Raw genomic sequence first — 60,948 nt, forward strand, 5'->3', positions numbered from 1 at the left:
TCTGTTACGGGTCAGTTGACACAGTATCGGTCAAAGTTAAGGTGATCAACGTCGGGGCTTATGGAAAGAGCCTCGGCCAAAGGTGGTTGTCTGGTTATCCCGATCGGCAAAGGAGTGGTCGAGTGGATCACCCGGTCGGTCAGACGAATGGACATCATGGGTCAGTCAGACGAATGGATGAACCCATAGCCGATTGTTTCGGTCGGAAGGAAAACGAGCTACTTCGATCGCCCGTCCGGCGCAAGGAATGACATTACACAAGAGGGGACGAGAAAACAAAAGAGAACACTCCGTCTATCATTAGATATGAAGAAGCCAAGACAAAGAAAAACACTCCATCTATCATTAATGCACGGAAGTCAAGATAAAGAAGCCTTCCTCTGGCAATTAATATCATTAAATAAGGGCAGATGAGCGATCACAAAGAAAGGTATAAAAGGGTATGTCAGGTATGAGGAAAAGCAAGATTTATCTATTTTTTTATTACTCATTCTCTCTTCCTGATTCTAACTTGAGCGTCGAAGGGCCAACGCCAAGGACTCCTTCCCTGATTTGGTTTTGTTTTGCAGGATTGAGATCTTCATCCCGTCAGTAGTCACCCCATCCCCGGCTTTCTAGCTTCCCTCATTCAGACAAGATCATTTTGGCGTTGTCTGTAGAAACGTAGCATGCATCCGAATAAGAAGATGGAAGATGCTAGACGACTCACAACAATGACGCTGATGTAAGAGGATCTCGATGCACTAATACAAGCTTGAGTGACGAAGATATTGGAGCAACAACAACAGGGGTGGGTCGATCGGCCAACGCATGAGCCTGCTGCCTCTGCAGCAGGTTGACAGGCTGAAAGAGGAGATCGAGCGAATCAACATTCCGCTCGGGAGCCAAATAGGAGACCGATCGGCTCCTATGGGAACGCCCGTAATACGTCAGTCCCCTTCAAACGAGCGCTATCATGGGCTCCCCCAGAAGAAAGGGGTCGAGTGGATAAAGACCGAGGATCTTCCTCGGATGAGGTGCCCATATGGGATGCACGAAAGGGAAAAGCGCCGAGGGAAGACAACTCGCCCAAGCGGGTCAATCAACAATTTTCGGAGGGAATCCTAAATGACCCTCTGTCAAAGCATTACACCCCGCTGACGATCAAGGAGTACAATGGAGCAACTGATCCCGATGACCATTTGGCTAAGTTTGACAATGCGACTACCCTTCACCAGTACACGAACAGGGTGAAATGTCGAGTCTTCCTTACCACTCTATTTGTATTGGCTCAACGATGGTTCAAACGGTTGCCGAACAACTCAATTCACAGTTTCAAGGACTTCCAAGCGGCATTCCTACATCATTTTGCTAGTAGTCGCTGCCATCAGAAGACGAGCGTGAATCTATTCTCACTGAAGCAAGGGTCTCAAGAGACCATGAGGGCCTATATCCAGCGCTTCAATCAGGTGGCGATGGACATTCCAGTAGTCTCCTCAGATGTGTTGGTGAACGCCTTCACCTAAGGGCTCACTGAGGGAGAGTTCTTCCGATCGCTCATTCGGTGGTCGTCGAAGGATTTTGGTCATCTCCAAAATAAAGCTAATAAATACATTAATGTGGAAAAAGCTCAGGCGACAAGAAAGAAGGAGACGATCATTGAGCCCAAAGGAGCATTCGAGCGGCGTCAACCGAGCAGTCATCAACCACCTAAAGGGCCTCGGTCGGGAACCCCTCCACACCAGGAGACTAGGTCATATGTCGTACAGCAAGTGGAGGCCGCTCGTCCAAGAGGCAAGATATAGGCACCAATGTTTTGCATCTTCCACCAGTCCACAATGTACAACACCAGGGATCGCTACGACCTGGCAGCTAGTAGGTCGGTTCCGTGTGGATACTACCATCAATCGCCACTTCTAGAATAGTGTCACCGAATCCGATCTGTAGAACGAAGGAATGAGGAAAGGGCGACCGAGCCACGCCACCACCAACTACAAAAGGACCGAATCCCTGCCCGAGCCTTTTCCGAGCGGACCAAACTGTCGGCAAGGGAAGAAGAGAACCGGAGTAACGTTGCTCGGGGGGAGATAGGAATGATCGTCGGCGGATTGACCGACAGAGATTCTAACCAAGCAAGGAAGTTGCATGCGCGGCGGCTCGAGATCCACACTGTTGGTTGCAGCAAGGAGAAATCTGAGGGACCCGAGATTAGCTTCGGTCCTAAGGATTTAGAGGGAGTGGTGGTCCCCCACGACGATGCATTAATCATCCGAGCGATAATTGTCAATTATATAGTCCATCAAAATTTTATTGATACAGGGAGCTCGGTAAATATCATATACAGGAAGACATTCGATCAATTACGAATTGGTCGGAGTGAACCGTTGCCAATGACGACTCCGCTCTATGGCTTCACGGGCAACAAAGTGTTGTCGATCGACCAGATCAAGTTGGTCATCTCACTCGGAGAAGAACCCCTGAAGCGGACAAGGATCGCAAATTTCATAGTGGTAGATGTGCCCTCAGCCTACAACGTCATTTTGGGCTGACCGACACTCAATGAGTTCCGAGCGGTGGTGTCCACCTACTGCTAGAAGATCAAATTCCCGATGGACGATAAGGTAGGAGAAGACAAAGGAGACCAGTTAGCCTCTCGGCGATGCTACGTCGAGATGGTCAAGTCTGAAGCAAGAGCCACTCAGAAAAACCCACGTTTGGAGATAAATGTCATCATTGAACCCCCCCCCCCCCCACACACACACTGGTTTACGAAGAAAAATAAGAAGTTCAGATCCACCCTAACCGCCCGGAAGCAACTACCTTCATCGCTGCCGATCTAGAGGGTGAGAAAAAGGCGGAGTTGGTAGCCTGCCTCAGACAAAATCATGATGTGTTCGCTTAGGCGACACGTGAGCTTTCTGGCATTTCGCCAAGTGTGATTCAGCATGAGCTACACGTTTGACCGGGCACTCAACCAGTAATGTAAAAGAAAAGGGACTTCAGCACAGAATAGAACTTGATTATCCGAGTGGAGATAGAGAAATTACTATAGGTTGGCCACATACGGGAGGTACAATTTCCTAGTTGGCTTGCTAACATCGTACTGGTTCCCAAGCTGGGCAACAAATGGAGGGTCTGCATAGACTTCCGTAACTTGAATAAAGTGTGCCCGAAGGATTTCTATCCGCTGCCCCGGATAGACCATATGGTAGACTCTACGGCAAGCTGTGAGCTCATCTACATGCTCGACGCATATCAAGGTTATCACTAAGTACCGCTCGCCCGAGAAGATTAAGAAAAAGTTAGCTTTATCATGATCGACGGAACATTCTGCTATAACGTCATGCCGTTTGGACTAAAGAACGTTGGCACCACCTACCAGAGGCTTATGAACAAGGTGTTCCGGTGGCAGATCGGTTGCAACATAAAGGTATATGTCAACGACATATTAATAAAATCTCCAAGAGTTATTGATCTTTGCACAGACATCAAGGAGACCTGCCAAACTCTGAGGGCTTATCGAAAAAGTTGAACACGAACAAGTGCTTGTTTGGCGCCAAGAGCGGTCGATTCCTAGGATACATCATCATTGAGCGGGGGATCGAGGTGAATCTGAGCAAGGTCAAGGCTCTACAAGATATGTCACTACCACGCAACTTGAAGAAAACCCAACAGCTAACCGAGCGTATTACCGTTCTGTCCGGATTCATATCCAAATCATCCGACTGGAGCCTACCATTCTTCAAGGTGCTATGTCGGGCGATAAAATTCTAGTGGGATGTGGAGTGCGATCAGTCGTTCAAAGAGCTCAAAGATTATCTCAATTCCTTGCCTATATTAGCTAAGCCGAGTGTAGGAGAACCACTCTGGATCTATCTATCATCTACCAAGAATGTGGTTGGCTCGGCATTAGTTAAGAAGAATGGGCAAGAGAAACAACTCATGTATTTTTTAAGTCATATATTGAAAGACGTTGAATCCCGCTACACTGGTCTGGAAAAGTTACCTTATGCTTTGGTACTAGCCGCTCGGAGACTCCGCCCGTACTTCCTCTCCCATCCAATCGTCGTGATGACCAACAGTACCTTGGGAAGAGTCCTCCTCAACCCAGAAGCATCTGACCGGTTGATCAAGTGGACAACTGAACTAAGTGAGTTTGACATCCAATACTAGCCCCGAACGGCGATAAAAGTTCAAGCCTTGGCTGATTTCATCACAGAAATCCAGAATGACGAGCTAGAAGCAACTTGGAGAATATATGTTGATGGCTTTTCCACCGACAAGGTAGCGAGATCGACATCCTACTCATTTCCCCAAGGGAAGACCAAATGCAACTTTTCGTTCGGCTGGATTATCGCACCACCAACAATGAGGCTAAGTGAAAAGCCTTGATAGTCGGCTTACAAGCAACACGGTATGTCAGAGCCGTAAAGGTTCTCATTCACTCGGACTCCCAGTTGGTTGCCCAGCAGCTGGCAGGGGCATTCAAAATTAGCATCCCCCGACTCAAGTTATATGCAGAAGCCTTCGAGAAGCTAAAAATAAATTTTCAAGAAATCACTGTACAGAAGATCCCTAGATCGGACAATCAAGCAGCAGAGGAACTTGCTCAGTTAGCTAGTTCATTATCACCGGTCGTGCTCAGTCAGCAGATCGAATAGGTTTCTTTGGTGGTGCATATAGACCAGATAGAGGGAGTTGTCTTTCCGAGCGATTGGAGAACACCGTTAAGCAAATTTCTTTGATCGGGTAGTACGTCGGCTGACCAGGAGGCGACGCGTCTATTAAAGAAGAGGGTCAGACAGTTCACCTTGGCCGGAGATCAGCTATACAAAAGAGCCTTCTCTAGGCCCTTGCTCAAGTGTGTTGGGCCAGAGGATGCAGCGTATATCTTGCAAGAAGTGCACCAAGACTCCTGTGGAAGCCATCCAGGCGGTCATTTGCTAGCTCGAAAGATTCTCCTGGCCAAATACTTTTGGTCAACTCTCTAAGAGGATGTCACTCGAACAACATGTTGGAGTGTATACTGAAAGCCTAAGCTTTGTAAACATTCATTATGAATAAAGAATCACATTTGGTCAAATTGTCTACATTTGTTTGTAGTTGTTCATTTAATTTATATTGTAGATAACATAGTATGTGGTGTCACATACAGAAGATGATGTTATCAGTACCTTATAAATTATAAACAGTAGCTCACGACTAAAATGGAAAGGAACAAACCATTAGAAGGTCGTAGTGTAATTAGGTATTAGTTTATCTTGACTATATAATTACACTAGTACACTCAGAGTGTATTGAGTAGGACCATTAGAGGTCGTTTCTTTTATACTGACTTTATAAAGGAACAAAGACCTCAGTTATTATGGAAGTGTGTGCTCTTAATCCTAATATAATAACAAGCACATATGTTTGATATTTATTTCTTTAATTTATCAATGGGTGAGATTTAGTTCGATGAATCAATAAACCCGATAAGTTGGGAAATGGTATCACTTATAGTGTGTATTGTTGATTATAGAAGGAAACTGTGTCCTAGAGATACTAGGTTGATAATGTCCCCAAGAGGAGCTCATAAGGATTGTCATGTTAAACCCTGCAGGTGGACTTAGTCCGACATGACGATAAGGTTGAGTGGTACTACTCTTGGACTTAGATATTAATTAAATGAGTTGTCAGTAACTCACTTAATTAGTGGACATTCGATATCTTAAACACAGGGAGACTAACACACTCATAATAAGAAGGAGCCCAAAAATGTAATTTGGGATTGGTGCGGTAGTTCAATGATAGTTCTCTAGTGGAATGAATTATCATTGATAAAATTAAGTTGTGTGTTCGGGGCGAACACGGGATGCTTAATTTTATCGGGAGACCAAAACCAATTCCTCCTCTCGGTCCCTATCGTAGCCTCTTATTTATAGAGTTTTATACCCACCTATACCCACCTTCTATACCCACCAATAAGGGGCCGGCCAAGCTAGCTTGGGAACCAAGCTAGGGCCGGCCTAGGTATGATTTTGGGTGGCGGCCCTAGCTTGAACCCAAGCTAGTGGGGGCCGGCCAAATTAAATTAAAAAAGAAATTTAATTTTAATTTTTATTATTATGTGGAAGATATAATTTAAAGAGAATTAAAATTAAAATATCTCTCTTGTAAAAGATCTACAAAAGATTAAAGAAAGAGATTAGATCTCTTTCCTTATTTGTAGATTGGAGAGATATTTTATTTTCTCTTTAAAATTATTCACATGTTAATAAAATTAAAGTTATAAAAATTTCCTTTTATTAACCATGAAGAGATTTTTAAAGAGAAATTTTATTTTTTTAAAATTTCCGGAAACAAATTAGGAAGTTTTAATTTGTTGATTGAAACTCTCCTAATTTGCTCCTTTTGATTGTGGCCGGCCATTACAAGTTGATTGGGAAATTTTATTTTATTTTTCTCAATTAATTCATGTCAAGGAAAATTAAGGAAATTTTATTGTAATTAAATTTCCTAATTTGCCTAGGCCAAGGAATATAAAAGAAGGGGTGAGGGTGCCTTCATGAGACACAACATCTATTATTTCTCTCCCTCTTTTGTTCCTTGGTGTGGCCGGCCATCATCTCCTTCTCTTCCTCTTGTGGTGGCCGAACCTCTCCCTCTCCCTTGGAGCTCTTGTGGTGGCCGGATACTACTAGGAGAAGAAGAAGAAGAAGGAGAGGAAGCTAGCATCTCTTGGAGCTTGGTTAGTATTTTGGTTTTTCTCCTTGGTGAAGTTTTTCCTTTGTGGCCGAACCTTGCTTGGAGGAGAAGAAGGTGGTTGGTGGTTTCTCATCTTGGAAGATCGTTGCCCACACAACGTCCGAGGTTAGAAGAGGAATACGATAGAAGATCAAGAGGTCTTTCTAGAAGGTATAACTAGTAGTTTTTCCTTTTCCGCATCATGCTAGTTATTTATGGAAATAATACCAAATACAAGAGGCTTACGTTCTAGAATTTCGAATATGTTTTTCGAAGTTGTGTTCTTTTGTTTCTTTCTTTTCCTTGTGATTTGATTGTTCTCTTTGGTTAACCTAAAGTTATTTTAGGAAATTAAATATTAGCTTTCTATTAAAGGTTTTGTCTAGTCGGTGGTGGTTGCTCCCATATCCAAGAAGGTCATGTGCCTCGCCACATCAGTACTGGGAACCTTTTATGGAAATTAATATTTAATGGAATTAATAACTTAAGGAGACTTGGGTCGAACGTGTTAAGTTCCGCAGGCGATCCAAAATTTAATTTAAAAGAACACATGGTAGCTAGGAAAAGGTTCAGACCTTTGTACAAAATTTTTGTACAGTGGAACCTATAGGTTTTCCGAGTAGCAACCAACACAACAACCACATGTCTATCCTGCCAAAGGTATCACCATATTTCGTACCGACCGACCGAAGAAATGAGGTCATCCACGGTATCTTGCTCGTTCGACCAATGGGGCATAGACATCGTGGGACCATTTCCCATGGCGATGGGTCAACGAAGTTTCCTGCTCGTTGCTGTGGATTACTTTTCAAAATGGGTGGAGACTAAGCCCTTGGCAAAGATAAGTGAGCAGATGGTCATCAAGTTCATCTAGAAGAACATCCTCTGTCGGTTCGGTATCCCCTGCCGGCTCATCTCGGATAACGGGAAGCAGTTTGTAGGTTAAAAGCTCAAGGAGTGATGCAAAGGTTATAGCATCCAGTAGGCCTTCACCTCAATCGCCTACCCCTAGAGCAATGACCAGGCAGAGGTCACAAACCGGGAGATCCTCGAAGGCTTACACATTCGGCTCGACCATGCAGGAGGTAGTTGGGTCGACGAGCTCTCAAGTGTCTTGTGGGCACTTTGCACAGCTCCAAAGGAGGCGACCAACGTAACACCATTCTAGCTGGTGTACGGAGGAGAAGTGGTGGTTCCTATAGAGTTTAGAGTAGAATCCAATCGGGTGCGACTTTACGACGATGGAAATGGCGAGCGAAGGTTAATGGAGCTCAACTTGGTGGATGAACCAAGGGATAAAGCGGTCGTTCGGCTAATGGCTTACCGACAGCGGATGAGGCAGAACTACAACAAGAGGGTGATCCCGAGGTCCTTCTAGGTCGGCGATCTGGTGTGGAAGAAAATCAAGTCGGATGGCGATATCACCAAACTCGAGGCACCATGGGTGGGACCTTACAAGGTCATACAGAAACTCCGCTCGGATGCCTATTACTTGGAAGATGAAAACGGGAGATGACTCGAGCGGTCGTGGAGTTCGAATCATCTCCAATCCTACAGGCCCGGGTGAGGTGCGTGAGCAAATATAATATTGGATCGAAAGCGCTAGAGGGGGGTGAATAGCGCTCGTGCCTTTCACTTGTTTCGGATTCGTAAAACCTGAGTAATAAACGCAGCGGAAATAAAATAATCAACATGCGAACACAAGTGATTTACTTGGTTTGGAGCCTGTGGCGACTCCTACTTCAAGGCCCACGCTCGTTGAGCGTTTACATTGGGCAACAACTATATTGCGCAAAATGTTTACAAATATGTATTACAATAAGTGCAATAACAAAAATTTATACTGACGACAATAATCAAAATCTCGGAGCTTCGGGTCGTCGGGGATTTGCAACAGCACTTCGGGGAGTTTCTTATGCAGCAGGATGTAGAAAAGTCGCTTGGAATTGAATGCCTTGAGTGCTGCCTCGAGAGGTTCTTTTATACACTGCTGGAGGCGCCTCCAAGTCTGTCCAAGGCGCCTCCAAGTATGTCCAAGGCGCCTCCAGGCCTCCCGAGTCGCTCGCGTGGATCAGCACAGAACTGGTCGCAACTTATCTGGTTGAAGGCGCCTCCAAGCCACTCCAAGGCGCCTCCAACCTCAGGTCCAAGGCGCCTCCATCTTCATCCAAGGCGCCTCCAGCACTGCTTCGCAGCCAGCTCCAGCTTTACACCCGAGGCATCTCCAAGCTCCATGGAGGCGCCTCGGACACTGTTCATCCGAGGTATAACATGCTCCTTTTCTCCTGCAAAATGTCTTAGTCCCAAACACATACCCTGCAAAACAAAGTTAGCATATAATAGTCAAGGTAAATAAGATATTGAAAGTCTCCCGACTGTCCGGATCTGACTTCAGATTTCCTATCGAAAATCTTAGATCAGCCCGACGCCTACTGTTCCCTCTACTGGGAACGCGCCCTCACCTACTCCACTCAGGAGATTTACCTTTTTCCAGTTCAGTCCTCCAAACCGACTGGACTTTTGCTCAGCATCCTCAGCTTCCGGTCTTCATGATGGATGTCCGCTCCTCGACCCATCCAGACTTCTACCCTGCTTGCGACACCAGGATTTTAACTTAGGGTTACCGCCCCCTAGGATTTTTGCTCGAAGCTCCGACCCGCCAAGACTTCCCGCATAAGGTTACCACCCCCTATGACCTAGGGTTACCACCTCCTAGGGTTTTCCACTTGCCTAACCGCAGCTAGAACTTTCCTGAAACACTCAATCATACACATTAAATAACAATTAAACTTAACTTTGAATCTCTTTGTCATTATCATAACTAAGATTCAATCGTCGGATGCTTTCCGCACCAACATATAAATGTACTTGTGTATATGCCTTCTGGATGCAGGGCCTACATGAATAAAAACCAAAGCTTTCCAGACTCTTGGGTCGACCGGACCGAGTTAAAAGTCGAGCGGCGACTATAAACCCCTATCTCCATCAACGATCGAGCAGCGACCTTAAACCCTTGTCTTCATCAACGGTCGAGCAGCAACCTTAAACTCTTGTCTCCATCAACGGTCGAGCGGCGACCTTAAACCCTTGTCTCCATCAGTGGTCGAGCGGCGACCTTAAACCCTTATCTTCACCGACGATCGAGTGGCGACCTTAAACCCTTGTCTCCATCAGCGGTCGAGCGGCAACATTAAACCCTTGTCTCCATCAACGGTCGAGCGACGACCTTAAACCCTTGTCTCAATCAACGGTCGAGCGACGACCTTAAACACTTGTCTTCACCGAAGGTCGAGCGGCGACCTTAAACCCTTATTTCCATCAGCGGTCGAGAGGTGACCTTAAACTCTTGTCTCCATCAACGGTCGAGTGGCGACTTTAAACCCTTGTCTCCATCAATGGTTGAGCGGCGACCTTAAACCCTTGTCTCCATCAACTATCGATCAGTGACCTTAACCCTTGTCTCCATCAACTGTCGATCAGCGACCTTAAACCCTTGTCTTCGCCGACGGTCGAACGGCAACCTTAAACTCTTGTCTTCATCAACGATCGAGCAGCGACCTTAAAATCTTGTCTCATCAACGGTCGAGAGACGACCTTAAACCCTTGTCTCCATCAGCGGTCGAACAGCAACCTTAAACCCTTTACGCAGCAACACAAGAATGACTAAAATGCAAGTCAAACCAAACGATGCCGAATGGCAATGAGGGGGTGAACGAATAAGAAAAGATCATCGGACAAGCGATCATTCATTAACACTTGCATGAGGATTACAAACATGCATGAAGGGCAATACAAAATCATTCGCTCGAGCAAGATCACTCCAGATAATCCAAGGCATCATCAAGCAGTGACTCAGTTAGCTTGTCCCGACTGATAACTTTGCTTGTCAGAGCGGCAGGGAGGTAGCTGCCTTCCTTGAGTTGGCTGAGCGTCCTATCGATCGCAAGGTCGAATAGACAAAGTGCCCGATCGACAACCTTGTCATTCAAAGCATCCGAGCGGATGTAGGATCGCTTCATGAGCTCGAACCTACTTGACTCAGCCTCCTGATAAGTCTCTAAGGTCGTTTGGAAGGCTTCCAACTCTGCTTTTAGTGCTGCTAGCTCCTCATCTTTTGCAGCGACCTGGGTTTTCGCGGTAGTCTACTCGGCCGACCGTCCGTCCCATTCTGCCTTCAGGGTAGCCTCAGCTTCCTTCAAGTTCTGGGCCAACACATGAAACTCTTTATTTTTGATCTCCAGATCTTTAATAGTCCAGAGCTTCCTAGTGTTGGTCGAATGAATTTTGGATTCAAAGGTGTTGGCCTGTTTATTAAGCCGAGCTAATTGGATAGCCTGCTCGGCATTTTTCCCTTCTTCGCCTCCAGCTACTCGGCGCTCTTAGCTAGATTGGCTCTTATTTGAGCCATCTCAACATTCATCTGTTCCAACTGCGCTTGAGAAGCAAATGATTGACTGCTCGCAGCTGCTTAACTTCTTGCTCCAAAAAAGTAAGTCTTTGACACATGGTCATACTCTCTACCCAATACTGCGAGGAACCATGAAATTATAAGAGTCGATCAGAGATAAATTAAGAACATACAAACTTACCCCAGTGCACATCTGGGTATGGCTGTCCGCGAGCGCCCCCGAAGGCATGACATCTACACGGGCTCAGGCGTCAACCCATATATGTGTGAGCGGCCCCTGAATGATTATCTGGTGCTCAGGGGCTTGGGATTCAGCGCTGTCTGACTCACGACATTCCTCAGTCTGAAGATGGATAACCGCTGTTATGTGGCACCGACCGCTCAGGGCAAATTGGGTCGAGGTCGCTCTATCGGGCAGTCGAGACATTGACGTCGGCCGAATGTCAGACTTTAGAATCTTCGGCGGTGGTGGCATGAAAGTACTGGCGGTGCGCAAATAGTTCCCTATGGCAGACTGGATAGGGATGGTGTCTGATCAGATAATGTAGGGGGAACGGTCGTCGTGGTGAGAGCTGGCGTCAAGGTTTCAACCCGCTCGGCAGAAGGAAGGCACAGGCTAGTTCTGGTGGGGGTCCGCACCATGGAGGAAGCAGATCGCGATGTAGTCTCCACCCGGCGCCTCTTGCGGCTTATCAGTGGTTCCCTAGAAGAGGCCGAGTCTGACGCCCCCTCAACCGGAATCACCGGCAGCCATGCGGAGGGAGGATTTGATGCACCAACCGCTCCACCACTGGGCGTCCGGCAGGCTATCCCTTCGCTCACTAGAGTTGACACTCCCTCGCTCTCTCCAAGCGAGTCTTCTTGTGAGCCGATCGAATGCAAACCATGGCTCTCCAACTCAGCCACGGCCGCAACATTGATCTCTGTGTCTGTTTGGCTTTGCCGGCCAAACGTGCCCTTAGCATTATGTGAGCTGCAAAAATGGAGAAACAATCAGTTAGATTCAATGAGAATGATGACAAAGAGCATACCTAAGCTGGTCGGGAGCTTCGTGAGGATCGGGCTCAAGCCGAACATGTGAGATACGGCAAAGTAAATAACTCATAATAATTTACAGGAATTTTTAGACATTTTTCTGGATTTATTTGGAGGACTTATGACCGTGTTTAAGGGGATAAATTATTAGGCTTAAGATGGTGTTGGAAATCATCATTCGAGGTAAGGGTTGGGAAGAACTTAAACCCCATCTCTATAAGAAGCTACAGTACACCCACCGAGCCCTAAAACGCCGACTCACCTCTTCTCGGGTCATTTCCTCCCGATCTCGTCGACGGACGCAGCTCCGACTCACGGTCGCGCCGGAACGCCGGCGCTGTGTAGCAGGGCGAGTCTCCGACTTCCTCGGTAGATCGGAGGAGGTCTCACCGACGGTGTCTTCCCTCGAAACCGCCTCTTCGCCCAGGGGATTTCCAGTCGAGTGATGAGATTTGGGTCCTGTGGACACGGGGGGTGATATCGCCTGTTCCAAAGCGATGTTGGACGAGGATTTGCATTTCAAGGAGCTGTCTCATTTTCCCGAGCCTTAGAGCCAAGCCGATTCCGTCGAGTTTCTCTTCCGCCTCTTGTGGTGGCTCCTGGCAGTGAGGTAGGTCAGGTGTGGTTTCGATTAGGGTTTACTCTTAGCTATGGAGGTTGTGATTTGAAGCCAGGATGCAAGCATATGTTGATTGAGGTATTGTTGTGGCAGTGGCTTGCTGGGAAGGGCTCGATCACAGTTCCAGCAGCTGGTTTTCCTCCGGGAATCAATAGGTAAGGTTTCTACCACTATAGATGTTAGGTTGCAGATCTAAATGTTGGTTTCGGATTTAATTTTATACTGATTAGGCAACGTGTGGGATGCTTGTGATGCATATAGCTTTGTGAGAGCTCGGATCTGTGAATCAGCAACATTGGGCAGCATCAGTGTGCTAGTGCCAGCGAGTCTATCTTCCAGCAACGATTCTTCATCCGGGAAGCAGTAGGTAAGGCTTCCACAACTACATATGTGAGGTTTGTAGAACTAGGTGTTGAATTCGGTTGGAATTACGGGCCGATTGGTGCAATTTTAAATGTTGGTAGCCTTGTAGAAACATTGGTTGTGCATCTGAGGTAGTGAGCAGCACCATTGTACTTGTGCCGACGATTCCACCTACCGGCAGTGAGTCAACATCGGGGAGTTAGGTAAGGTATCTTGATTTTGTTAGAATTGGAAGCTTGTTGATTGTTGCATAATTAATTAATAGATGTAGATTTTGTTAAGGAATGAGATAATTTCGTATGGTACCAGTGTATATGGAACCAATGCATGTTTAGAATTCCTTATGTTGATCAGATTTGGCTGGGAATTGTGTGATCTGAAGACATAAATTAGGGCTTGGGAATTGTTGTGGAGTAGATCAGTGTAGGGTTTATTTAGATAATGAAGGAACCCAAATTAGCGTGCCTGTTTTGAGTGTTGGCTTAACTATTTGGTTCTATACGTATGTGGTTAAAATCGATACGTTGATGCAGGACTTTGATCAGGACGAGCGTCGTGACGAGATTGGCGTCGGATTCAGCCTACATTTGAGGCGGGTACTTCTTGACTTGCTTCTTTAGATATCGATCTTAGTGCATGAGTTAGTTTCATATATGTAGTATTTATCTTGACTCCACTCGTCTTATTTCTTGTGCTTGATATTTATCCACTCAATCTTTGAGATAACCGTTTCTGTATCTATACAGTCTCTCGTTACTATTCAGGATATTTAGCAGATACCGAATACTAGATAGTAGATATTAGATATTGGATAGAAAGATACTATATGCCATGTTTACCTGTTTGACTACTATTTATTTATGCTTAGTATTGAGCATGCGGATTCATGTAGCATACCTGATTTCTGCTATATATTTATGGAGACTGTTGCATTGTTTGCTTCATGTCATTGCATGCATTGCCGATGACCTTGGCTCCCTTGTGGTTGAGACGGTCATTTGCTTGGGCCACACGCTCGGCCACTCATGGGTAGTGGTAGCTGGAGCGTGTCGCTTGTCCTGTCGTGTCCCCCACTCGCACACTCATGGGTAGTGGTAGCTGGAGTCGCGGGCAACAGGGACCCCCGTCGCAGACGTAGCTATTCAGCTACTATGCAACTGTCCATCCGGTCACTCGAGAGTAGTGGCGACCTTTGGATGTTACAGCTGTCATTGATCCGGCCTCTCGACCATACAGGGGGCGTGGTGCAGAGAGGTGGCGGGGTGACCATCCGTGCATACGCTATTTTCCGTTATATTTGCTTATGCTGTTATATGCTTACTTATGCAGTTCTGTTATCTCATACCTGTTGTATATACTTGGACACTGATTACTATTACAGTATACTTTACATGTGATTCTGGTAGTTATGAGCAGTACTGTAGCAGTTTATGTTATCTCAGACCTTACACTTTTAACCTAGGATATGGTTTCAGGTATGGATATATACTTTGTTACCCAGTAGTATCTGCTATTTATCTTTCCGAGACTATATCCTATTGTATTCCTGTTCTTTATGATACTCATGCACTGTCTATTCTATTACCCGCTGAGTCTTTATACTCACCACCCACATTGGTAATTTCACCAAGTAGCTGATAGCGATGCTAGTACACTTGGAGGAGGATCCCGACTGCCGGTCCCACGTCGCTTTCGAGGACGGTTTTATGGTTTTGGCTTTCATTTTATTGTGAGTTAAACCTTTGAATTTAGCATTCTAATAATTGGGCTGTGGATTTGTTGTTCTGTATTTGGTTGTTTTGTCGAGGAGTCAAGCCGGGCCGGCCCGCGGTGAGTTTTCGTTACTTTATACTTGTTATTCTTGTTTTCCGCTGTGTTTGATTTTACAGCCGTGTGGGCTGCATATTATCTGCGTGGTTGTGATTTAATTTGCATATGTATTATCTGTTGGTGATGTATACCGATTCCATTTGTCACTGCTACTCCGTTATATTTGCTTATGCTGTTATATGCTTACTTATGCAGTTCTGTTATCTCATACCTGTTGTATATGCTTGGACACTGATTACTATTATAGTATACTTTACATGTGATTCTGGTAGTTATGAGCAGTACTGTAGCAGTTTATGTTATCTCAGACCTTACACTTTTAGCCTAGGATATGGTTTCAGGTATGGATATATACTTTGTTTACCCAGTAGTATCTGCTATTTATCTTTCCGAGACTATATCCTATTGTATTCCTGTTCTTTATGATACTCATGCACTGTCTATTCTATTACCCGCTGAGTCTTTATACTCACCACCCACATTGGTAATTTCACCAGGTAGCTGATAGCGATGCTAGTACACTTGGAGGAGGATCCCGACTGCCGGTCCCACGTCGCTTCCGAGGACGGTTTTATGGTTTTGGTTTTCATTTTATTGTGAGTTAAACCTTTGAATTTAGCATTGTAATAATTGGGTTGTGGATTTGTTGTTCTGTATTTGGTTGTTTTGTCGAGGAGTCAAGCCGAGCCGGCCCGCGGTGAGTTTTCGTTACTTTATACTTGTTATTCTTGTTTTCCGCTGTGTTTGATTTTACAGCCGTGTGGGCTGCATATTTTATGCATGGTTGTGATTTAATTTGCATATGTATTATCTGTTGGTGATGTATACCGGTTCCATTTGTCACTGCTACAGGGGAGGTGCTGTCCGATTTTCGTCGGACGACCTTACTCTCGGGGCGTGACAATTTATTGGTATCAGAGCTACAGGTTTACAATGCTAGATTTGTACGTTTTGGATTTTTCCATGATTTTATTCCTCGAAGTGACTTTTTTTTGGGATTTGGGACCAGGCAGCGGCGGAACACCTCCAAGTTATAGGCTGTAAGTTTTATAAGTATGAACTTATATTGTTTGTTGTACTTATTAGTGGTTTACACCAGGTATGAGATGTGCTCGAGTGGTAGCCGGTTCTCATCGTGGTCCAGGACGACCACGGAAATAACCCATTGAGGCTGAGGAACCAGAACCAGTGACTCAGGAGGCAGATTCTTCTAGGGATCCAACTGATGTTGAGACAGTTAGTCGGGGACAGACCCATCAGACTCCTAGAGATCAGGGACGTCAGCCTCAGGAGATCCCTTCAGTCATACCATCTGGTAGAAATCGGGAATTTCAGCCTCAGGGGATTCCCTCCGGGATACCATCAGCATTTCCTACTCCTGCTACTACTGATTGGATGAGGGACAGAGCTCGGATACCGTTGCTGGTGAGGTCCATCAAGGACATATTTAACTTATATTTGGGTGGAGCAGATCCTTGGGCTGCTCGAAGCTGGTTGAAGAATTTAGAGAGCACCTTTGGGTACCTAAGTTGCACGGATGAGGAGAAAGTGGAACTGGCAGCGTATCATCTCCGGGATCAGGCAGTCACATGGTGGGACATGCAGAAGACGATCTTTGGAGAGCAGCGCATCACATGGGCGATGTTCCGAGACGCGTTTGAGCGGCAATATTTCCCAGCGACCTTCTGTCTAGCTCGACGCCAGGAATTTCTGAATCTCAAGCAGGGTGACCGGTCAGTGATGGAGTACAATGCTAAATTCTGTAGGTTGGCAGAATTTTGTCCTCACTTAGTGGCACAAGATTGTGATCGTATGCAGCAGTTTACTCAGGGTCTTGCGGCATACATTCGGATCCGGATGTCAGGATTTCCAGGTAGTTCCTATCGGGAGGTTCTAGATCGAGCACTATTCATAGAGATGACTCAGCAACAGGTAAATCAGGAGAAAGGACATGAAAAATAGTCGTTGCAGAAGAGAGGGAATAAGGGTCAAGACTTGCAAGTTACTTCCGAAGGATCTTCTCGGCCACAGAAATCAAGGCGCACCACGGACGGGTCTACTAGTTTCCCTAAGAGAAATCGGAAGAATGGTAATAGTGAAACCAGGTGTTTCCAGTGTTGGTTGCTACTCGGAAAGCCTAGAGGTTCCACTGTACAAAAATTTTGTACAAAGGTCTGAACCTTTTCCTAGCTACCATGTGTTCTTTTAAATTAAATTTTGGATCGCCTGCGGAACTTAACACGTTTGATCCAAAACTTAATCTATTTGTTCTTTTCGGTTTTGACTTGGATCTCCTGCGGAACTTAACACGTTCGACCCAAATCACCTTAAGTTATTAATTCCATTAAATATTAATTTCCATAATTGGTTCCCAGTACTGACGTGGCGAGGCACATGGCCTTCTTGGATATGGGAGCAACCACCACCGACTAGACAAAACCTTTTATGGAAATCTAATATTTAATTTCCTAAAATAACTTTAGGTTAACCGAAAAGAACAATCAAATCACAAGGAAAAATAAAAACAAAAGAACACAACTTCGAAAAACATATTTGAAATACTAGAATCGTAAGCCTCTTGTATTTGGTATTATTTCCATAAATAACTAGCATGATGCGGAAACAAAAAATTACTAGTTATACCTTTTAGAAAGACCTCTTGATCTTCTACCGTATTCCTCTTCTAACCTCGGACGTTGTGTGGGCAACGATCTTCCGAGATGAGAAACCACCAAGCACCTTCTTCTCCTCCTAGCTAGGTTCGGCCAACACAAAGAAGCTTCACCAAGGACGAAGAACAAAACACCAACCAAGCTCCAAGGGATATAAGCTTTCTCTCCTTCTTCTTCTTCTTCCCCAAGTAGTATCCGGCCACCACAAGAGCTCCAAGCCAATAGAGAAGGTTCGGCCACCACCAAGAGGAAGAGAGGAAGAGAGGTTGGCCGGCCACAACACCAAGGAAAAGAGAGAGAGAAATAATAGAGGTTGTTCACATGAAGCCTTCTCTACCCCTTCTTTTATAATCCTTGGTCTTGGAAAATAAGGAAATTTAATTAAAAACTTCCTTAATTCTTTTGCCATGAAAAGGAAAAATTTATTTAATTAAAAACAATTTTCCTTTTCTCAATTTACATGGTCCACACTAAAGTTACAAACAAGGAGAGTTTTAATTAATTAAAACTTCCTAATTTGTCTCCAGAAATTTATAAAATTTCTTCAATAATTTAATCCCTTCATGATTGATTTATAAAAAGGAAATTTAATAAATTAAAATCTTTCTTTTAAACATGTGGATAAAAAGAAAGTTATCTCTAAAAATTAAAATCTCTTTTAATCTACAAATAAGGAAAGATATCAAATCTTTTCTCAATCTTTGTAGAAACTAATAAAAGAGAATTATTAATTTTTAAACTTTCTTTTAAATCATGAACATGGTTAAAAAGGAAAGTTTTCTTAAAATTTAAAATCCTCCTTTAATCAACAAATAAGGAAAGATTTCAAATTTTAAACTCTCTTTTAAACATGTAGATGATTTACAAATAAGAAAAGTTTTTACCAAAAATTAAAACCATCCTTTTAATCTACAAATAAGGAAAGAGATTAATCTTTTCTCTTAATCTTTTGTAGAAAGCTATAAAAGGAAATTTTTAATTTTTAAACTCTCTTTTAAAATCATGATATCCACATAAGAAATAATTTTAATAAAAATCCTTTTTAATATTCTAGTGGCCGGCCACCTAAGCTTGGGACCCAAGCTTTGGCCGGCCACCTACATGGCTCATCCACTTGGTCTTGGCCGGCCCTAGCTTGGGTTCCAAGCTAGCTTGGCCGGCCCCCCATTGGATGGGTAAGAAGGTGGGTATGCGGTGGGTATAAATCTCTATATACTAGAGGCTACGATAAGGACCGAGAGGAGGAATTGGTTTTGGTCTCCCGATGAAATTAAGCATCCCGTGTTCGCCCCGAACACACAACTTAATTTCATCAATAATAATTCATTCCACTAAAGAACTATTATTGAACTACCGCACCAATCCCAAATTACATTTTGGGCTCCTTCTTATTATGAGTGTGTTAGTCTCCCTGTGTTTAAGATAACAAATGTCCACTAATTAAGTAAGTTACTGACAATTCACTTAATTAATATCTAGCTCCAAGAGTAGTACCACTCAACTTCATCGTCATGTCGGACTAAGTCCACCTGCAGGGTTTAACATGACAATCCTTATGAACTCCTCTTGAGGACATTCTCAACCTAGATCACTAGGACACAGTTTCCTTCTATAATCAACAACACACACTATAAGTGATATCATTTCCCAACTTATCGGGCTTATTGATTCATTGAACTAAATCTCACCCATTGATAAATTAAAGAAATAAATATCAAATATATGTGCTTGTTATTATATTAGGATTAAGAGCACACACATCCATAACAACTGAGGTCTTTGTTTCTTTATAAAGTCAGTATAAAAGAAACGACCTCTAATGGTCCTACTCAATACACTCTAAGTGTACTAGTGTAATTATATAGTTAAGATAAACTAATACCTAATTACACTACGACCTTCCAATGGTTTGTTCCTTTCCATTATGGTCGTGAGCTACTGTTTATAATTTATAAGGTACTGATAACATAATCCTATGTGTGTGACACCACACACCATGTTATCTACAATATAAATTAATTGAACAACTTCATTTATCATAAATGTAGACATTTGACCAATGTGATTCTTATTTCTGGATAAATGTTTATACCAAAAGCTAGGCTTTTAGTATACACTCTAACATCCAGTGCGGCTCGAAAAGTCACCTCAAGCCTGATTGTCCGTTGGATCACTCGATATCCTTCTATTGTAAGCTTCCGGGCCAAACGACTCGGGGTGCGTCACGTCAGTAGAGACCCCAGCTTTCTCAGGGATAGATATATCATGTGCAGGGTCAGGAACCAGCGACTACACAGTATTCTGCCGCAGTATCTTCTCATCAGGCATTTCCTGTACAACAGGATTTTCATCCATCTCAGCCCTACTCAGCATACCAGCAGCAGTCTCAGTCTCAGTATCAGCAGCTGGTTCCCGCACCTACGATGTCAGCGCAGACCACTTCAGGGATACCACAGCCGAGCTCAGAGGTGGGTCGTGTTTATGCTGTCACACGAGAGGAGGCACAGGGAGCTGAGAGATCGGTCTTCCGAGGTATTATTTTACTTTATACGTTTATTATAGGACTATTAATAGATGCTAGTGTAACCCATTTGTCCATCTCTCAAGTATCTTTTCGGGGGGTGTTACCTACACGCTAGACACGTGACATAGCAGTATCTTTATCGTCTGGAGAGATACTTGTTGTACGTCAAGAAGCCAGAGGATGTTATGTACATTTCGATGGTTAGACACTGGTGGTGGATCTATAAGTGTTGGAAGTGATGGGACTTGACCTTTCCTTGGGCCTTGAATGGATGGCCGGGAAACGTGTCATTCGTGTTTAACGCATTTAGGTTGTAAATTTGGAGACCAAATTTTTATTAGAGGGGGAGAATGTGAGATACGGCAAAGTAAATAACTCATAATAATTTACGGGAATTTTTAGACATTTTTCTGGATTTATTTGGAGGACGTATGACCGTGTTTAAGGGGATAAATTATTAGGCTTAGGATGGTGTTGGAAATCATCATTAGAGTTAAGGGTTGGGAAGAACTTAAACCCCATCTCTATAAGAAGCTACAGTACACCCACCGAGCCCTAAAACGCCGACTCCCCTCTTCTCGGGTCATTTCCTCCCGATCTCGTCGACGGACGCAGCTCCGACTCACGGCCGCGCCGGAATACCGGCCCTGTGTAGCAGGGCGAGTCTCCGACTTCCTCGACAGATCGGAGGAGGTCTCACCGACGGTGTCTTCCCTCGAAACCGCCTCTTCGCCCAGGGGATTTCCAGTCGGGTGATGAGATTTGGGTCCTGTGGACACGGGGGGTGATATCGCCTGTTCCAAAGCGATGCTGGACGAGGATTTGCATTTCAAGGAGCTGTCTCATTTTCCCGAGCCTTAGAGCCAAGCCGATTCCGTCGAGTTTCTCTTCCGCCGCTTGTGGTGGCTCCTGGCAGTGAGGTAGGTCAGGTATGGTTTCGATTAGGGTTTACTCTTAGCTATGGAGGTTGTGATTTGAAGTCAGGATGCAAGCATATGTTGATTGAGGTATTGTTGTGGCAGTGGCTTGCTGGGAAGGGCTCGATCACAGTTCCAGCAGCTGGTTTTCCTCCGGGAATCAATAGGTAAGGTTTCTACCACTATAGATGTTAGGTTGCAGATCTAAATGTTGGTTTCGAATTGAATTTGATACTGATTAGGCAACGTGTGGGATGCTTGTGATGCATATAGCTTTGTGAGAGCTCGGATCTGTGAATCAACAACATTGGGCAGCATCAGTGTGCTAGTGCCAGCGAGTCTATCTTCCAGCAACGATTCTTCATCCGGGAAGCAGTAGGTAAGGCTTCCACAACTACAGATGTGAGGTTTGTAGAACTAGGTGTTGAATTCGGTTGGAATTGTGGGCCGATTGGTGCAATTTTAAATGTTGGTAGCCTTGTAGAAACATTGGTTGTGCATCTGAGGTAGTGAGCAGCACCATTGAACTTGTGCCGACGATTCCACCTACCGACAGTGAGTCAACATCGGGGAGTTAGGTAAGGTATCTTGATTTTGTTAGAATTGGAAGCTTGTTGATTGTTGCTTAATTAATTGATAGATGTAGATTTTGTTAAGGAATGAGATAATTTCGTATGGTACCAGTGTATATGGAACCAATGCATGTTTAGAATTCCTTATGTTGATCAGATTTGGCTGGGAATTGTGTGATCTGAAGACATAAATTAGGGCTTGGGAATTGTTGTGGAGTAGATCAGTGTAGGGTTTATTTAGATAATGAAGGAACCCAGATTAGCATGCCTGTTTTGAGTGTTGGCTTAACTATTTGGTTCTATACGTATGTGGTTAAAATCGATACGTTGATGCAGGACTTTGATCAGGACGAGCGTCGTGACGAGATTGGCGTCGGATTCAGCCTACATTTGAGGCGGGTACTTCTTGACTTGCTTCTTTAGATATCGATCTTAGTGCATGAGTTAGTTTCATATATGTAGTATTTATCTTGACTCCACTCGTCTTATTTCTTGTGCTTGATACTTTATCCACTCAATCTTTGAGATACTCGTTTCTGTATCTATACAGTCTCTCGTTGCTATTCAGGATATTTAGCAGATACCGAACACCAGATAGTAGATATTAGATACTGGATAGAAAGATACTATATGCCATGTTTACCTGTTTGACTACTGTTTATTTATGCTTAGTATTGAGCATGCGGATTCATGTAGCATACCTGATTTCTGCTATATATTTATGGAGACTGTTGCATTGTTTGCTTCATGTTATTGCATGCATTGCCGATGACCTTGGCTCCCTTGTGGTTGAGACGGTCATTGGCTTGGGCCGCACGCTCGGCCACTCATGGGTAGTGGTAGTTGGAGCGTGTCGCTTGTCCTGTCGTGTCCCCCACTCGCACACTCATGGGTAGTGGTAGCTGGAGTCGCGGGCAGCAGGGACCCCTGTCGCAGACGTAGCTATTCAGCTACTATGCAACTGTCCATCCGGTCACTCGAGAGTAGTGGCGGCCTTTGGGTGGTACAGCTGTCATCGATTCGACCTCTCGACCATACAGGGGTCGTGGTGCAGAGAGGTGGCAGGGTGACCATCCGTGCATACGCTATTTTCCGTTATATTTGCTTATGCTGTTATATGCTTACTTATGCAGTTCTGTTATCTCATACCTGTTGTATATGCTTAGACACTGATTACTATTACAGTATACTTTACATGTGATTCTGGTAGTTATGAGCAGTGCTGTAGCAGTTTATGTTATCTCAAACCTTACATTTTTAGCCTAGGATATGGTTTCAGGTATGGATATATACTTTGTTTACCCAGTAGTATCTGCTATTTATCTTTCCGAGACTGTAACCTATTGTATTCCTGTTCTTTATGATACTCGTGCACTGTCTATTCTATTACTCGCTGAGTCTTTATACTCACCACCCACATTGGTAATTTCACCAGGTAGCTGATAGCGATGCTAGTACACTTGGAGGAGGATCCCGACTGCCGGTCCCACGTCGCTTCCGAGGACGGTTTTATGGTTTTAGTTTTCATTTTATTGTGAGTTAAACCTTTGAATTTAGCATTGTAATAATTGGGCTGTGGATTTGTTGTTCTGTATTTGGTTGTTTTGTCGAGGAGTCAAGCCGGGCCGGCCCGCGGTGAGTTTTCGTTACTTTATACTTGTTATTCTTGTTTTCCGCTGTGTTTGATTTTACAGCCGTGTGGGCTGCATATTTTCTGCGTGGTTGTGATTTAATTTGCATATGTATTATCTGTTGGTGATGTATACCGGTTCCATTTGTCACTGCTACAGGGGAGGTGTTGTCCGATTTTCGTCGGACAACCTTACTCTCGGGGCGTGACAGAACACGTAGAGGACTCCCTCATGCAGCAATTTGTGGATATTGTATTATTTTCCCAGCCAATTGTGAAGCTACGTGTAGCTAGTCCGATCGGCTCTTATACTTCTTAAGTTCCAGTGGGTTCGCCACTTCTAGCCGCCAGCAGGTCGGGGAATCGGGACGCTCAGGAAGACAGACAAAAAAATAGTAGTCCCTCCAATATTTATTGGAGGACGACATTTTATCAAAGGAGACTAGGCCAACTCGATCTTGGAAGAGAAAAGTCCCCGGCTCGGACATTTTGGGGTAATAAAAATAGTGGAAGAGCTGAGGATTAAGTGGAATGTCGTGCAGGCATAACAGAACAACGACCCCGCACAGTAGCTAAAAGGAGTTTGGCACTAGTTGGTGGAGAGAAATACGAAAATATTTATAAACAGCAAAAAAGAAAGGGTAGATCGGGAACCGAAGGCTGGCGGTAAATTGTTCCCTAAAAAAGGTTACGAAATCGGATGGTCAAAGGTAGAGGGAAGACCAATTTGATAGTTAAGTGAAATTTCAAATGCCGCCCTCAAACTCTTCGCATCGCCTGTGTCGAACCTAGACTCAATGGAGGTGTACCAGAGTCCAGGGATGACAACGAGAGGTTGGGATGAGCTTGCCATCGAAAGAACGAAAGAACAAGATCGAAGATGAATGATAAACGAACACTAAACCGAATCGATCAAAGAACCTTACAAGGAACATCACACAGAATCGATCAAAGAAGCTTACAGGGAGACCACCAGAGTAAGGGAGACCACCGACGAAGAAGCGGAATGCCACAGCGGTGAAGCTCGAAGACGAAGGCAAGAAGTTGAGAAGATGGCTGCACACGTGAGGCTTATAAACCTCATGGTCGGTCGCTCTAACCATCCGATCCAAGGTTTTGAAAACCTAGAAGAAGATCTGACCGTGGAATTCAAAAAAGGTGCTAGTCACATCAGCAGAGGATATCTGCTTGTCTTATCAGGCATGCGGCGGCAGAAAGAGGGAAATGTGGCATGCAGTTACCGGATAACATTTAATGAACTTAATTAAAAGGGATGGTAGCGTGCTCGGTCATAATTGTCAAGGATTTGCATGGACTTGGAGAAATATGGATGACGTCGGCAACGATAGCGCTCGCTCGAAGAAGCGCATTTGGAGAATTCTCAAAGTATTGCCGCTCATCGTCCCACTCTGCATAGAGAACGGGTTACCGGACCGATCGTTCATTTGCCATGGTTAGACAACGATCGAGCGACGTTGGATAATGCGCCAATCAGATACTAGGAACCGAACACTCTGATCGGACGTAGAAATCGCCAAGGAAATCAGTTGTCCAGTCAGTCAGGCCTGTAGCCTCCTTCAACTAGATTTGAGGGGGAGACTTGTGATGCAGCAATAAGGGAGAGCCCACCTGTCACGGGTCAGTTGACACAGTGTCAGTCAAAGTTAAGGCAGTAAACGCCGAGACTTATGGAAAGAGTGTTGGTGCGGGAAGCATCCGACGACCGAACCTAAGTTTTGATAATGGCAAAGGGATTCAAAGTTAAGATTCCTTGTTATCTAATGTGCTTAAATGAGGTTTCAGGAAAGTCCTAACTGCGGTTAGGCAGGTGGAAAAACCTAAGGGGTGGTAACCTTAGGTCCTAGGGGGTGGTAACTCTAGGTGAAGGAAAATCCTAAGGGGCGGTAACCTTAGGTCATAGGTGGAGGAAAACCCTAGGGCGCGGTAACCCTAGGTGGAGAAAAACCCTAGGGGACGGTAACTCTAGGTCCTAGGGGGTGGTAACTGGTAAGCCGAATTTTGAATGTCACAAATAGGCTTATCAAATTAACAAATGTTGGAACCCATTTAAGCTAAAGAAAATGCGTGTAGTAAGGAGTCCCAAGTCGTATTTTTCCAAGGATAACTAATATGTGTGTGCATTCTGGAATTGGTTCCAATCAAATTCTTACGTCAACAAATTCAACTTAGCACTTCCATTTAACTCACAATTCAAATTAAATTTATCTAATTAAATCAAGAATAGAGACAAGAGAGGATAAGCTCATCTAACATGATTCACTTCAATTTCATCTAGTAACAACAATTAAATTTGAACGTGAATGCTTCATTTAATCAAATGTATCCATTACTTCTCTTCAACTCTTCATCTCAATGACCAATAAACTCAAAAGCTCAGACTCTCTCATAAGAACTGAATCAACATCTAATTCAAGATCACAATTCAATTTATCAATTAAATTCAAAATTCATTCACAACATCATTGGACAGAGGTAAACAATCCATTCATCAAGTAAAGTGTTCCATAATTAAATTCAATCTCAGCACAAAGATCAAAGGTTGAGATAAAATGATTTTGATGTAGAAATGGACTTAATTCAACTAAGAATGTAAATGTGTATACTGAAAACAGATTGCAACCAATTCAGTAACTGAAACAAAAGATTGGTTTCGGGAATTCAAAGGAATAAGATGATTAAGCTAAGAAATCAAAACTAAATTGCAAATCTACGAAATCAGATCATCAGATCTGAGCGAGTTCAAGAACGAATCTAAGACAAAGATAATAAAAACTAAACCTAAGCATTCCACAAACCAAAATCCCGAACTCAACTTCTCCAATCTGCTGTGAAACGACAGAAATGCTCTCGGGACCCCTATAAGCATTCAACAACAATCAAACAAGCTTCCTTCTATTACCAGGGAATGTTCATAGCTCCGGGAAACCTCCTCTCAGCTCACACCCGCCTGGTAATCTCATCAACCGAGAATCAGAGCAAGAATTCTGTGGATTGCAAAACTAAGTCGATTGATCAGATCTACTTAGCTTCGCTTCGGAATGGAGATCGGAACAAGATCAGAAGCTCTCAGGAGACCTCCCTCGAAGCTCTGGTGGATGCGAAATTCGCTGAACGGGAAACCTCCCCTCAGGAACGCGGCGACGGACAGAATTCAAGTCGCCATCGGGAAACCTCCTTCAATGCTCTCTGGTCATCGGAATATGAACGCCGGCAGCTGAAGATCGTCGTCGGTGAAGAAACCAAGCTCTCGGATCTGGAACGTGAAATGGGAACTGCGGCGTCGTGGCGAAGAAGAAGCAGCTACAGTGGAGAAATCGCGAACGCCGAGTCCGTCTTCTGCACTGTAGCTTCTCAGATTTAAATCAGATCTGGATCTGATCGGACGGCTGAGATGGTTCCGGGTTAAATCAACGGTGAAAAGTCATCCAAAATATGATCTGAAGGTACTGATGTTGATCTAGGGTCTGGATCTACTCTCCTGTAGGTCGGATCGATCAGATCATCACTGGATGGTCCAGATCCGACCAGTCTTCAATGAACGGTCCAGATTAATCCGGCTGGATCAATGGCTGGATGAACTCAGATCTGGATCAAAACTTCTGGATCTTCATAAATAGCTCAGATCTGCTCCCCATTAAGTTGGATCGGCCATATCTTCAACGGATGGCTCAGATCTGCTCAATCTTGGATGAACGGCCTATAATGCTCCAAGGCTTGATCGACTTGATTAGCCCTTGATTTGAGCCCAAATGCATCCTGATCTGATCGGGTCCATGACCCTTTTGATGCCTACAAAATAAGGATCAAATATTAGCATCAAATTAAGCCATAATAACATAATTTGCAATTTAGTCATAAATTGATACAATGTATAAAAATGTAATGTAAATATGGGTTCTATATATGAAAACTACATCAAACCATGATTATATGAATGAGAATAGTATAGTAAAATCATGATTATCAAATTCCCCCACACTTACTCTTGAACGTCCCGTGAAAGTAAAGAAAACTAAAAATCATCTCCATAGAAAATTCCCTAGCAATACCTAAAAATGGTAAAAAGAATTTAACTAAGATCATCTTAAGATCACAAACAATCATGAATACAATCCAACAATAATTAGTAGGTATGGTAGTTTCAATCCAATTGAAAAATTAAGCAAGTTGCAATCTCACAAGGGATTTACCTAATCTATCTCTCACACTCAAGCATGTGTATAAGTGGAGCTCACTCAATGCAACTCACAACATTTCACTACCATAAGCTTGCTTATATTCTACTTCTCCACCACTATAAACATAGCATACATGAATCAATAGAAATTTATCATGAAGAATTGAAATGGAAGCAAAAAGAACAATGAAAGTGAATGAAATAGGCAAAAGAAAAGTATTTAATGAAGAAATTGAGAAGATGAGAGTATTGGAGGAATATACTTGATGAGTTGACCATTTTGATGTATAAAGAGATGAATACCATTTATTATTACCACTTCAAAGTATCAAGCTAACCTCTCCTTCAATTTGAATGCAAACATAGAATCTTGATACTCTATCTCCAACTTTGATACTCTCTTGAATGTGCCAATTTTCTAAATTTTTCTGTTTTTCACTGTTTTTCCACTTAATTTCCAACATTTGGAAGGTCAAAAATAATCCCAAATCATGAAGAATAATTCCCTCCCCCACACTTAAAGTGTTGGCCGTCTCGGACAATTCAAACACAACATGTATCCAATGTCTTGATATCCTTTTAGCTACTGTTTTTCTTTTCTTTTCTGCAGGTTTTACTTCTCTTCCTCTGTTTCTTTCTTTCTTACTGCTTCAGCTCTGAGTTCTGAAATGTCACCAATTCAGATGCACAATAAAGCAGCAGATTCAACTAAACATCATGAAGGATAAGTCTCAAGAATCCATATTAACAACTTTTGATTTCTGCACTGCAGTTTCCAGCATATTTTTATCAATTCCAGGGAACTTGCTCAACATTTTCATCATTCAAAACGCAATAGCTGTCAAAACCAACTGAGTAAAAATTTCTGAACTTGATCTGAATAAACAGCATTGCAATGAAACAGAAAAGTGTCAGAAAATCAATCCCATTGAATTTGCAGATTATAAATATGCAGAAGTGTGAGAAACTACTGCAATTTAGTATCAGCTTCAACTTTCATCAAAGAAACTTCAATCACAGAATTTCTTACAGCATGCCAAAACTAAATTTTCGAACCAGCTGGTATTTGATGTACAGCAGCAACCATAAACCCAGCATTCAAGTTTCTTCATTTTAAGAAAGCTACACAAAGAAATAGGCATTCCACATCCATTATAATTGGTTAAACATTTCTGGATTAAATTCCATACTTCAAATTCTGCATTTCAGAAATTCTTAACATCAATTTGACTTCTGAATTCTTCCTTTTAGAATTTTTTTTTCCCTTTCACTCTATCCATCTTCACGTTTGTCACAAAGCTCAAACACTATTTTGGCTGAAATTCCAACATCCTTCAATTTCAACATTGCAACCCCTGCAAAATTCCTGAACGTTTCAAATTCAGTTTCAATCTTCAGTTCCAACAATCCCTGAATGGTTTGGCACAGAATTGCCACATCCATTTCCCTGCAAAATTAATGTAGCAGGAAACTCTCCAATCTGAACATTACAGCTCCTATCAGAACTCCTGTAAAACTGATAAGGTTTCAGAAATCTGGAGAAAGAAATCAGCTTTACAAAACTCTGTTTCAGCAATATCAGAAAATCTAACTAAGAAAATCTTTGTTTTGTAAGAGTTTCAGAATTTCCAGTTAAGAATTTTTTTTTAAAAACAATTCCAGATCCAAGCAACTAGTTTTTCCGTTCTGTTCTGATTACTGGTTCTCAGTTTTCAGCTTCAGAATTTAAGAAATCTGTACAAAACAATTAAAATCAGAATGATGTGTTCTGTAATTGGAATCTGGTTTCTAACATCTGCTGCTACAGATTCTGTACAGAAGATCACAAATTTCAGCTCCATGAAGTACCAATTCAAGCTCCATGCACTTGCAACAGCAGAGTAGAGCCTGATGTTATGTTAACAACAGAATTTCAGCTCAAAAACTAGCAACTCAGAAATATAGCTGATAGTTTTTTTTTCATAAAGTATCCTTCATTAAAAGAAACGTTTCTAACTTATCCCAGGTGCTAGGGAGTCTACTTCCAACTCAAAACTTCTTCAACAGCAGCAAACTATCTACAACTCTCACTTGTTTGCAATAATCCAGATCTAGCTTGAGAGGAAAACAAGGCTTAATCACATTTCCATTCAATGGCATGAGTCTAAAACCATGTAGCACAGCCAAATTCAAATCTGGATTCTTATACAGAATCCTGCCTTTGTATCAACTTTTCATTATTTAACCACCAAAGTTCTCACTACTTCTTCATCTTGCTACTTAAGAACCTTATTATTGCATACTCAAAGGTTTTCAGATTTAAACAACTCAAACTAGTTATAATCATTTCTTAACTTGGCACAGCAATGCAACATTTCTTATTTTTCAGAATTCTATATTTTCAGAATTTCTACACTCTGTACATTCCCTTCCATTTTTGCATTCTGTACAGTTCAAGCAATTCAAAAATCTAACCAATCAGCACAATGGCGGATTCAGTTCCTGCTTTCAACTTCAAGTTTTCAGCTTGTGCCAATTCAGTTACCAAACAGCTAAAATGGACACTTCAATTCAGTTTTTTTTTTCTTTTCTTCACTTGTAGATGATCCTCATCCTTTTTATTCACTCTCAAATTGAACAACAGTGACCATCAGAACTGTAAGAATTTCCAGTAAGCAAAGAAATACAATTCTAATACACTTTCTGCTCCTCAGCTTCCAACTTCTGATCACAGCACTGATTTCCAATTTATCACTCCCCTTCTTGAGATAGCTTGCAGGTTGTATCCTTACTGACCAATACAGGAATTTTAAATTGCAAATAACTGTTCAAAACTCAACTTACATCAACTACTAATTACTAGCAGTGCAGTAAAGCTATGCAGAATCAGAATCTGAAATCCAAGTAACTCTTGTTGCTGGATTTTTTCTTTCCTGTGCATACTGATCAGTATTGGCTGATGAAAGTGTACAAATTCCAGATGCCAAGGTGCAGAATTTTCTGAATTTTTTTGTCAATTTCTGTTTCCTGCTTTTGCTCCATATTTCTTCTTTGTCTCCACAATACAAAGAAAATAACCAAATTCAATAGCTCTGTTTAATCTTGATACATACTCCTTGTGCCATTGTTTCCTTTTCCTGAATTCTAACAGTCTACTAGCTTCTCTATTTCTTCCTTCTTATATTTTGACAGCTGCTGCCACTTTTCTGTTTCTGGATTTCTGAAGCTCAGTTTCCAGTGTAAATAAATATGCACTTATGCAACTTAAGTTTCCATATTAAACTACTCGAAAAATTCATCAACAATCAGCAACAAATTAACTCTACAAGTTCTGTTAACAAAATTTCAGTATTGATATTATCAGCCAACTATCAGAATTCTTCCTTTCTCTGTTTCTGATTTTTCAGATTCCATCACTTAGCTCTCGAACCAACTAACCAAATTCAGAAATCAGATTCCCAGCATAAAGGTTTCATAGTTGTGAGCAAAACTTGTGAAGACTTAGCATGCAATAGATTAGCATGCATAAAGGTTTGACAAATAGAAGTTCTTCAATCATGCTACCAACATCAGCTACAAAGTCTCTTCAATGGAGTTAATCTCTTAATTTCGAAAACAGAATTTCATGGTAATCTTTTCTTAACCCATGAAGAGTTCAGGTTTCATGCGAATACATTCAATACTGGTTCAGCAGGAACTCTAAGTTGTTACTGACAAGAGTTTGCACATTTATCTCTCACAAGCATTAAAAGGAATACAATGCAATCATATTGAAGGAATCCATGCTTAAGTCATTGACACTTCTCTGGATTTAAAAATTACTGAACATATTGAATTCAGAAGATTATCTTCAATTCCTGTACCAATTCATTACTTTCCAAATTTGTGCAATGCAGAATTTTGAAATTATCAGCACTTAAAGCAATGGAAGAGTAAATCTTACGAAGAAGAGAAACAACAATTGACAACTCAAAGTAAGAAACTCAGGAATTCAGTCCAAAATTAGCTAATAGCTCCTTTGTTCATCTTACTGATCCTTGTACTGCAATGAAACTGGACAATTCAGAAAATCAAACAACAAATGATTTCACAATTCCAAAATTCCCTATCAACTTGTATTAAGAAACCTTCATGATTTCATCAAAAGAAAATCCTCCCTCACACTTAATCTTTGTCCATCTTATCGATCCAACTCATCAAGAATTCGATCAAAACTTCTAATGGAATGAAGGCAAGGCAAAGTGATCAAGGGTTAAAATGCTAGATAAGAATATTGGAAGAAAATTGTGGAGAAAGGAGTTGGAAAGTATGAAGGAGAACAAGATTGATAAAATCCTCAATTTCCATGCACACAAATGTAATTGTGACTTTGAAAAGAAACTAAGCAAGTTCTAGAGTTCAATTGCTATGAGTGCATGTCACACAAAAATAAAATAGTGTTTAGGCTTAAAGTGGTCCTCTCTAGGTATTCTTATATGCAATAAAGCTCAATTGATCAAATTGGAATCCACCACCATTTTAACCAATATCATGCAAGAAAAGCATCCAATCATGTTAAATGACCTAAAATTGATGATCAAATTTAAGAATCTTCTACAATCTTAAAGATATTACTTAGAAAATTCCATGGAAACTTTTATTCAAATGAAATGCTATATACTAACAAAATGCAAAGTATGCAAGCAAATGTAATTGTAAGTATGGAACTAAGAAAACGTATCAAAAAGAATTTATTAACAAAGCGTGAATTAAAATGCAAAAGAAAGCTAAATTAGAACCAACTCCCCTTCAATTCCGGTGGTCGAAGAAGATTGAGAAGAATAATCCATGCCGATAGTGGAGTACTTTTGGTTCCACTCAATTCCTTTTTATTGACCATTTTTCCATTGCAAATTCTTTCTGGAGGTCTGAGGCGGTTCAGTGTAAGCATCCACTCTGAAAGCTTGTATTCTCCTACAACATCAATACAAGAAACCAACTCCCACACACATGTGGGGTAAAAAGAAAATAGGAGATTATTAGTGTGGGTAGAAAATTTATCAAGAAATGAATCACATCTAATAAAGTCAACAATTGGTACCTCAATGAAATTTTCTGATAAATCATAAGAAAAACTCACCTTTTCATGTTGAAAGGTACCTGGAGTGGTGATTGTTACCTCCTTTTCATCATGATATGGCTCAAACTGTGGTTCTGGTGATGGTTCATCCTCATGTAGTGATTCTTGGGTACTTGGCTCCATAGCACTAGTCCCTACACTTACATCTTCAACTCTTGGTGATTCTTGAGGTAATGCTTCCAGTAAGTACTCCCCTACACTTAAATCATCTTCAAAAACATGTTCAGAACCTGAATCACTAGCAACATCTTCAACAACAACATCAGTAGGATCATAAATTTGCATAATCACATAATCATCACAAAAAATACTAGAAAAATCATGTGAATTAATGGAAGTAGGGTCAGGCCTGACATAATCGCTACTTTCCATCTCTCCACTGGAGTTTTGTGCTTGCGGCTGATTGATGGATGATGTAATCTGATCTAATTGAATCTGTATGTTCTGTATCCTTGAAAATTGTTGCTCTTGATGTTCAATCATTTGTTGCATCATCTCCCTGAGTTTCCATGTTGATTCATCCATCTGAGGTTCGTTTTGTTGAAAAGGTTGTGGGATAAAATTTGTTGAAACTTCTTGAAATCCATATGAACTCTGGTAGGTAGGATATGACTCAATAAATGGTCCTTCTGCACTTTCGTACCTGAAACATGAAATATCCACCCAATTAGCATTAAAACCATTTGAAAATGACTCATACCTATTTTGTTGATCCAAATTTGGGTAAAACTGATACTCAGGTTGAAAACACTGATAACTCTCCATTCCACCTTCAAAATTCTGAAAATATGGATCCATGCTAAAGAAATCTCCTGTTCTTTCAAAACAACACTACAAATCAATGTTAGAAGATTCTAGAGCATAAAGTTTCAATCTTATGAAAACATGAACAATAAAAGCAATTAATAATTCAAGAACAACCCAACATGAAAATACAAAAGAGAAATAAGCAATCAAATCAATCAACATGCTAACAAATAAAATCAATCAATACACAATCTAAAATTATACACACTACTAGTTAGTTGCTTCCCCGGCAGCGGCGCCAAAATTTGGTAAGCCGAATTTTGAATGTCACAAATAGGCTTATCAAATTAACAAATGTTGGAACCCATTTAAGCTAAAGAAAATGCGTGTAGTAAGGAGTCCCAAGTCGTATTTTTCCAAGGATAACTAATATGTGTGTGCATTCTGAAATTGGTTCCAATCAAATTCTTACGTCAACAAATTCAACTTAGCACTTCCATTTAACTCACAATTCAAATTAAATTTATCTAATTAAATCAAGAATAGAGACAAGAGAGGATAAGCTCATCTAACATGATTCACTTCAATTTCATCTAGTAACAACAATTAAATTTGAACGTGAATGCTTCATTTAATCAAATGTATCCATTACTTCTCTTCAACTCTTCATCTCAATGACCAATAAACTCAAAAGCTCAGACTCTCTCATAAGAACTGAATCAACATCTAATTCAAGATCACAATTCAATTTATCAATTAAATTCAAAATTCATTCACAACATCATTGGACAGAGGTAAACAATCCATTCATCAAGTAAAGTGTTCCATAATTAAATTCAATCTCAGCACAAAGATCAAAGGTTGAGATAAAATGATTTTGATGTAGAAATGGACTTAATTCAACTAAGAATGTAAATGTGTATACTGAAAACAGATTGCAACCAATTCAGTAACTGAAACAAAAGATTGGTTTCGGGAATTCAAAGGAATAAGATGATTAAGCTAAGAAATCAAAACTAAATTGCAGATCTACGAAATCAGATCATCAGATCTGAGCGAGTTCAAGAACGAATCTAAGACAAAGATAATAAAAACTAAACCTAAGCATTCCACAAACCAAAATCCCGAACTCAACTTCTCCAATCTGCTGTGAAACGACAGAAATGCTCTCGGGACCCCTATAAGCATTCAACAACAATCAAACAAGCTTCCTTCTATTACCAGGGAATGTTCATAGCTCCGGGAAACCTCCTCTCAGCTCACACCCGCCTGGTAATCTCATCAACCGAGAATCAGAGCAAGAATTCTGTGGATTGCAAAACTAAGTCGATTGATCAGATCTACTTAGCTTCGCTTCGGAATGGAGATCGGAACAAGATCAGAAGCTCTCAGGAGACCTCCCTCGAAGCTCTGGTGGATGCGAAATTCGCTGAACGGGAAACCTCCCCTCAGGAATGCGGCGACGGACAGAATTCAAGTCGCCATCGGGAAACCTCCTTCAATGCTCTCTGGTCATCGGAATATGAACGCCGGCAGCTGAAGATCGTCGTCGGTGAAGAAACCAAGCTCTCGGATCTGGAACGTGGAATGGGAACTGCGGCGTCGTGGCGAAGAAGAAGCAGCTACAGTGGAGAAATCGCGAACGCCGAGTCCGTCTTCTGCACTGTAGCTTCTCAGATTTAAATCAGATCTGGATCTGATCGGACGGCTGAGATGGTTCCGGGTTAAATCAACGGTGAAAAGTCATCCAAAATATGATCTGAAGGTACTGATGTTGATCTAGGGTCTGGATCTACTCATCTGTAGGTCGGATCGATCAGATCATCACTGGATGGTCCAGATCCGACCAGTCTTCAATGAACGGTCCAGATTAATCCGGCTGGATCAATGGCTGGATGAACTCAGATCTGGATCAAAACTTCTGGATCTTCATAAATAGCTCAGATCTACTCCCCATTAAGTTGGATCGGCTATATCTTCAACGGATGGCTCAGATCTGCTCAATCTTGGATGAACGGCCTATAATGCTCCAAGGCTTGATCGACTTGATTAGCCCTTGATTTGAGCCCAAATGCATCCTGATCTGATCGGGTCCATGACCCTTTTGATGCCTACAAAATAAGGATCAAATATTAGCATCAAATTAAGCCATAATAACATAATTTGCAATTTAGTCATAAATTGATACAATGTATAAAAATGTAATGTAAATATGGGTTATATATATGAAAACTACATCAAACCATGATTATATGAATGAGAATAGTATAGTAAAATCATGATTATCAGTAATCCTAGGCAGAAAGTCCAGTCGATCTGGAGGACCGGACTGGCACCAGGTAATCTCTCCTGAGGAGAGTAGGTGAGGACGCGTTCCCCGTAAAGGGAACAGTAGGCTTCGGGTCGACCTAGGGTTTCCGGTCGGAAATCCGAAATCAGACCCGGACAGTCCGATGACTGTCAACCACTTAATTTATCATGTTTATATCTGTTCTAACTTTGTCTTGCAGGGTACGGTGTTGTTTTGGGACTAACATATCTTGCAAGTACAAAAGGAACAAGTTAAGCCTCGGATGAACAGTGTCCGAGGCACCTCCATGGAGCTTGGAGGCGCCTCGGGTGCAAGCCATAGCCAGCTGTACAGAGGAGCTAGAGGCGCCTTCATGGGGACTGAAGGCGCCTTAGACCGCGGCTTGGAGGCGCCTTGGAGTGGCTTGAAGGTGCCTTCAAGTGGATGAGGTGCGACCGGATCAGTGCTGATCCACGCGGCTGACTCGGCGGGTTGGAGTGGCTTTAAGGCGCCTTCAGCAGTGAATAAAAGGAGGTCTCGAGCAGCAGTCTAGTACATCTTCAAAAAAAGAAATCCTTCTGCATCCAGCTGCTAACGAGTCCATCCCGAAGTGCTGCAACAACATCCCGACGACCCGGAGCTCTGAATCTGCTATTTTCCAGTGTCGTTGGTATATTTAATTTCTGTTTATTATACTTAAATTGTAACATCTTTTCGATATTATAAGTGTCGCCCACCATAAACGCTCAACGAGCGTGGGCCTTGGAGTAGGAGTCGCCACAGGTTCCGAACCAAGTAAACAACCTGTGTTTGCGTGTGTGTTTGCTTTTATTTTTCCGCTGCGTATTCCAACCGACTCTGTTTCTAAATCGTACGAAACAGCCACAAGCGCTATTCACCCCCCCCCCCCTCTAGCGCTTCTCAATCCAATAATTGGTATCAGAGTGAGGTAGCTTTGATTTGGTGCAACCACCAATCAAGCATCTTTCGTGGTATTTTCTGTTTTTAGGAGTCAATCGGAATCGGTATTCTTGCTGTTTTCCAATCCGTTTCTTTCGTAATCGGATTTCTTGCTTGAGGTTGGTGCAACACCACCCGAGTTCATTTTTCATTTCATATACTTCCTACACTACTAATCCAGGATCAAGTCCTGGAATTTTCTTGTTGTTTATCTTCTACATATTTGATCTAAAATGACCCTTCAAGAAGGCTACAGTACAGCTCGCCCCCCCCCCCCCCCGCTATTCACTGGAGACAACTTTGGGTACTGGAAGGGTCGGATGGAGGCGTATCTCCAGACTCATTTTGAAGTCTGGATGATCGTCAAAATCGGGCTCCAACTACCAACTGATGGCACCGACAAGCCACTACCATACGAGGACTGGGACGCGTCACTGATTAAGAAGGTGGAAGCAAATGCCAAGGCGATTTGCACCCTCCAGTGTGACCTATCAAAAGAAGAACTTAACCGCGTCGGCCCCTTCACCAGTGCCAAGGAGCCGTAGAAGAAGCTCATCAAACTTCACGAAGGAACATCCGACACCAAAGTAAGTAAAAGAGACCTAATATTTAATAAATTATTTAATATTAAATTGCAGGAAGGTGAGATGGCTGCCCAACTCCACGCCCGGATACAAGATCTACTCAACGGGCTTCATGCAATTGGACAGAAGGTAGATAACCGGGACATCATCAGGTATTCTCTAAATGTCTTTCCGAGGAATACCTTGTGGGCATCAATGGTAGATGCTTACAAGGTATCCAAGGATCTATCTACCATTAAATTAGATGAACTTTTTACAGAATTTGAACTTCATAAGCAGATATGCATGCCCTGTCGAGAAAGGGTTGGCTTTGGTTGCAGGTACAGGCAGAGCGCGCGAATCAAGAACAAAACGCAGAACCAAATCAGAGTCAAAAGAATAACCAGATTCGGACGACGATGACGAGCTCACAACCGAAATAGTCAACCTGGTAAGGAAACTCTACAAAAAGAAGAGCTTCAACAAAAAGGATGTCAAAAAGGTCATCCAATCCAAAGAAGCCCAACCAAACTCAAAGGTCAAATTCGAGGTGACCTGCTACGAGTGCAATCAGAAGGGGCACATCAAGGCAAACTGCCCGAACCAAAAGGATCCAAAGAAACCAAGGAGAAAAAAGGCCCTGAAGGCAACTTGGGACGAGTCATCTTCCGAGGAATCCGATGACGAAGAAGTCGAGCAGGCAAGCTTTCTTGCATTGACGGTCAGGGACTACACCAACGAATCCGAAAGCAAGGTCGAATCGGAAGCAGAGTCCGAGAGAAGCCACGGATCCGCATCCGTTTCTGAAAGGCCAAACTCTTCTTTAAGTAAATGTCGTTTATACAGTTTAATTAATTACTTAATGCATAAAGTAGCTAAAATTCAAAATTCGGATCAAGTCGCTTCTAAAGGAAGTAACTTTCCTTAAAGAAGCGACTAACTCCATAACCTTGCCTGACCCAGTTTAGACTGGAAATTCAACTCAAGTCCAAAAGCTTGAGGAAGAAAATTCTGGTCTGAAAACTCAGGTCAAGGATTTGGAGAAGACCTTAGAACGGTTTTTTTTTGGGTCCAAGAACCTTGACCTAATTCTTGGGACACAAAGAGTCGTTTACAATAGAACTGGACTAGGTTTCAAAACCAAGAAGAAATATCTATCCTATCTATCCTTAGTCAACAGACCAAATAGTAAACTAGTCCAAGCATGGGTACCCAAGTCCAACTTGGTCAATCAAGTTGGACTTGGTAAGTATTGGGTTCCCAAGGATCAAGTGCATTACCTTGATAGACCTTATCGAGGCTATGATCCAGAGGGAGCAAAAATAAATAAAAATTATCTTAACAAATTAATAAATAAAAAATATCTTAACAAATAAAATTAAAAGGAATGTATTAAAACTTTAAAAACAAGTTAAAAGGAAAAATTGAGGCTCCAGAATAGTTGGCACCTCCAAAAGGAATCTACCCGACAGGGTAACTAAACGCAACCTACCCGGCAGGGTAATTAGGACTAGAATAAAAAGGGCTAAGTTTAACTTGACCCACGGTACTGGTAAAGTATTGGATGATAGTACGTTAGGGAAGCTTAGTCTATGCATGTCTAGGAAGATATGGCTTCGACCTTGTGTATTTGGCTAAGTGGAACTGACTGAAGCTACCCTTTATGGATCTTAACTAGTTAGACCAAGGTTTTGTACTAAGTTCAGTGAATAGGACTATTTGGAAAACCTCGAAGGCATGGTTACTTTAATGATGTCCTAGTGACTCACCATAGCCCAAAAGTTTATCCAAAAAATGTCTATTTGTTGAGCTCAAAGCTAAACCTGAATCTAACATAAAGTTAAACCAAACCCTATAATTGAACCTAATTCATCTCACAAAATTATAGGATCCCCTGATTGAAAAACTTAGATCGGGTGAGATGATTAAGAATTATAATTGAAATTAAATTGAAATTCGATTAAATTAAATTAAATTGAAAATAAATTAATTCAATTCAATTCAATTGAAAATCGGTTAAATTAATATTATTTTAAATTTAATTAACTTAATATTTTTCAAATTCAATTAACTTAATATCTTTCAAATTTAATATTTTTCAAATCCAATTAACTTAATATCTTTCAAATTTAAGATTTTTCAAATTTTAATTAACTTAATTTTTTTGAAATTTAATTAACTTAATATTTTTCAAATCTAATTAACTTAATATTTTTCAAAATTTAATTAACTTAATATTTTTCAAACTTAATTAACTTAATATTTTTTAAATTTAATTAACTTAATATTTTTCAAATTTAATTAACTCTTTCAAAATTAAGTAACCTAAAATTTTTCAAAATAAACTAACTGAAAGTTCATCTCTCAAAATTAAAGTTAAAAAAAAAAGGAAAACTCAAATATACCATCGGAGGCGCTTATGCATAGGCGCCCTCGACACTCGGCGGGAAAATTTCCGCAGAAAACCTCAAGGCGCCTCGGACCAAGTTTAAGGCGCCTTAAACACGGTATTGAAGGCGCCCTAAAAGGGCTTGAAGGTGCCTTCAATGCCGAAATATCCAGCGAACAGAACACTTTCTGTTCGTCATTTTTTCACCAAATCTCTTCAATCCAAGGCGTCTTCACGCGGATTCTCCCCGTCTAAACTCCTTCAATCATCCTACAATGCCTCCTAGGTATATCTTAAACCATCCTATTGTCCTTATATGTTATTTTTATGCACTTTTTCCCAGTTATATGTTACCAAAAATAGGAAACATCGCAATGTTGATCCTACTCCGGCAAGAATCTCATCCACGGATCCCAAATTCCCCTCAGAACAATATAGGATTAACTTTGCTAGACACACATTTGAAACCATCAAACCTTGGTATCTAAGAAGGTCATTTTTTGATCAGTTTTGTCACCCATCAGTCCAGATGATAGAGTACTACCAACTAGGTAGACTAGTTTACTGCAGTAATGCAGTAAATCATGATTTATGTGCACAGTTCTATCACAACCTCGAGAGGGTTGATGATAGTACCTATTCTACCAGAGTTGGTGAGATAGACATCCAGTTTACCCCCTCACTCATTTCACTGGTTTAGAGCTTAGGGCATCTACATGTCCCTTTATATGCTACCCTAGTAGGGATCTGCCATTTGGCAATCCCTACTCCCATATTACATTAGATATCATCTATATTCACTTTTTCGGGGAGGAGAGACCACTTGGCTTGACTGAGTTTAAGTCAATCTCTCTTAGGGTTCAGGACTATATGATGTATAGAGTCCTGACAGCCTGTATCTTGCCGATCTCATCTCGGGACGTCCCGAAGATGCGACCATGGCATTCATTCCTTTTGTATGCCTTGAGTCACCGTTTAGACATAGACATAGCATTATATATGTTCTAGAACATTATTTATGCATCTAGTACAGTCACATCCCATGTAGTCCATATGCCCTACTGTCATGTTTTGACCTACATCTTTTTGACCCTTAGGATAGACACGACCAGAGGAACAATGATCCCTCTTACCCTATATGACGAGTTTGGGCAGCGCAATCTTAGATTAGCCCATGTTCACATCACCGATGAGGGGATTCTAGCCTGGAGGGGTCGACCACAGCCAGTCGTTGCTCCGATTGATCCAGAGGCCGAGGATGCACCTCCCGACATTATCCCGGGCGAGGGAGAGGAGTGGCCCGACTTCTTAGCCGAGGAGTTTTTCGGAGATCCATTACCTTCCACCTCCGCCGAGCCTTCCACTTCAGCTGGGCCTTTGTAACACCCATAGGATCCCTAGAAATTTTATGAATTTTACCATGATTAAAATAGGTCTTATGTGTATTTTTCCAAAATAAAAGAAAAATAGAACCAAAAAGAGGCATGACCAAGGTTTGAACCTTGGACCTTGTGTTAGATGCATGTATGTGATAACCAGTAGCCCCAGCAGGGGTCTGTTGTTAGGAAAAGAAGGGGAATTGTAGTTAAGGTGAAGGCCTTTCATTTAGAAGGAGACTTAGAAGGAAAAGTTGGAGTTGCCTTCTTCCTCCCTAATGGAAAAAGATGAATTGCCTTCTTCCTTCATTCAACATAAATAAGAAAAAGGGAAAGAGAATTTCATTTTTCTTCTCTTTTCTCTCTTCCTTCTTCTCTCCACCGAAAAAAAAAACCAAAAACCTCACCCTCACCATTGCCGAAACCAAGCCAAAGAAGTTCTTCTAGGAAAAAGTTTCAAGAAGCAAAGGGTATTCTCTTAGTAAATTAAGCAAGAGGATGTAAGTATTCCCTCAACTGTAGTACAATAGTTCTCGTACACTTTATGTTTAAAAGTTGTTTGAAAAACTTAGGGATTTCCTTGCAAGTTTCGGCCAAGATGAAGAGTTGTGGTCACTTATGGTTGTCAAGTTTACAATTTATGCTTCATGTTGTAACAAAAAGTCTAGAACCTCACTCTTGAGGTTTCGACCAAGATGGAATACCAGGCTTAGAGTAAAATTTTAAGACCTAATCATGCTTGTTTATGCTCCTTCATGATGTATGATCTATTATATGTTGTTAGTTAAGTTTTCATGCTACATGTTGTATAAACAAAACCTAGAACCTTACCTTAGGTTTCGGCCAAGGATGAACATAAGTCTTAGAGCAAGGTTTTGAAATCTAATCATGTTTGTTTGTGTTCCTTCATGATGTATGATCTATTATATGTTGTTAGTTAAGTTTTCATGCTACATGTTGTATAAAAAAAACCTAGAACCTTACCTTAGGTTTCGGCCAAGGATGAACATAAGACTTAGAGCAAGGTTTTGAAATCTAATCATGTTTGTTTGTGTTCCTTCATGATGTATGATCTATTATATGTTGTTAGTTAAGTTTTCATGCTACATGTTGTATAAACAAAACCTAGAACCTTACCTTAGGTTTCGGCCAAGGATGAACATAAGGCTTAGAGCAAGGTTTTGAAATCTAATCATGTTTGTTTGTGTTCCTTCATGATGTATGATCTATTATATGTTGTTAGTTAAGTTTTCATGCTACATGTTGTATAAACAAAACCTAGAACCTTACCTTAGGTTTCGGCCAAGGATGAACATAAGGCTTAGAGCAAGGTTTTGAAATCTAATCATGTTTGTTTATGTTCCTTCATGATGTATGATCTATTATGTGTTGTTAGTTAAGTTTTCATGCTACATGTTGTATAAACAAAACCTAGAACCTTACCTTAGGTTTCGGCCAAGGATGAACATAAGGCTTAGAGCAAGGTTTTGAAATCTAATCATGCTTGTTTATGCTCCTTCATGATGTATGATCTATTATATGTTGTTAGTAAGTTCTCATGCTACATGTTGTATAAACAAAACTAAGATCCTTACCTTTAGGGTTCGGCCAAGATTAAATAGAAGGTTTAGGGAAAAGTTTTGAACCTAACTATGCATGTTTATGTTTTCTCATGATGTATGATTCTTGATATATATGGTTAGTTTAAGTTTTCCATGCTTCATGTGGGGTTAAAAATAAATGAAAAAAAAAAAGAAAACCTAGAATCCTACCTCTAGGTTTCGGTTAGGTTAAGATTTAGGGTTATAGGAAGATCAAAAACCCCAATCATATATGCTAATGATTTCTTATGATGTGAAATGGATTTTATGCCATCATGCTATTTGTTATGTGCACTTACGTCATCATGTATGTTTTCTCTAAGAAATGCTATGTGTTATGTGCACTTCATGCTACTATGTTATGCAAGGCTCATGTATGATGAAAAGCCTAAGAGATGCTTCCCTTAAGTTGGGACTAAGAGCACTCTTCATGATATGACAAGAATATGATATGCCATGATAGGACAAGAACATGATATGCTATGATATGAATCATGATATGTTATTTTACTTTGTATGGCTTGTACCAGGGATGGGCTCCTAAGTTGCCCCTAGGTCGATGGTCTATGAAACGGGCCTAGTAAAAGGGATGGGCTCCTAAGTTGCCCCTAGGTCGATGGTCTATGAAACGGGCCTAGTAAAAGGGATGGGCTCCTAAGTTGTTCCTAGGTCGATGGTCTATGAAACGGGCCTAGTGTTAGAGTGTATACTAAAAGCCTAGCTTTTGGTATAAACATTTATCTAGAAATAAGAATCACATTGGTCAAATGTTTACATTTATGATAAATGTAGTTGTTCAATTAATTTATATTGTAGATAACATGGTGTGTGGTGTCACACACAGAGGATCATGTTATCAGTACCTTATAAATTATAAACAGTAGCTCACGACCATAATGGAAAGGAACAAACCATTAGAAGGTCGTAGTGTAATTAGGTATTAGTTTATCTTAACTATATAATTACACTAGTACACTTAGAGTGTATTGAGTAGGACCATTAGAGGTCGTTTCTTTTATACTGACTTTATAAAGAAATAAAGACCTCAGTTATTATGGAAGTGTGTGCTCTTAATCCTAATATAATAACAAGCACATATATTTGATATTTATTTCTTTAATTTATCAATGGGTGAGATTTAGTTCGATGAATCAATAAACCCGATAAGTTGGGAAATGATATCACTTATAGTGTGTGTTGTTGATTATAGAAGGAAACTGTGTCCTAGAGATACTAGGTTGATAATGTCCTCAAGAGGAGCTCATAAGGATTGTCATGTTAAACCCTGCAGGTGGACTTAGTCCGACATGATAATAAGGTTGAGTGGTACTACTCTTGGACTTAGATATTAATTAAATGAGTTGTCAATAACTCACTTAATTAGTGGACATTAGATATCTTAAACACAGGGAGACTAACACGCTCATAATAAGAAGGAGCCCAAAATGTAATTTGGGATTGGTGCGGTAGTTCAATAATAGTTCTTTAGTGGAATGAATTATTATTGATGAAATTAAGTTGTGTGTTAGGGGCGAACACGGGATGCTTAATTTCATCGGGAGACCAAAACCAATTCCTCCTCTCGGTCCCTATCGTAGCCTCTGGTATATAGAGATTTATACCCACCGCATACCCACCTTCTTACCCATCCAATGGGGCCGGCCAAGCTAGCTTGGAACCCAAGCTAGGGCCGGCCAAGATCAAGTGGATGAGTCATGTAGGTGGCCGGCCAAAGCTTGAGTCCCAAGCTTAGGTGGCCGACCACTAGAATATTAAAAAGGATTTTTATTAAAATTATTTCTTATGTGGATATCATGATTTTAAAAGAGAGTTTAAAAATTAAAAATTTCCTTTTATAGTTTTCTACAAAAGATTAAGAGAAGAGATTAATCTCTTTCCTTATTTGTAGTTTAAAAGGATGGTTTTAATTTTGGTAAAACTTTCCTTATTTGTAAATCATCTACATGTTTAAAGAGAGTTTAAAATTTGAAATCTTTCCTTATTTGTTGATTAAAGGAGGATTTTAAATTTTAAGAAAACTTTCCTTTTTAACCATGTTCATGATTTAAAAGAAAAGTTTAAAAATTAATAATTCTCTTTTATTAGTTTCTACAAAAGATTGAGAAAAGATTTGATATCTTTCCTTATTTGTAGATTAAAAGAGATTTTAATTTTTAGAGATAACTTTCTTTTTATCCACATGTTTAAAAGAAAGATTTTAATTTATTAAATTTCCTTTTATAAACCAATCATGAAGGGATTAAATTATTGGAGAAATTTTATAAATTTCTGGAGACAAATTAGGAAGTTTTAATTAATTAAAACTCTCCTTGTTTGTAGCTTTGGTGTGGCCGGCCATGTAAATTGAGAAAAGGAAAATTGTTTTTAATTAAATAAATTTTTCCTTTTCATGGCAAAAGAATTAAGGAAGTTTTTAATTAAATTTCCTTATTTGCCAAGACCAAGGATTATAAAAGAGGGGGTAGAGAAGGCTTCATGGTGAACAACCTCTATTATTTCTCTCCCTCTTTTCCTTGGTGTTGTGGCCGGCCAACCTCTCTTCCTCTCTTCCTCTTGGTGGTGGCCGAACCTTCTCTATTTGCTTGGAGCTCTTGTGGTGGCCGGATACTACTTGGAGAAGAAGAAGAAGAAGGAGAGAAAGCTTGTATCCCTTGGAGCTTGGTTGGTGGAAAAAGATCTTCATCTTTTGGAAGCTTTGTGCTTGGCCGAAACTTGAAGAAAGGAGAAGAAGGTGCTTTGGTGGATTCTCATCTCGGAAAATCGTTGCCCACACAACGTCCGAGGTTAGAAGAGGAATACGGTAGAAGATCAAGAGGTCTTTCTAAAAGGTATAACTAGTATTTTTTCTTTCCGCATCATACTAGTTATTTTTGGAAATAATACCAAATACAAGAGGCTTACGATTCTAGTATTTCGAATATGTTTTTCGAAGTTGTGTTCTTTTATTTTTCTTTTCCTTGTGATTTGATTGTTCTTTTTGGTTGACCTAAAGTTATTTTAGGAAATTAAATATTAGCTTTCCATAAAAGGTTTTGTCTAGTCGGTGGTGGTTGTTCCCATATCCAAGAAGGTCATGTGCCTCGCCACGTCAGTACTGGGAACCAATTATGGAAATTAATATTTAATGGAATTAATAACTTAGGTGATTTGGATCAAACGTGTTAAGTTCCGTAGGAGATCCAAGTCTAAACCTAAAAAAACAAATAGATTAAATTTTGGATCAAACGTGTTAAGTTCTGCAGGCGATCCAAATTTAATTTAAAAGAACACATGGTAGCTAGGAAAAGGTTCAAACCTTTGTACAAAATTTTTGTACAGTGGAATCATTAGGTTTTCAGCATAGCAACCAACAATTGGTATCAGAGCTAGGGTTTTGCCTCTGTGTATTTGGTATTAGTTTAATTATGCACATGTCATACATAATTTAGGCAGGTTAATAGTAGGATGTGCTAACTTTGTGGATGCAGGATCCAACTATTATGGCTTTTAGTTATTATGTGTGTGATTGGACCCTTGGACATGTCAAGGGCATTTATCTGTGTGTGCATGATTGTATTAAAATACAGCAGGAGCTGTATTTAGTTTTATTAGGATTTTATTTTTGATTTAGATACATGTACATTCCTTTTATAGAATATAGGATCAAAATATAAAATTCTATTTATGTCGCGGATCGAATCTTGCAAAGCGTGGAACCTTCTAAGGACCAGAGGCGCAGCGGAACTAGGAGCAAGATGGGTGCGACCCGGTGGCGGTGGCCAAATATGGCAGCAGCTTGGGATGACAACACACGGAGGACAACTAGAGATAAAAGCCATAATAGTTGAAAATTAGATTTTCTATTTATTGCTTTTATATTGTGTTGTGTGTGCATGTTAGTATACATGACTAGTAGGCTAGCATAGTTAAAATTCCTCGTTTATAAATAACTAAGTGGGAGAGAGATTTTTAAATAAATCCCATGGTCTCCATTACTGGTTTGTAAGTGATGCAAACAAGCTTGCGCGTTGGCTCTGAGTGCCTTCCTCCATAACGGATGAGCTTGTTTGTGGATCACTAGAACAAACTTCCATTTTTGGATGACTATAGGAAGTTAATTAAGAGCGTGTGATCTTCCCCAACGGAAGGGGCATAATCTTATTAATGGACTTAGTGTCAAGTAATGGTATACACTTAGACACATCTAATAGTATCCTCCCCATCGGAGTCACTGCTATTATTTGTGTGACCAAATGAAACCAACTATTAATTTGTCATAAAACTAGGTTGACAAGATAATAAAATTAAAGGGTTAAAACCCCTCTTACAAATGATTGATTTTGTATACGTCCACACTAACGTGGCATACAAAATTAACGGTGTTTGAGATAATTTTATTTGTCATAAAGATACGTTGACAAGATAGTTAATGGGTAAACACCTCCTTTTACAAATGTTGAATTTGTATACGTCCACACTAACGTGGCATGCAAAATTCACGGTGTTTGAGGTGTTGGTAAATTTAAATAATATTGTTTGAGGAATCAATGTTATTTTAAATTCAAAGAGTTTTGACCAAATATTTGATCAAAGACAGATCAACTATTAATTTTATTCGTCATAAAGTAAAGTTGACGAGATAATAAAATTAATGAATAAAATCTCCTCTTCGATTTTGTATACACAAAATTCATGGAGATTTTAAGGAGTTGATCTTGACCAAATATTTTTGTGATTCTTAGGATGTTTGTCAATCCCTAGTAGTCATACTATAGAAAAAGACTTAGTAGTCCCAATTGTAATGATTGGAAATAGGACTTGGACATTATGGTAGACTGTCTTCTTAGAACTAAGAACAATTTAGGTGTATTTAATTCATTAGTTGAAACATGTCTAGTGGTGTTATCTACCAGAACCTGGAGTGTAGATACAAGATGCCATTAATCATGTCTGCAATTCATTGTAGGGTTACAGGAAACCCGACAACTAAATGAAAGGTAAATCACCGTCCACATGGGCACTACTGTAAAAGTGGTAACTGTTGCAGTGGGAGATGTTTATCCTTTGATAAGAATAAAATATGGATTTTAAGTAATTGTCTTTACGTACCAAGTTTAGAAAGAACCTGATTTCAGTTTCTAAACTATTATAGATATTATGTCTATTTTGATAACAAAGTTGTTATCAATAAAAATAAGAAAGTTATCTATTCTGGTATGATGGTTGACAATTTATAATCCAATAACTCCCACGATGCAATAAATGGAAATTAGTAACACATCTTCTAATTTTAAGAGAAAGCAACCTTCGGAAATGAACCAATTATATCTTTGGCATCTAAAGCTAGGTTATACTTGAGTAGGATTCATTGGTAGCTGATGAACTTTTGGGTTCATTGGTAGTGGAAATCTTTCCAACCTGCGAGTCTTACTTGGAAGAAAAATAACCAAGAAGCTTTTAAGTCCAAGGGGTATGGAGTCAAAGATATGTTGAAATCGGTTCATTCTGATTTGTGTGATCCTATGACTATCCAGACAAGAGGTAGTATTGAATATATTGTCTAATTTATAGACAACTATTCAAGATACAAATAAATTTACTTAATGTACCGCAAGACTAAGTACTTTGATTAGTTCAAAGAGTACAAGGTTGATGCGGAGAAATAAAGTAAAAGTCACTATGGAAGATCGTAGTGGCAAGTACCTCTTGAGAGATTTTAGGAGTCACTTATCAGAAGTTGGATTTCAATCCCAACTAACTCCATCTGGTACACCCCAACAGAATGGTGTAGTAGAAAGAAGGTAAAGAACTCTTATGGAATAATTAGATAGATGATGAGTTATTCAGAAAATTACCAAATTTGTTTTAAGGATAAACTCTGAAAATGAAAGTGAACATAGTGCCTTCCAAGTCATAACTCTCTACTCATATAGAATTGCTGAATAGGCGTAAGCCTATTTTGAAGCATATTCGGATTCGGGTAATCTAGCACATATGTTAAAGAGAGATAATGATAAGTTGGATAGGAGTTCACTTGTTTGTAAGTTATCCTAGATAAAAAAAAAAAGGTTTATAGTCTTAAAAATCAGAAGGTCATTGTTAGCATCAATGACTGATTTTTAGAAAAGGACTATATAATAAACCACGTGCTCATAAGTAAATTTGTTCTTAAAGAAATAATAAAGGACATGTCTAACCTAGTACCAACTGTACAAGATAAGATACCACAAGAAAACTGTAACACGTATCACATATGATACACAATTGCAGAAAATGCTTTGTCGTAGTGGGAGGGTTGTTAGGCAACCTAAATAGGTTCATGTTTTGGGAGAGTTTTTGGATTCGATCCCTGGAGGACATGAACCTGATCTCCGGTCATATGATGAAGTACTCCAAGATAAAGATGCAGCATCTTGGCAAAGAGTAATGAATAACAGAATTAGAATATATGTATTCTAATAAAATCTGGAAGCTTATAGAATCACCAAATGGTGTAAAAGCCGTTGGGTGTAAAAAGGTATATAATAGGAAAAGAGGGATAGACAGGAAGGTGGTAACTTTCAAAGCAAGACTTGATGAAAAAGGAAACTTTTTCACTGGTAGTCATGCTTAATTCTATCCGGATTCTTTTATCTATTTGGCAAGTGGATGTCAAGACAGCATTCCTTAATGGAAGTCTTGAAGAAAGCATCCATATAAAGCAACCAGAAGGGTTCATTGCAAAGTGCTAAGAGCATCTTGTGTGCAAGCTCAATCAGTCTATGGACTGATACAAAGCTTCAAGGTCTTGGAACATCCAGTTTATCAAAGTAATCCACACCTATGGATTTATTGAGTAAACGGATAAAGTTTTGTGTATACAAAAGATGTGATGGAAACGTGGTGGTATTTCTTGTACTATACGTAGATAACATTTTTGGTAGTTGGAAACAATATCAAAATGTTGTCAGAAGTAGGGGTATGGTTGTCCAAATAATTCGATATAAAAGACTTGGGAGAATGTATATATTTTTAAGATCAAAGTAATAAGGGATCACAAGAAAAAATATATTTATTCCAAGCTTGATACATCGGAAAAATCCTTGCTCGTTTTAAGCATGCAAAACTCCTCAAAAGGTTTTTTACCTTTTAAGCATGGAGTGTCTTTATCTAAAGAGATGTCTCCGATGACATTAAAGGAGATTGAGGACATGTAGGCAGTTCTTTATGCTTCGGCAGTTAGATAACCTAATGTATGATATGCACGAGATCTGAAATTTGTTTTGCCAAGGGCATAGTTAGCAAATATCAAAGTAACCCTTGACAAGGACATTGGACTGCAGTAAAGCATATATTAAAGTACCTTAGAGGCGCTAGAGATTATATGCTAGCTTACAAGGCAGTTAATTTGGTCCTAGTGGGTTGCATGGATTTTGACTTCCAATCGGATAGGGATAATAATAAGTCAACCTCGGGGTTTTGTGATTACTTTAGGAGGTATAGTCATAACTATGGAAGAGTGATAAGCATAGGTGTTTTTCTGGACTCCACCATAGAAACTTAGTATATGGCAAGCCTCTGAGGTAGCCATAAAAGCTGAATGACTCAATAACCTCAAGATAGACTTAGATATGATTTCTGGTTTGTCCAAAGATTGTTACAATTTAATAATGTTGGTGCAGTATCAAATTCGAAGAAACCATAAGTCTATAAGGCAAATAAACACAATAGAGCGCAAGTACCACCCAATACGAGAAATCGTATAAACGAGGAGAAGTTGTTGCTGCCTAAATTGCATCAGGTGATGACCTATAGATCTTTTCACTAAGGTCCTTAAGGCAAGAGCTTTTGATGGACATGTTGAAGGGTTGGAAATCAGATGTATAGCAGCAGATACGGCAGCTTAGTCTTTTAGTATAAGTGGGAGATTGTTAGAGTGTATACTAAAAGCCTAGCTTTTGGTATAAACATTTATCTAGAAATAAGAATCACATTGGTCAAATGTTTACATTTATGATAAATGTAGTTGTTCAATTAATTTATATTGTAGATAACATGGTGTGTGGTGTCACACACAGAGGATCATGTTATCAGTATATAAACAGTAGCTCACGACCATAATGGAAAGGAACAAACCATTAGAAGGTCGTAGTGTAATTAGGTATTAGTTTATCTTAACTATATAATTACACTAGTACACTTAGAGTGTATTGAGTAGGACCATTAGAGGTCGTTTCTTTTATACTGACTTTATAAAGAAACAAAGACCTCAGTTATTATGGAAGTGTGTGCTCTTAATCCTAATATAATAACAAGCACATATATTTGATATTTATTTCTTTAATTTATCAATGGGTGAGATTTAGTTCGATGAATCAATAAACCCGATAAGTTGGGAAATGATATCACTTATAGTGTGTGTTGTTGATTATAGAAGGAAACTGTGTCCTAGAGATACTAGGTTGATAATGTCCTCAAGAGGAGCTCATAAGGATTGTCATGTTAAACCCTGCAGGTGGACTTAGTCCGACATGATAATAAGGTTGAGTGGTACTACTCTTGGACTTAGATATTAATTAAATGAGTTGTCAGTAACTCACTTAATTAGTGGACATTAGATATCTTAAACACAGGGAGACTAACACGCTCATAATAAGAAGGAGCCCAAAATGTAATTTGGGATTGGTGGTAATTCAATAATAGTTCTTTAGTGGAATGAATTATTATTGATGAAATTAAGTTGTGTGTTCGGGGCGAACACGGGATGCTTAATTTCATCGGGAGACCAAAACCAATTCCTCCTCTCGGTCCCTATCGTAGCCTCTGGTATATAGAGATTTATACCCACCGCATACCCACCTTCTTACCCATCCAATGGGGCCGGCCAAGCTAGCTTGGAACCCAAGCTAGGGCCGGCCAAGATCAAGTGGATGAGTCATGTAGGTGGCCGGCCAAAGCTTGAGTCCCAAGCTTAGGTGGCCGACCACTAGAATATTAAAAAGGATTTTTATTAAAATTATTTCTTATGTGGATATCATGATTTTAAAAGAGAGTTTAAAAATTAAAAATTTCCTTTTATAGTTTTCTACAAAAGATTAAGAGAAGAGATTAATCTCTTTCCTTATTTGTAGTTTAAAAGGATGGTTTTAATTTTTGGTAAAAACTTTCCTTATTTGTAAATCATCTACATGTTTAAAAGAGAGTTTAAAATTTGAAATCTTTCCTTATTTGTTGATTAAAGGAGGATTTTAAATTTTAAGAAAACTTTCCTTTTTAACCATGTTCATGATTTAAAAGAAAGTTTAAAAATTAATAATTCTCTTTTATTAGTTTCTACAAAAGATTGAGAAAAGATTTGATATCTTTCCTTATTTGTAGATTAAAAGAGATTTTAATTTTTAGAGATAACTTTCTTTTTATCCACATGTTTAAAAGAAAGATTTTAATTTATTAAATTTTCTTTTTATAAACCAATCATGAAGGGATTAAATTATTGGAGAAATTTTATAAATTTCTGGAGACAAATTAGGAAGTTTTAATTAATTAAAACTCTCCTTGTTTGTAGCTTTGGTGTGGCCGGCCATGTAAATTGAGAAAAGGAAAATTGTTTTAATTAAATAAATTTTTCCTTTTCATGGCAAAAGAATTAAGGAAGTTTTTAATTAAATTTCCTTATTTGCCAAGACCAAGGATTATAAAAGAGGGGGTAGAGAAGGCTTCATGGTGAACAACCTCTATTATTTCTCTCCCTCTTTTCCTTGGTGTTGTGGCCGGCCAACCTCTCTTCCTCTCTTCCTCTTGGTGGTGGCCGAACCTTCTCTATTTGCTTGGAGCTCTTGTGGTGGCCGGATACTACTTGGAGAAGAAGAAGAAGAAGGAGAGAAAGCTTGTATCCCTTGGAGCTTGGTTGGTGGAAAAGATCTTCATCTTTTGGAAGCTTTGTGCTTGGCCGAAACTTGAAGAAAGGAGAAGAAGGTGCTTTGGTGGATTCTCATCTCGGAAGATCGTTGCCCACACAACGTCCGAGGTTAGAAGAGGAATACGGTAGAAGATCAAGAGGTCTTTCTAAAAGGTATAACTAGTATTTTTTCTTTCCGCATCATACTAGTTATTTTTGGAAATAATACCAAATACAAGAGGCTTACGATTCTAGTATTTCGAATATGTTTTTCGAAGTTGTGTTCTTTTATTTTTCTTTTCCTTGTGATTTGATTGTTCTTTTTGGTTGACCTAAAGTTATTTTAGGAAATTAAATATTAGCTTTCCATAAAAGGTTTTGTCTAGTCGGTGGTGGTTGTTCCCATATCCAAGAAGGTCATGTGCCTCGCCACGTCAGTACTGGGAACCAATTATGGAAATTAATATTTAATGGAATTAATAACTTAGGTGATTTGGATCAAACGTGTTAAGTTCCGTAGGAGATCCAAGTCTAAACCTTAAAGAACAAATAGATTAAGTTTTGGATCAAACGTGTTAAGTTCCGCAGGCGATCCAAAATTTAATTTAAAAGAACACATGGTAGCTAGGAAAAGGTTCAGACCTTTGTACAAATTTTTTGTACAGTGGAACCTCTAGGTTTTCCGAGTAGCAACCAACACCTAGATCCTAGTAGGTTCAAGATTTGCTACCTTGGATCTACTTAGGATGCGCGCATTTATGTATGTATATGGTACAAAGTCTGGCCCTCATGATGAGATTATGTTTAAGTATTTATATGATATATATGTTTTCAAAGGACATCTTGCATATACTCATTCATGATGCATGTTTTCAAAGGACATCTTGCATATGCTTATTCATGCTAAATGTTTTCCTTTATGTTTTAGTAAGATGTTCCTTTCTGAAAAATAAGTTTATGATGCCTAGATGATCATGTTATTACTTTGTGTATGAACTCTCACATGCTATGTTATGATTTACTTACATGAGTATGACTCCACTTTATGATAGTATGCAGATTTATATCTAGATGTTGGTTAAATGAACATGTTACCACTTTATGTTTAGATACATGATTCATGTTTTGTGAGTAGGAAAGAATCTTACTAAGTCTATGTGCTTATAGTTTAATTTCCCTTGTACTGCAGACAAAGGAAAGGAATGGTTGAATTAAAAGGGAGCAGCAGGAAGGGCAAGAATGTGTGTGGCAGTGGCATGGTGGAATAAATCTGCTTAATGTTTCTGTGTTCTAAAACTTTACGTATGATGGATGATATTTATTGATGTCTACTCACTATGAACTTATGTTTTGATGATCTCTGATAATATGCTTAGTTCAAGTAAAATGCTATGTATTATGTAGTAAGTAGTAGATGTTAGATCAAGTTATGAATGTTAACATGATATGTTGGATATATGATCTTATGATAATGAACATATTTCTATGACAACATGATTGTATGCTTAAGTTAGTTTAATTTGTTTAAAAAAAACATTATTTACTTTCGCTGTCATGTATGTATGTTTTCAAGTAACCCCCGTCCCTTCGCCCCCCTTCCCGAGGGGCGGGGAAGGGCGGGGCGTTACAACCTTCTACTTCGGCACCACTCTCCGTCGAGGACAGACTCACTTGTCTCGAGGTTCAGTCCATTCAAACGCGACGAGTTGTTCTAGATAGCCATCGCTCCCTCCGATCCCTCCGATCCGAGATAGCTGTCGGATTTGCCTCTCTCCGGGATGAGATACGTCGGCAGGGACAGCCTGCACCCGAGCAGCCCCTTACACCACCTCCAGCTGACGACCCTCCAACTGATGATCCTACTCTTTGACGCTATCATTTCATGCATTGTACCTTGGATTTTTGGACACAGACACTTTCATTTCCTGGTCTAGTTGTACTTGTGCTTAGTAGAATTCAGTTACTCTGCTTACCAGTTTTTGATGTTCTTTTTGCTTAATTTTACACACATAGGAATGTGTTGGGTAGAATAGATCTTGACTTTCAACCCAATTTCTTACATCTAATTTTTTTTTAAAAAATTATCTTCAAAATTGCTTCATCTTAAAATTATCTTTCAAAATTCTAGGAAAAATAATGTTTTCAAAATCCCAATCTTTTTAATTTTTCAAAATTTGGACTTAGCCTAGGATCTTCCCCTTAGATATCATGTTCCCCTAGCTTCAGCCAGAGCATCTCACAAACACACTAGGCATAACTTGTTTGTGTTTGAAAGAAACTTAGAACGGCGTAAGATGCATAGGGTACAGTCTGGACTCCAGAATGCTTATCTCTGTGCATCACAGTGAGTCTGGGCGTTAAAAACTAACTTTACATTAATCAAGTTAAATGATCCAGCCCTAGTCAAATCTAACTGGATTACTAACTTAACTTGACTAACCAAGTGAAAATTGTTGCCCTCTAGGTATTCAGCTAGTAGCTAAAGGTTAGACAGTTGGTTAAGGATATTAAAATTTTAAATTAACTCAGCTTGCACTTTAGGGCTCTGATACCTTGCTAAAGGAAATTGATTAATTTACAATCTATTTAACTCAACTCATGCTTGGACATTAGAGTTTTAAGCTTATTGCTCCTCCGTTGCCTTTAAGGATTTTCAAATTCTTAAAATTTTTAAATTTTTGACTTCTATAGCCGTCTTCAAAATTAACTAAGTCATATTAAAAGACTTTTTGAATTTTATTTCAAAAATTAAGGTCTCAAGTTAGCCCAACTTTTTAGAAGCTTTTAAAATTATTAAAAAAAGCTGTTCGAAATTAATGGTTTTTAAAAGGCTTTAAAAATTTAACGAAATATTTTTTTCAACAAAACCTTTCAAAATCTTTTTTTAATTGCAAAACTTAGCCTACTATTTTCAAAACTTGCCTTTCGAAAATCGTTTGTTTCAATTTTTCAAAATTTAACCTAACTTTGCACAAATTTTCGAAACTTGCCTTTCGAAAATCGTTTGTTCCAATTTTTCAAAATTTAACCTAACTTTGCACAAATTTTCGAAACTTGCCTTTCAAAAATCGTTTGTTCCAATTTTTCAAAATTTAACCTAACTTTGCATAAATTTTGGCTAAGTAAAAAGAGTTCTTCAAAACTAAAGTAATTTTAAAAGTAAAACCTACAAGAAATGTTGTTTTAAAGTAAAACATTTTGGTTGAAAACGTAATGTATTGGTCTTAAAAACTTAGACCTTTCATCTTGTCTCTTTCTTCCTACAAAGGTTTTTGATATATAGCAAAGGGGGAGAGTAGAACAAATTCAAAATACTAATTCAAATTAAGTGATAAGAAAAACAGAGCTCTCATTAAGGGGGAGCCTTATACACTATGTTTTACCTTAAATCAAGCTTGCACTTAAACTGTTTATAGCTTGCTTATGTTTATTTGTGCATCTTGCTTTACTTAAGTTTGAATTTTTATTGTCATAATCAAAAAGGGAGAGATTGTTGGTGCGGGAAGCATTCGACGATCGAACCTAAGTTTTGATAATGGCAAAGGGATTCAAAGTTAAGATTCCTTGTTATCTAATGTGCTTAAATGAGGTTTCAGGAAAGTCCTAACTGGGGTTAGGCAAGTGGAAAAACCTAAGGGGCGGTAACCTTAGGTCCTAGGAGGTGGTAACCCTAGGTGAAGGAAAATCCTAAGGGGCGGTAACCTTAGGTCCTAGGAGGTGGTAACCCTAGGTGAAGGAAAATCCTAGGGCACGGTAACCCTAGGTCCTAGGGGGTGGTAACCCTAGGTGGAGAAAAACCCTAGTGGGTGGTAACCCTAAGTCCTAGGGGTGGTAACCCTAGGCAGAAAGTCCAGACGGTCTGGAGGACCGGACTAGCACTAGGTAATCTCTCCTGAGGAGAGTAGGTGAGGACGCGTTCCCCGTAGAGGGAACAGTAGGCGTCGGGTCGACCTAGGGTTTCCAATCGGAAATCCGAAGTCAGACCCGGATAGTCCGATGACTGTCAACCACTTAATTTATCATGTTTATATCTGTTCTAATTTTGTCTTGCCGGGTACGGTGTTGTTTTGGGACTAACATATCTTGCAGGTACAAAAGGAACAAGTTAAGCCTCAGATGAACAGTGTCCGAGGTGCCTCCATGGAACTTAGAGGCGCCTCGGATGCAAGCCGAAGCCAGCTGTGCAAAGGAGCTGGAGGCGCCTTCATGGGGACTGAAGGCGCCTTACCCCGCGGCTTGGAGGCGCCTTGGAGTGGCTTGAAGGCGCCTTCAAGTGGATGAGGTGCGACCGGATCAGTGCTGATCCACGCGGCTGACTCGGTAGGTTGGAGGCGCCTTGGAGTGGCTTTAAGGCGCCTTCAGCAGTGAATAAAAGGAGTTCTCGAGCAGCAGTCTAGTATATCTTCGAAAAGCAATCCTTCTGCATCCAGCTGCTAACGAGTCCATCCCGAAGTGCTCAACAACATCCCGACGACCCGGAGCTCTGAATCTGCTATTTTCCAGTGTCGTTGGTATATTTAATTTATGTTTATTGTACTTAAATTGTAACATCTTTTCGATATTATAAGTGTTGCCCACCGTAAACGCTCAACGAGTGTGGGCCTTGGAGTAGGAGTCGCCACAGGCTCCGAACCAAGTAAACAACCTGTGTTTGCGTGTGTGTTTGCTTTTATTTTTCCGCTGCGTATTCTGACTCTGTTTCTAAATCGTACGAAATAGCCATAAGCGCTATTCACCCCCTCTTATAGCGCTTCTCGATCCAACAAAGATCCTCGACCAAAGGTGGTTGTCTGGTTATCCCGGTCAGCAAAGGAGTGGTCGAGCAGATCACCGGGCGATCAGACGAATGGACATCATGGATTGGTCGGATGAATGGATGAACTCGTAGTCGATTGTTTCAGTCGGCAAAAAAACAAGCCGCTTGAACCATCCGTCCAGCGCAAGGAATGACATTACACAAGAGGGGACAAGAAAACAAAAGAGAATACTCCGTCTATCATTAAATATGAAGAAGTCAAGATAAAGAAGAATACTCCATCTATTATTAATGCACATAAGTCAAGACAAAGAAACATTCCTCTGGCAATTAATATCATTAAATAAGGGCAGATGAACGATCACAAAAAAATGTATAAAAGGGTACGTCAGGTACGAGGAAAGGCAAGATTTATCTATTTCTTTATTACTCATTCTCTCTTATTGATTCTAACTTGAGCGTCGGAGAGCCGACGCTAGGGACCCCTTCCCTAGTTTGGTTTTGTTTTGCAGGATTGAGATCTTCATCCCGTCAGTAATCAGTAGTCACCTCATCCCTAACTTTTCAACTTCCCTCATTCGGATATATATAGATAAATAATTAAGTCAAACTTAAAATTAACCAAGTCTTAATGACCTTAAATTTTATGATCTTGTTTGAAATTTTTATATTTTAAATTTAATTTTATTGATTATTAAACTTGATATTTATAAATTTATTTATTCATTTTAATTTTTCTTGTCTAATAAGAATTTTATTAATAAACATAATTCAAATTTTATTAATAAACATAATTCATAAATTATATTCATAAATATTGTTCATGATTTGACTAAATACATATATAAATTTGGACCAAATTTGCTCATGAAAATTTGAGTCGTTATCACTTAAAAAAACATTGATCAAGATAGGAAATTAAAAATTCAAATCAGAAAACTATTAAATGAATAATTATATATATTTAATAATAATTAAATTGATGAACATACATTGAACCAGCCAAATTTAGAAAAATACTAATCATGCAGTGTATATAATAAGATACGAAGTAGATATGCCATTAAGCATGCATTGCATTGCTTTGATTTCTCGTAGAACAACAGCAAACCAGTGGAAAGATACGGTGGGAAATGTCAATAAATACGCTAGAGTCGATTCATTCAAGGAGGGGAAGAACCTCGAACCATCCTCCGATCCTCTGCTCGTGCTTTTCTTTCCGGCGTGACAAGATGCTCGGCGTAGAGCGGTAGCTCCGTCTGATTGCGCAGGAAAGGAGCTCCGGTCTGATCTTAGAGTATCGCGCGACTTCCAAATGGTATCATTTTGCGGCTGGTTCAAGTCCAAGAGACGGGGACGGAGGGGGGAGGTCCAAAACCAATCGATGAGTTTTTTTTTAAAAAAAATGTTTGGAAGATTCTGTTTGTGTTCCGGTAAGAATTTGAATGATTTTTACAAAAATTATGTTGTGGCGTGGCGCAGGAGGAGGAGAAGCCGGAGGGGGAGAGAAGGACTTTGGTAGCGGCGGCTGAGGATGAGAATGCCAAGGGGAGTGATAAGGAGGAGGAGGAGGAGGAAGAAGAAGGCGAGAAAAATGTGGAGTCACCGTCTCTGCCTTCGGAGGAAGAGGAGTCCGAGGGCAATGGCGGGGAGGGGGACACGGAAGGCTACGGGGAGAACATAGTGGAAGCTCCGGTGGAAGTTAAACCCAAGGGCGGCAACGGGAAGAAGGAGAAGAAACAAAGGGGCAAGCAGGAAAAGAAGGAACCGCCATCGCCTCCGGAGGAGATCGAGCTGCGCGTGTCCATGCACTGCGACGGCTGCAGCAGGAAGATCAGATGCATCTTGAAAAGCTACGAAGGTACACCAACCCTACAATGAGCTTCGACCTTCAACATCTCCTATGAAAACGATCGATGTTCCATGGCGGCAGGAGTGACGGAGGTGGCGGCAGACGGGAGAGCCCAGAAGGTGGTGGTGAAAGGGAAGAAGCCCGCGGCCAGTCCTCTGAAGGTGGTGGAGCATCTCGAGAGGGAAACCGACAAGAAAGTGCAGCTACCGACTCCTCTACCACCTCCACAGCCAGGGAAGAAGAAACCTAAAGCAAAAGATCAGCTGAAAAAGAAGAAGAAGAAAGAAGGAGAAGACAAGAAAGAAGAGGTTACTAAGCAAAATCTTTAATCCGCTAATTAATCTCTGTTTTTCTCTTTGATCTCTTCTTCTCCTTTTCTCTAAACTTTTTGCCCCTTTTCTGCCGCCAAAGATTGTTGTAGCTTCATTCAAGCTTAAAATGCACTGCCCAGCCTGCGCTCAGAAGATCGCGAAGAAGATCTTAAAGATGCAAGGTTTCCCTCTGTCTCCTTCCCCTGTTCCATAGTTTCGCAAGCGGGCACAAACGCTAGCTATGAAAAGCTCTATGCACAAACAGGTGTGGAGTCAGCGGAGGCGGACTGGGAGGCCTCCAAGGTGACGGTGAAGGGCGTCTTCACGGCCGAGAAGCTGGCGGGGTACGTGTACGAGAAGACGACGAAGTACGTGGTGGTGACGAGGGACGAGCCTGCAGCGGCGCCGGAGAAGGTTGAGGAAGAAACGAGCGGCGGAGGAGGCGAGGAAGAGGAGGACGAAAGTGGCGGCGCAGCTGATTTGTCAGGAGCTCAAGAGCAGGAGGAGGACGACATTGATGAAGGCGAGGACGCTGAAGACGAGATGATCGATAAAGGTAGTGGAAAGGGCAAAGAGGCGATCGGGATGCAACCGACGACGAGGGTTGCGGAAGAAGAAGAAGCGGCATGGAAGCAGCGCTGCCAACCGTGTTCAGCGTATGACACGAGGTTTCCGCCCAACGTCTGTCCTCTGTGTGGGAGAGGGTCCTTTTATTATCCTGTTCAAAATCAAGAGTATCCCGCCGCTGTGTTTCCTCATCTCTTCAGCGATGAAAATCCGAATGCCTGCTCTTTGATGTAAAACAAAATAAAATTAAAAAAAGGCACCTGTTGCCGTTATTATTATTATTATTAATATTAATATTAATGATCATTATATTTTTAAAAATTAATTTTATTTTTGAAGCTTTCACTTTTGATAAACATGGATCGATACGGTCAACATCATGTTAGTGTTATAATATTCAGAGTTTATTTTTATTCATACTAGTTAGTTATATTATAGTAGTTATGATTTTATAATTATTATAATTATGTAATAACATTGAGATTGTAACTATTATAATTATATATAAATTATGATATTGTAATTGTTAGCAAGATGTTATAATTATTGTAGCTGTTATAAATTATGATAATGAAGGTCAAGCGGAGTCATAAGGGGAGCCAAAAAAGTCAAGATTGGCCTTCGACCCGGTCTTCCTATACTCCTTCGATTCGATCTTCCTGACACTTTCGACCCGGTCTATCCGACTCCTCCGATTTCATCTTCCTAGACTCCTTCATTCGGTCGACCCAACTCCTCCAATTCAGTCTACCCAACTCCTACGATTTGGTCTACTCGACTCTTCCGACTCGGCCTACTTGACTTTTCCGACTTGAGCTACCCGACTCTTTCGACCTGGGCTACCTGACTCCCCCAACTCAGTCTCAGCTCGATCAACTAGACTACCAAATTCAACATCATTCCCCTAGCTAGGGTCCACATCCTACATGACTCAATAAAAATGGGAGAGGCGGCATAACCGTTCCACTCATGGGACTATTTATCTCAGAAAACATGAAGAATGCCAACGTATATTTCGAAGAACGTTGTAAATGGATGCGGACATCTTGGAGCAACGAATACATTCGCCACTCTATAGAGGGTTGCCC

At 40.3% G+C, this 60,948-nt stretch overlaps 1 protein-coding gene and 2 long non-coding RNA genes across 3 annotated transcripts; all 3 read left to right on the forward strand.

Moving 5' to 3' along the window:
• The first annotated feature begins 13,038 nt into the window (after positions 1 to 13,038).
• Positions 13,039 to 15,500, forward strand: LOC122024719. Its single transcript, XR_006123500.1, has 3 exons — positions 13,039 to 13,134; positions 13,232 to 13,333; positions 15,458 to 15,500. It is a non-coding gene; the product is annotated as an uncharacterized LOC122024719 (long non-coding RNA).
• A 5,181-nt stretch (positions 15,501 to 20,681) lies between these two features.
• On the forward strand, positions 20,682 to 21,883 carry LOC122025251. The gene is made up of 4 exons (XR_006123638.1): positions 20,682 to 21,085; positions 21,179 to 21,240; positions 21,347 to 21,452; positions 21,550 to 21,883. It is a non-coding gene; the product is annotated as an uncharacterized LOC122025251 (long non-coding RNA).
• Positions 21,884 to 34,545: 12,662 nt separating this feature from the next.
• On the forward strand, positions 34,546 to 60,094 carry LOC122022892 (heavy metal-associated isoprenylated plant protein 7-like). The gene is made up of 5 exons (XM_042581003.1): positions 34,546 to 34,983; positions 58,613 to 58,991; positions 59,064 to 59,290; positions 59,394 to 59,475; positions 59,559 to 60,094. Exons 1-5 carry the CDS (start codon positions 34,546 to 34,548, stop codon positions 60,092 to 60,094), a joined length of 1,662 nt encoding a protein of 553 aa, XP_042436937.1.
• The last annotated feature ends 854 nt before the right edge of the window (positions 60,095 to 60,948 follow it).

The sequence above is a fragment of the Zingiber officinale genome, chromosome 9B (assembly GCF_018446385.1).
Source record: "Zingiber officinale cultivar Zhangliang chromosome 9B, Zo_v1.1, whole genome shotgun sequence".
Classification (NCBI taxonomy): domain Eukaryota; kingdom Viridiplantae; phylum Streptophyta; class Magnoliopsida; order Zingiberales; family Zingiberaceae; genus Zingiber; species Zingiber officinale.

Coding starts and splice junctions, on each gene's coding strand:
- LOC122022892 (XM_042581003.1), top strand. CDS start 34,546: ATGTTCATAGCTCCGGGAAACCTCCTCTCAGCTCACACCCGCCTGGTA. Junction 34,984..58,612: donor CCGAGTCCGTCTTCTGCACT/GTAGCTTCTCAG, acceptor GGCGTGGCGCAG/GAGGAGGAGAAGCCGGAGGG. Junction 58,992..59,063: donor CATCTTGAAAAGCTACGAAG/GTACACCAACCC, acceptor CCATGGCGGCAG/GAGTGACGGAGGTGGCGGCA.